At 43.8% G+C, this 60,948-nt stretch overlaps 1 protein-coding gene across 1 annotated transcript; it reads left to right on the forward strand.

Annotated features, from left to right (window-relative positions):
* The first annotated feature begins 30,650 nt into the window (after positions 1-30,650).
* SLC1A4 (solute carrier family 1 member 4) lies at positions 30,651-60,415 on the forward strand. The gene is made up of 8 exons (XM_043468898.1): positions 30,651-31,478; positions 43,728-43,770; positions 45,706-45,768; positions 47,646-47,812; positions 53,391-53,624; positions 54,953-55,147; positions 55,447-55,581; positions 57,598-60,415. Exons 1-8 carry the CDS (start codon positions 30,952-30,954, stop codon positions 57,824-57,826), a joined length of 1,593 nt encoding a protein of 530 aa, XP_043324833.1. The 5' UTR covers positions 30,651-30,951; the 3' UTR covers positions 57,827-60,415.
* Positions 60,416-60,948: the final 533 nt, after the last annotated feature.

Consider the following 60,948-nt stretch of genomic DNA (forward strand, 5'->3'; position numbering starts at 1 on the left):
TGGCAGTACTTGTTCACCCGTTGCCTCAGCATTGCCATTCTGCTTGCCAGGTGCCAAGTGGCTCCTGGGAACCCACCACTCCCTGCTGCCTTGGCAGTTTCTCTGGCACTCCTGTTGATGCCAGGCACTAGGACCCAGAAGCACTGCAGTGGGAGAGGCTGCCTCTCCCCATCATTTTACAGAAGTGGAAACTGAGTCCCAAAGGGATGCTGTGACTTGAGCAAAGTCCTAAGGCTAGTTGGTGGCTGATTCAAGCAAGACCCCCTGTCTGTGATATCCTCCTCCTTGTCTGACTCCTCCTACCAGCTCCTTTTTCCTGCAATCCTCCACGCTGCCCCTCTACTCCAGACCTGGAGCCATCCCCCTTTTCCAAGATTTCCACACTAGTCCTCCCCACCTTTGCTCATTCCCAGTCAAAGCGGCAACCTCACAGTTGCCTCTTGGACTCCACTCCTGTCCTTCCAATTCATCCTCTAGCCTGAAGTCACAGGACTTTTCCTAAAACCAAGTCAGGTTTGGCCACTGTCCTATTGAAAGCCCTGGATAGCTCCCGCTCACCTGGAGGATGGATCCTTAGCAAGATGTCTGGTCCTCTCTGGCCCAGTCCCCACCTCCCTCAGCAGGGTCATTCCCAATGGGTCTCTTGTGCACACCTGACCTGCCAGCCACAGAGCTCACCCAACTCAAAGCTGCTGCAAACAGTAAACATCAGCTGATGTGCATGGCACCTGGAATGTAGGAACTGCTCAGCAAACTTTGACTGTCCTGGTGGGCTGGGCACTTCCTCTCCAGGATGGCTGCTAGAGGCTGGTGATGCTCTGGTCTCTGAGCCAGGGGACATGCTCTTAACTGTGACCCCAGTCAGGCCCTCAACTCCCTAGATCCAGGTTACACCATCTAAGAAAAGGGTAAAATGAAAAGCACCTGCCCTACTATTTCTCAGAGACTATTTTTTTGGGGGGGTGGGGAGGGGAAAAAACCAAGGTAGTACATTTGGATGTCCACACAGTTCATTATTATTTCCTGTCTCTGAGAGCAGGGGAGCCACTGTCCCCTTGGGTCCCTACAGCCACAGCTGCAGGTCTCTATTCAGGACAGGGGAAAGACACGAGCAATGTTCACCCCCTGTCACCCCTGCCCTTCTGGCACAAGGGGGAAAATCAGTAGCAAGAGCTCTTTGTCTTCTAACTACTTATTACACATGTAAGTTCTTGTGGTCTGACAGGCAAAAGCATAAGGGTACCAATTTCATGAATGCATTGTATTAGAGCCAGAGGTGAGTAGTGAGCAGTTCCACAGCCTCAGGGGACCGCCTCTGTGAGCCTTCATGAGGAAGGCAGATTCCAACTTGTACAGAGAACCTGGCAGCTATAGGTTTATCAGGTTGTCCATCCATCCATCCGTTCGTCCATCCATTTAGCCAGAGGACATTAAATTTGCCTTTCTCCCTCGTTTGCTGCCAAATAAGGCACTGTACAAGAACAGTATGGGCTGAATATTTGTGTCCCCCAAAGTCAGATGTTGAAGCCCCAGTCCTCAGTGTGATGATATCAGAGGTGGGCCTTAAGGGAAGTAATTAGGTTTAGATGGGGTCATGAGGGTGAAGCCCCTCTGATGGGATTAGTGCCCTTATAAGAAGAGCTTACAGTAAGTTGGTGGCCATCTGCAAATCAGGAGGAGGACCCGTACCAGACATAGATTCTTCTTGGACTTCCCAGAACTGTGAGAAATAAATATTTGTTGTTTATGCCCCACCAAAACCCTCCCAGTCTATAGTACTTCATTACAGCAGCTTGAACTAAGACAAAGAATAAGGAAAATCAGAAAAGCAATCTAGCTCTCCCAGACTCATGATCCTTCCTTCCTCCTTCTTTTGGCTCTTTTTATATCTGGAGAATGCATAGCAAGTTGCTAAGATGGTAAGTTATAGAGAAAGACAGTAAAAATAAATTTTAACCTTTATTGTGGTTAAAATTTTAGCTCATGAAGCATTTCAAACATATGGAAAATTATGAAGAATACTATAACAGTTTCCCAAGTACCCATTCCCTACCCCAATGAACATTAATCTTCGGCTATATTCCCTTTGAGGGCTTCCCTGGTGGTTCAGAAGTAAAGAATCTGCCTGCCAATGCAGGAGACATGGATTCAGTCCCTGGGTTGGGAAGATCCTCTGGAGAAGGGAATGACAACCCATGCCAGGATTCCATGGACCAGAAAAGCCTAACAGGCTACAGTCCATGGGTTGCAAAGAGTCAGACAAGACTGAGAGACTCAATAACAACAAATATTTGCTTTGAGGTCTTTTTCATTTTTTTAAGGAAACAAGCTGTCACAGATCCTGCTGAACTGTTTGGGCAGGTTTGGGGTTTTTACTACCAAGGTATAGCTCCATAAACAATGCATAGTTTTCATTGGGATTTTCCATAGATGATATCATTATGACATGCAGCCTTTTGCAACTTGCTTTTTAATTTTATTGGATTTTTTAAAAAATTGTATGTTTAATAGATGCTGGTTGTAACAAGTTGAGCCACACAGGCATGAATAAAGGAAAAGTTTAATCATTTCCACCTGCCCCCTTCAATTGCACTGCCCAAGAGGACCACTGTTAACAGGTGACAACCATCTTTCTGCATCTTTGCTTCTGCTCACAACACACATACGGCTCTGATGCTGAGGGAAGAGCCGGGGGAGTCTGGGACAGGCTGGAGTAGTCAGGGGTGCCACACAAACAGATCCTGGTGCTGTTGGGTGAGGGGAATGCAGTCGGAGGCTGTGGAGGGAGATGTGCAACTTCCCTGCCCGTTAGCCCACAGCCTGCTGGTTTCGCCACCCACACCCTCTCCTGACAGGCCCTGTGGTCTGCAGGGCATCCAGGGTCAGTAAATTAACAAGCAGTGTCTTGAGCTGCAACATGGGGAGGGGCTCCTCTTATCAGACTGGGTGACTATGGTGAGCCATGTGATGAAGGGACCATAAGACCTCTGCATCCCTTTCTGATTGATCATTATCACTCAGATTGTTTTAGTGAAAAACTGACATGCCGTGAGTCCCAGATGTTGGAGAAACCTTTGGGAGGCCAAGTTGGCTTTAGCTGTGACCCAGAAGGGATTCACAGATATGTGTTTTCGGTTCCTGTGACCTCTCCATGAACCTGGGGTGAGGACATAGAATGCCAAGAAAATTTCCAATTTTTTTTTTCTTTAACTTAAGAGTGAATAGGACCAGACATGTCATGCTTAGTGCTGGATTGGAATTTTTTTCTCTTGCCAAAAAGAAAGCTCATAATTAGAGCTTAAGTTATTTTTGTTTTATTTTTCAAAGTGAGTTTCATGTTACAGCAAAGCAGACAGAGAACCTGAATGTGAGACTTAATCATTCTCATTGTGAAGGCCTGCTCGACTTTTCCACCCTTGAGATTGCAATAGTCTGAAAAGAAGCATAAACCTCACTGGGGCTTGTAAACCAAGATTTGAGATTGACCCAAGGGATCCCTCCAGCTGTTAAACTCTAGAGTTCCGTGTTTTCCACTTTTCCCCATTTATTTATTCAACACAATTTTTTGAGTTCTTGCTGTGTTCAGCCATTGTTCTAAGAGCTGGTGGTGTCATTATAGACTAGACAAACCTCTGCCCTCAGGGAGCTAAGAACTCAGAGGGTCTCAACACGTGAAGACTCCCATTCTATATCAATATTCAAATCACTCATTTATTCTTCAGAGTGAATCGATTCCCACAACACCCTCCTGCCAGTCGGTAGGACAGGTCTTTCTAGTCTCATTTTCCAAGTGGGCAGACCCAACACGAATAAATAGAATTCAGAAACATCAGTATGAATACTGTGGCCTTTAAGGAAACACAGAGGTGGAAACGCCCGCATCTTATTTCCCAGAATCTCTATCTAGCTCCTCTCACAGGCTGAGAAAACTTGAACATGCACATCTTCTGAATTAATACCAAGAAGAAACCTCAGTTTCCAGACATGATGCAAGAAGCAGGTGATGAATTCTGGAAAATGATACTTGGGTAAGAGAGGCAAGAATCCCTGAAACTCCTTGAGCAAATAAATGCTCCCTACCCTGCTCCATTCTCCAACATGTTTGAATCTGCATTTGACATCCTACAAGCTGAAAATGACAGTCTCTCTCTTTATCTTTTTTTCTCTCCTTTTCCCTGATCTGGTGTTGGCCCCAATGACAACAACTTGCATCCAGGCTGGAACACTGATGCCTCCTCAGGCCCCATGGTTGCATCTGATAGCCAAGCCAGGGACTCTCTCAATTGCCCAGTCTTTATAAGGTACTTAGTAACTTACCCATGGCTCTAGTTCCCCCAGCTCCAGGCTCCTGGCCAAGTTCTCCAAATTGTTTTCATTAGCAATGAAAGGCCTTCTCAGCCTTGCAGCAGAATGCTGGGCTTTTCTCTCTTTTCCTTGCAGGGCTGTGAAGTCCCTTTCAGGCTGTTCTCTCCCAGCAAGGATCACCCAGAAGAAGGTGTTCAGCCCCAAATGTGGGCCTGCTGGGTGAGAAGGTGGCTCCCAACAAACTCCCCTAGAAGCTGCAAGTTGGCAGCACAGGTGTGATGGATGATCTGAACATATTCTGCCCCTAAAAATACCCTGGATATTTAAAGGTAGCAAGTGTCTATATTTTGTATCTCAGTTAAATCCTTTATCAGATTCTTTTCTATAATGGGATGATTTTTGCCTCACATAGTGAATTTTGAGTAAAAATGTTGCAAAGTCTTTACAGCAAACACTTGGAGAGTGAGAGTTCACTCACTCTGGCTGGAGAGAAATGAGGGGTCTCCCTCTTTGAGGAAACCCTCTCCATCAGCTGGATGGATACTGGCCTCAGTTCTGGACCTGCCTGTGTCCAGTGGGCTGATTTCAGGAGCTAACTCCATACTTCCTGGAAGGATTACAGACTCTCCCCACCCATTTGTTCATGGAATTCCCCTGGCAGTTGTTTCCCCCATCCTCAATTCAGACACCAACATTACAAGTCCTTCCTCCCCACAGGTCCACAGAGAAGTGGAGGGGAAGGTTTTCATTCTTTTATCTCCCCTTGGGCACTTAAATGAAAGAAGTCAACTCACTGAGCCATTATGGAGTCCTATAGTGTCTGAGCATGGGAGGACGGAGGCGATTAAGACTGGAGTCAGTGACTTTTGTGGGCTTACAATTTAGAGGAGTTGGAATAGAAAATTTGAAAACTCAAGTCTTTCATCTTCTGGGGAAGGCTATAAGCATCATGTAATGCCTCTCATTTATTATGAGTTAGAGCAAATGCTATGATTTAATACTTAATCATCATAGATACTCATTATAAAGAAAGCATTGCATTTTTAGGACACTTATACTTTGTCAAAAAAAAAAAAACCTCCCGTGTTCACCACTTCTGGTAGGAAGCTGCGTGGTTCAGGGGTTCCTCACTCTGACAGTGCTGTTGTCTGGCGACTGCAGCAAGTGAGGTACCCTTCAGGGATCTCCCCATTCCCTTCTGTGGTTTGTGATCTGGGTGGACACTCTGCTCTCCTTTCTAGGGTAGGGAAACTGTGAGGGGCTGTGCAAATGGGTGGGCATATTTCTTTGAAGCTTCTCTTGATGAAGAAATCATCAGTGTCCAGTTTCTAAGACTCATAAAAGAATAAATGGTACCCACCTTTCTGCCTGTCCAAAATAAATGGTACCCACATTTCTGCCTGTCCATCTGCCACCCCATGCCTATATCCTGGAAGCAGAAGCTTTTCTTGTCTTTCTAAAGCTCAAGTTCTGGTCATAGGGGTGTGAGGTGAGGCCATAAAGCTTAAAGGGTGGATTTGACCTGAACAGAGGAGACACGTGTGCTCTGGAGTTTGAGGACCCAGGAGATGGAGAGACACCACAGTCTTGAGGCTGGCATACACCCCCTACAAAGCCCTGGGAGCCTTGAGATCTGTGGGAGTCCTTGTGACCCCACAAGTCAGGAAGGATTTCTCTGAAACCACTCAGGACAGCAGGGTTGGGACCCGCTCAGCACTACCCCCTGCAGCAAAGTGGGTAACTACCCCGCCAACCACTCCCCTGGACCAAGGATCAGGGTCCTCACAGCTTCCTGGCATCACATAACCTCCAGGATCCCAGCTGGTCCCATGGAGATGCAGGCCAGCTCCAGTAATAGCCACATCAGACTTCTCATCAGCTGGCAAGTAGGTCTCACAGCTGGATGAAGTAATTGAATTTTTTTAAGAAGAAGAAATACAATATTTTTACACCTGAGTGTTGTTAAGAAAATTTATACCTATGAGACTTGACTATGGACAAAAGTGACCCTGTAACTTCCTGGCAACTCAGAGGCATTGCAGGAAAGGGACCCACAGAGGCTCAAAGAACAAAGCCCTCTGAAGAGGTGAAGAGACTCATGCCTTGGCCAGAAACAAAGAGAAACACACCCAGGAAATAGGCAAAATGGAAAGGTTGCCCTTTACCAGAAGAAAGTCTGTCAGTACTGTGTGGGGTCTGTGAGTTCATAGAAAGTAGGGCAACTGGTCAGGACTGTGGACTTATGACTTAGCATGTGAGGGTCAAATCTGGAGCATCTACTGTGCCCCCTCAGGGCTTGAGCACAACAGCTGGAAACAAAACACTCCCCCCCTCAAAAAAAAACCCACCCATGGCTTCAAGGCTCTCCCAAGATGAAGAATTTGGCTCCAGAGGAGGAGGAAGTGACCTGACTCATCTACTAACCACATAATTCATACCACTGTATATTCTTCCAGTTTAACTAAACTGAATGCAACTGTGCCAAGAACTGGAGGGAAGAACATTACTTGGGCTAGTGGGGTGGATATTTCCAAATATTAAGACACTATTTGAGATATGTGCTCAGTCACGGGTCTCTCAGAATTGGCCATGTTTGTATTACTCCATGACCAGGGCTGACTGGACCAGAGAAGGTCACCTGACCCAGGATGTGCCAATCAGCTACCCTTTCATGTTAAAAATGTTAGTTGCTCAGTTGTGTCCAACTCTTTGCAACCCAATGGACTGGGGCTCACTAGGCTCTTCTGTCCGTGGGATTCTCCAGGCAAAAATACTGGAGTGGATTGCCATTTCCTTCTCCAGGGTATCTTTCTGACCCAGGATTCGAACCTGGGTCTCCTGCATTTCAGGCAGACTCTTTACCATCTGAGCCACCGGGGAAGTTTCCCTCTTATGGGTATGTGGAATTAGGAGTGAGAGACTGCCACTTATTCTCAACACAAGAATACAACAGGCCAAGTAAAGTTGGGAGTCATGAAGAGAGGAAGGCAGTGAGTACATTCCACCCTGTGAGCCAGAGAGACAGAGAAATCAGGTAGTTGAGAGAATGAGGATGAAGAAGAATCACAGAGAAAAGGAGAGACAAGGAAGAGTCCCAGTGGCCTTACGGTTCCTGACTCTAGTCCTCTGAGATCTCTTAGTATTCCTGCCTTTGATTTCTGAGATATGCCATTGCATCATTGCAATTCCCCTTTTTTGGCTCAAGCTAGCTACTATTGGTTCTATAGCAACCAAAGAGTCTTAACTAACCATCAGGAATAATACATACCAAGCCAAGAAAGTCAGTGACTCACCATGTTCTTTTTTTATTGTGGTCAAACATCCGTAACATAAAACTTATCACTTCAGCCATTTTAAGTGTACAATTCTATGACATTAAGTGATCCCCACTGTTCTGCAGTCATAACCACCATCCATCTCTAGAACTTCTTGCCATTTTCTTAATTGGTGTCCTCATGATGTAAATTTAGATCATCAATATGATATAAGCGTAGTTGATGAGCATGGGCTGAAGTGGTGACCTGTGCCAGTACTATGAGTTGGTTTTGGGGTTCATTCATTTTAGTTATACTCCTAATTGAGTTTACTATCAGATGACTTGCTTTTCCCCCATAATTTTAGAGTTAAGACAATCATGTTTACTTGAAACTTCCAACTAACCCAGTGTTCATTATAAAAATTCATTGTTTAATAAAATTGACAATCACTTTGTTTGCTGTGAGTTGAACAAATCCATAGTTTTCTCAGATGTGATATGATGATCATAAAGGTGTTTATCATACAGAATTCTAGGAAAATTAAGTCATATAAACCTTGGTCCTTTGTACAATGTAAGGACCTGGTGAAAACTAGTTATCATTCTTCATAGCTTTGATATATGGGCCATATTGAAAAAATGGTTAAGGGTTCAAGGATTTGCTATTTTAGGCAACACCGTGTCAATATGAAATAATGAAGGTGGTAAGAAAAATAGATTAATACGGACCTTTAATAAAATCTTAAATTATGATGGGTAATAACTGGATAATAGTTGGAAAATATTTAAGAAATGGTTCAGTAGAGGTTCCTCAGGGACCAACAATCAAAATATCAAAAGTGGAAGGAAGTATAAGTAAAGGCCTGGTCAACATAACACTCCACTTGGAATCCCATCCCCTCATCAGAGAGTCTGATATGATAGCGCTTTATCTGAAACAAAATAGGAAGGTTTCTTTCTATTCCTGCACAAAGCCCCCCTCACTGGGCAGTCTTCATTTGCCTGAACTAGGAAGCCACACAAGCATCTAGAAGGCTCACAAAGTACAGAGCACTGGGGCTGAAGCAGAAACTTAATAAGCCTTGAACCCCAAATGAGACTGAACTCATTGTTGTGCTGAGCCAACCCTCCTGCCAACACCACCATTCCTAATTTGCCTCTCATCTAGGGAGGGGATATGATGTAAGATGTAATTTGGGTGATCAAGTTTACTCCCTGCAAAGCTTGAAAAGAAAATATGATCATTTTGGATGAATTTTTCCCCCTTGACTATCTTGCCTATTTCTTTGCCATCTTAAACACACCACAAAAATCTCATGCAGTTTCTCATTGACGTGCATGCGGCATTACCTCGAATGCCCATGCCATCAATACCAGAAGTGAGATTATTCAGCTATTTCCCATGCATGAAATGGCCCCAGAGCACTCTTGGTTCTGACATCCTTTTCCTTTGTTTCTGCTTCTTGCCGTTTTACTGTGTCCTCCTTTGTTGCCACCCACCAGTTATTATTTTCTAATTTAACCAATACCCTGGCTTTCACTCCATCTTTTTCTCATATTTCAATAAAATGGCAATGTCTTGTTTTATTCTTCTTCACTGAAGATGAATTGTTGGGATCACAACATGGCTCCTGGACCCTGATGTAGAAGTGAGATTTGATTTTGAATGCCATCTCATGATAACAACTCTGTGACACGTGTTAGCTGTTTAGTGTTTGCCTTGTCTAGTGTTTGCCTTTTTGTTTGTCAAGGTTTGACTTGAAAGAGTATCTGAGGCTCCCAAATGTCCTTTTTTGCCTGAGTTGAAATGACATTCTTTCCCTGTATGTTTCCTGTTGCTGATGTAACAAATTACCAGAAAGTTAGTGACTTGAAAAGCACAAATATGTTGTTCAACAGTTCCGGAGGTCAGAAATCCAAAATGAATCTCTATGGACTAAAATCAAGGTTTTGGCAGGGCCATTATCCTTTCCAGAAGATGAAGGGGAGAATCAGTTTGTCTTTTGCGGCTTCTAAGAGGCACCTGCATTTCTTGCCTAATGACCCCCGTCCAACTTCACAGCCAGCAATGACCAGTCAAGTCCTCACAGGACGTCACTCTGACACTGTCTCTGCCTCCCTCTTCCCCACAGGAGGACGTTGTGATCACATTGGCACACCTGGATAAGGGCTTCTCTGGTGGCTCCGACAGTAAAGAATCTGCCTGCAGCTCGAGAAACCTGGGTTCAATCCCTGGGTTGGGACGATCCCCTGGATGAGGGAATGGGCTATGCACTCCAGTATTCTTGCCTGGAGAATCCCATGGAAAGAGGAACCTGGTGGGCTACAGTCCCTGGGATCGCAGAGTCAGATATGACTGAGCAACTAACACTTTCACCTGGATAATCCAGGCTAATCTCTCTATTTTAAGGTGATCTGATTAGCAGCCTCATTCCATCTGCTACAATTTCCCTTTGTATTGTAATATAACATATTCACAGGTTCTGACGATTTGGATTCAGACATATTTGGGGGCCATTATTCAGCCTACTACAGTCTCTATATTTTATGGTAAACATCCTAAGGTGAATCTCTTATTTTTTAAAAAAAACGAGAAAATATAGTGGTGGCCAAGTGGAGGGAAACAATGATACAACCCATATCACACTCCAGAAGCACTCATTCTTTGTGCCATCTGTGAAATAAATTTGATTTCCATGAGGCCCATTTGCCCACCATCTTTCAGAAGGAACTTGGAAACAATAATATGCCTGTAAGCGCTTGCATACTTTCTAATTTTCTATTTTTATATGATTTTGTGCAGTTTTGGAAACCAGATAATTTATTTTGGAATTGTATCAAAATGGAATAACAAATATTTATACAATGCTCACAAGTGCCAGGAGTTATTCTAAGTGCTTTTAGGCATCATTTCCAGTCCTCCCGACACCTTTGGAGGATAGGTTTGTTTGGCCCATTTCACAGACAAAGGAACCAAGGCTTTGAGCAGTGCATCTTGATTGAAGGACTTGAATAATACCTTGAATTTTTTCAACAAAATAGAGTTGTTTAGCAAAGAACAAGAGTGAATGTGGTGTAAACAGTCAACAGTATCTTCTATCTGTATATGTTTACATATTAAAAATTAACATGCATATAAAAACTCTGCAAGAATATAAATAATGTTAACAGCTATCTATGAGAGGGAACTTTGTGCCAGCTAAGACATACATACATATTTGTGATTTTTTTTGCAATGAGCTTGTATTGTTTAAAAATAGTAACAGGCATTATTTTTTGCATTTAAAAATGAAGTCATGCCATTGTAAATCAACTATACTTCAATCAAGAAAAGAAATGTTTTAAATGAAGTCATTCAGAATTGAGTGCAGGAAAGGATTCATTTCACTCAGGAAGTGAACCAGTGTCAGTAAAAAGAGCAAAAGAAGACCTTCCAACAGTGGCAGGGAGTAGAGACCAAATCAATGAAGCAGGTACTAAACAGATTCAGATTAACAAGTGAGCATTATTGTTTCTAGAAGTGTTAACCAGGAAGTGTACAGTGTGTTCCTAATTATCCATTTGGAATTTGGAAATGAAAATTTGTAGACCTAGGTAGTATATGATGTTTTATGCTGAGATATATACATCAATTTTTAAATCTTAATTACATTAAGAATTTTTTTTTAACTAAGAGAGGATATGATTTAAAGAAATCTTAGTTTTGGTTTTTTTTAATGTAAAATGTATCTGTCATTTAGAATGGATTATTTCTATGACTTAGGCCAGAATTTCCTAAACTGTGCTCTGAAGAAATAGAATATGTATTCCATGAAAATAAGTGATGCTGATGTTTTTTTTTTTCTACAAAAATTTCTTCTAGAAAAACATGTGTGGGGACTTCCCTGGTGGTCCAGTGGCTAAGACTCCATGCTCCCAATGCAGGGTGCCCGGGTTTGATCCTGAATTAGATCCTGCTAAGGGAAAGTAAGAGTTCGTGTGCTGCATTGAAGATCAAAGATCCCGTGTACTGCAACTAAGACCCAGCGCAGCCAAATAAATAAATAAAAATAAATATTTTTTTAAAGAAAGAAAAATATGAAAGTATATATGTAAAAAATCAACTAAATAAATATTATTTTAATTCTGTAGTAAGCTATCTTTAGCAGAAACAGCTGGAGTAGTCCCTGGAGGACATTTGCTCTGTGCTTTGATGTATGGGCAGCAGTTACCACCAACTGGCTTTCAAGCTCCTGGTGGCCAGCCCCGAAACTGCCTACACAATATCCACTCTCCTCGCCTTCCTTACCTGTAGAAACCTGATTCTGTTCAGAGTGCCCAAGGCCAGGTACAGACTTGATTTTTCTCAGCTTCTTCACAGCTAGTAGTGACCATGAGATGTAAGGGGATGTCTGCTCAACTGACTTCCAGAAAGATGTTTACCTTGCCAAAGGGAAAGACTCAGCTGCCTTGTACCTTTTGCTGTTTGCTTTTGTCCTCCTTTCTCCTGCATGAGATACAGATTTGACATCTGGAGCTACAGCAGCCAACTTGTGACCTAGAGGACCAAAGTCACAAGCTAAAGGTAGTGACCCAAGGAGCTAGTCAAACTTGGGGTCCTTGATGACATCACAGAATTACTGTACCAGTTTAGAGGTGTATTGCTCACCTCTAAATTCCCTGATATAAGGGGGGAAAGCTATTTAGTTAAGTCATCGTTGTCAGATTCCTACTGCTGCTGCTGCTGCTAAGTCGCTTCAGTCGTGTCCAACTCTGTGCGACCCCATAAACGGCAGCCCATGAGGCTCCCCCATTCCTGGGATTCTCCAGGCAAGAACACTGGAGTGGGTTGCCATTTCCTTCTCCAATGCATGGAAGTGAAAAGTGAAAGTGAAGTCACTTGGTCGTGTCTGACTCTTAGCGACCCCATGGACTGCAGCCTACCAGGCTCCTCTGTCCATGGGATTTTCAGGCAAGAGTACTGGAGTGGGGTGCCATTGCCTTCTCCTCAGATTCCTACTACACATAGCCAAATATAAGTCCTATTACATGCACCCAAATGCACCTGGGTTTTTACACCCATGTGCATCATCTTTTAATTGATTGCCATAATGTCCCAAACCTAGTCACATAATTTCAGCAGATGTCCATGATGTTAAGCAATATTTGGTGAAACAGGAGAGTGAAAAACTGGCTTAAAACTCAACATTCAAAAAAATTAAGATCATGGCATTCAGTCCCATCACTTCATGACAGATAGATGGGGGGAAAATGGAAATAGTGACAGACTTTATTTTCTTGGGCTCCAAAATCACTGCAGACTGTGACTGCAGCCGTGAAATTAAAAGATGCTTGTTCCTTGGAAGAAAAGCTATGACAAACCTAGACAGCATATTAAAAAGCAGAGACACCACTTTGCTGACAAAAGTCTGGATTGTCAAAGCTATGGTTTTTCCAGTAGTCATGTATGGATGTGAGAGTTCGACCATAAAGGAAGCTGAGCACTGAAGAACTGATGCTTTTGACTGTGGTGCTGGAGAAGACTCTTGAGAATCCCTTGGACTGCAAGGAGATAAAACCAGTCAATCCTAAAGGAAATCAACCCTGAATATTTCTTGGAAGGACTGACGCTAAAGCTGAAGCTCGAATACTTCGGCCACCTGATGTGAAGAGCTGACTCATTAGAAAAGACCCATTAGAAAAGAAAGATTGAGGGCAAGAAAAGAAGGGGGCAACAGAGGATGAGAGGGTTGGATGGCATCATCAACTCAATGGACACAAATTTGAGCAAACTCCAGGAGACAGTGAAGGACGGGAAGCCTGGCATGCTGCAGTCCATGCAACCACAAACAGTTGGCATGACTGAGCGACTGAACCACAACAACATTCAATATTAAATAATTATCCAATACTAACATGTTCCCTCCAGATCTATGGCTAAAGTGATAAGGATTTAAATGATAAGCAGTTCTTGGGGTTCTAAATGATATCTGAACCAACACAAATTTAGAATACTTTAAAGTGAAGATGAGTAATCTGAGCTTTAACTTTCAAAAAGAAAAAAAAAAAATCTTGGGAACTTTCCCAGCAATCCAGTGTTTAAGACTCCATGCTTCCACTGAGGGGGTCACGAGTTTGGTTCCTGGTGGGGAACTAAGATCCTGCATGCTTCCTCGTGGCATGGCCAAAAAAACAAGAACCCTAGATGTGTGTTGCCCAAGAAGAAACAATGACCACTATATGGAGTAGCCTAAACTAAGAGGACACGAGTATCACACAACATATAACTCACATCGTTTGCCTCTTTGCTCCAGGGTATATGGGAAGTGAGACTTTTCACTACACACAGCACTGTATGAAAACGCAGTGCTGCATCTGATGAATCATGCGAATACCTCTCAGCCACAAGACTGTTTCCAATAGAGAGAGAGGGGATTTAAAAAAGACAAAAATATTCAAAACACAAATATCTGAAAGACAAAAAATACACAAACATTTAAAATCACAGATATACAAAAGACATGGAATATATACAAACTACTTTAAAAGTTTTATAAGAACATGTAAAATAAAAAGCTGTTTTGCTTTCACATTTTTCCTAAGGAAATACATCTGTGAGATCCTTTACCTTTGCCTTCTTTCAAACCAGTTTTCATTGTAGTGAATACATGTCTGCTAGTGTTCTGTCAGTACACTATCATTTTTAATGTATACCACGGTCAAGGTTAAGTAACTTTGGGAAATACCATGCTAAACTGATCGATCTCTAATCTCACCAAAAAAAACTTTAAAAATCGTAGTCCAAGAACAGGAGTTGGCCTGGCCTTGGAAATCCAGGTTAACATTCTTAAGGAGAGCCTACTAATTACTACTTTTATTCAGCATCCTGTTGTATTGTTTTAATTCATAAGAAATCAGATTACAAAAGTATGTCACATCCATCGAGAGAAATTCCAACAGTGGGGAAATGCACAAAGTCCTTCCCTGCTGGACTGTAGACTTTGGAAGATGAGCCGTGCCTGTTTCATCGACCTCTATCTCTCCAATCCCTAATCTTGCACACAGCAGGGCTTCAGCATCCCTTTCTATGGTTAACAGGCTAAGGTGGTGTTCTGTAGACCTCTCCTACACCAAGTTTTAAAAATAAATTTTCGTTTTAAAATAGTCTCAGATTTACAGAAAAATCATGAAGATAACACAGAGAGTTTCTATATACACATACCCAATCTCCCCTGTTTTTAACAACTTACTATAGAATGGTACATTTGTCACAATGAATGAACAGATACTGACACTTTATTCAGATTTCCTTAGTTATTACCTAACATCCTTCTCTGGTCAGGATCCCATCCAGGACACCATACAACATTTTGTCATCATGTCTCTTTAAGCCCCTCTCAGCTGTGACGATTTCTCAGACTCTCCTTGTTTTTTGATGACCTTAGCAGTTTTGAGGAATACAGATCAGGTATTTTGTAGAACACCCCTCTATTGGAATTTGTCTGGCATTCTTTTCATGACTAGAGAGGGTAGTGAGTTTTTGAATGGAAAACCATAGAAGTAAAGTGCCACCCTCTTTACATCATGTTAAGGGTGAAAAAAGAGTGAAAGTGTTAGTTGCTCAGTTGTGTCCAACTCTGTGACCCCATGGACTGTAGCCTGCCAGGATCCTCTGTCCATGGAATTCTCCAGGCAAGAATACTAGAGTGGGTAGCTGTTCTGTTCTCCAGTGGAACTTCCGGACCCAGGGTTGGAACCCAAGAATCCTGCGTCTCTTGCATTGGCACATGGATTCTTTATCGTTGAAGCCACCAGGGATGAATTATCAGTATTACTTATCACTGTTGATATTAACCTTGACTCCTAGTTAGACTTAACCATCCCTCACATACCACTAAATGGAATCCCACTGCCTTTCATGTCCAGACGGGGATCTGATTCCAATTCATAAGAGTCAGTATCCCCAGTTAGCTTGGACTTGGGCAGCCTAAACACTGAAATGATTCATAAGACAAATGTGTGACCTTCACACTGGCCCTGAGCATGGGAGGCGGGTAGAGAAGAGTCAGGTTGACCTGCCCATTTTGACAACATGCCAAACCCACCTGGGAGGCTTGCCAAGGGCCAAGGTCAGCAGCCAAGTAGGGCCAAGTGCCCAGTCTTCTTCCCATCCACGGGTGCTGACCTTTCATGGTGCAGCTTGGAATTTTCAACCCAATCTCTTCTGCAAATGCCTTCTGTGGGTGGTGACTCAGTCCCCAGTACTCTCGGAGGCAGCAAGAGTCCAGAAAAGCTGGGCGAGAATACGAAGGGAAGAGGAAAGAATAGAACAAAATAGATCTGACAAGTTTACCAGTCTAACCTGCCCCTCTGTTGCACTATGTGGTTTTTGCTGGACTCTTCCTTACTTTATTCAAACATATCATGAACAAGTATTCAGATTCTTTTACAGTCACTTTATATATTCTTTAAAATTTTTTTATGGAAGTATAGTTGATTTACAATGTGTCAATTTCTGCTGCACTGCAAAGTGACTTAGTCATACATGTATTCTTTTGGGGGGCTTCCCAGGTGGCACAGTGGTAAAGAATCCACCTGCCAATGCAGGAAGTACAAGAGTTGTGGGTTCAATCCTTGGATCAGAAAGATCCCCTGGAGTAGGAAATGGCAACCCACTCCAGCACTCTTGCCTGGAAAGCTCCATGGACAGAGAAGCCTGGTGGGCTACAGTCCGTGGGGGTGTAAAGAGTTGGACACAACTGAGCACACATGCACACACACACACATTCTTTTTCATATTATTTCCCATTATGGTCTATCACAGAATATTGCATATAGTTCCCTGTGTTACACAGTAGGATCTCCTTGCTTATCTATTCTTTTTGTATTAGTGTGCATCTGCTAATCCCAGACTCCCAACTCTTCCCTCTCTCTCCACCCTGGCAACCAGAAGTCTGTCCTCTATGTCCATGAGACAGTTTCTACTTCAGATACATTCATTTGTGTTGTATTTTAGATGCCACATTTAAGTGGTATTATATGACATTTCTCTTTCTCTTTCTTACTTGCTTTGCTTAGTATGAGAACATCTAGGTCCATCCATGTGGCTGCAAATGGTATTCTTTTGTTATTTTTTATGACTGAGTAATATTCCATTGTATATAGATACCATATCTTCTTCATCCACACATCTGTCAATGAACATGTAGGCTGTCTCCATGTCTTGGCTATTGTGAATAATACTGCTATGAACATTGCATGAACATAGGGGTGTATGGATTTTTTCAAATAATAATTTTGTCTGGATATATGTCTAGGAGTGGGATTGCTGGATCACATAACAACTCTTAAAATTTTTAGTTGTTTTGAGGAAACTCCATATCTTTTTCCCTAGTGGCTGTATCAGTTTACATTCCCATCAACAAAGTAGGATGATTCCCTTTTCTCCACACCCTCTCCAGTATTTGTTATTTGTATATTTTTTAATGACGGCTATTCTGACCAGTGTGAGGTGGTACCTCATTGCAGGTTTGATTTGCATTTCTCTGATAATTAGCAATGTTGAGAATCTTTTCACTTGCCTGTTGGCCATTTGTATGTCTTGTTTGGAGAAATGTCTGTTTAGGTATTCCACCCATTTTTCGATTGGGTTGTTTGGGTTTTGTTATTGAGTTGTATGAGCTGTATATTTTGGAAATTAATCCCTTGTCATTCACATCCTTTGCAAATATTTTCTTTCAGCCCATAGGCTGTGTTTTTGTTTTGTTTATGGTTTCCTTTGCTGTGCAAAAGTTGTAAGTCCAGTTGGGTCCCATTTGTATATCTTTGCTTTTATTTCTACAATGTTGCCTTAGGAGACTGACCTAAGAAAACATTGGTGTGATTTATATCAGAGAATTATTTGCCTGCATTCTCTTCTAGGAGTTTTACTGTGTCATGTCTTATATTTAAGTCTTTAAGCCGTTTTGAGTTTATTTTTGTGTTTAGGGAGAGGGTGTGTTCTAACTTGATTTACATGTTTCTGTCTAACTTTTCCAACACTACTTGCTGAAGAAACTGTTTTTCCTCCATTGTATATTCTTGCCTCTTTTGTTGAAGACTAACTGGCCATAAGAATATGGGTTTACTTTTGAGCTCTCTATTCTGTTCCATTGATCCATATGTCTGTTTTTGTGCCAATACTATACTATTTTGATTACTGTAGCTTTGTGGTATTGTCTGAAGTCTGGGACGGTTATATCTCCTGCCTTGTTCTTTTTCCTCAGGATTGCTTTGGCGATTCTAGGTCTTTTACATTTCCATATAAATTTTAGGATTATTTGTTCTAGTTCTGTGAAAAATGCCGGGTAATTTCATAGGAATCACATTAAATAAATCACATTAAATGTAGATTGCTTTGGGTAGCATGGCCATTTTAACTATATTATTTCTTCCAATCCAGGAGCATGAGATATCTTTCTACTTCTTTGAATCATCTACGATTTCCTTTGTTAATGTTTTGTGAAAAGTGAAAGTGTAGCCCCTCAGTTATGTCTGACTCTTTGTGACCCCCTGCCAGACTCCTCTGCCCATGAAATTCTCCAGGCAAGAATCCTGGGGTGGGTAGTCATTACCTTCTCCAGGGGATCTTCTGTTCCCAGAGACCGAACTTGTGTCTCCTGCACTGCAGGCAGATTCTTTACCATCTGAGCCACCAGGGAAGCCCTAATGTCTTGTAGTTCTCAGCATATAATTCTTTCACCTCCTTGGTGACATTTATTTCTAAGTATTTTTTTATGTGATTTTAAAAGGAATGGTTTGCTTACATTCCCTTTCTGATATTTCATTATTAGTGTAAAGAAATGCAGCCAATTTCTATATGTTAATCTTGTTCACTGCTACCTTGCTGAATTCCTTCCTCAGTTCTAGTAGTTCTTGTGTGGAGTCTAGTGTTTTCTATATATAATATCATCAAATTCTTTTTCATTGGGTACAATTAGGGTTTGGAACATTGTTTTTCTTCCCTCTCTTTATTCTGACACATTGACTAGTTTAAGTAACTGAATTAAATCACACAAAATAATAATAAAAGTATGTTATATAACATTATTTCAGTTAATATTTATTCACATTGTACAATGCATCTGGAATTGTGCTAATTAATTTATGTACATACCTCATTTAATTCTCAACAACTTGATGAGTTTGTTAGCCTCATATTCTAGAGGATAAAGTGAGCCATAGAAAAGTTAAGTAACTTGCCCAAGATCACATAGCTAATAACTGGCCAAGAAGGCTATAAACACAGTCTGACTTCTCACTCCATACTGCTACACAGTTGATCAGATCACTACACCACATTTCTATACTATTCAAAAACAACTACACCACTCCTTCAGTGTTCAGCTAACCTCCCACCATACAGCTACCCCACTCAGCAAGCCCATATGGCATACAATAGTGTCTTCAATACTCCCAGCAACTTGCGAGGTGCCAAGAGTAGAAAGATGAATAAAACGGAGTCCTGGCCAAAAGGATCTCACTGTTGGTTAACTTATCCCCAGAAGTGCTGGGGAATCCAGAAATTCCCACATGTCCATGTCCGGATTCAGTGGTACAAGAGAGTTGGCTGTCTAGAGGAGATCTCGATTCAGGATATAGAATTTCAGCATGTGATGAGTTTGAGATGGAAAAAAAAAAAAAAAAAGGCATGGAATATGACCATAATCTCAAATAGCTAACAGTGTTCAAAATGTTGAAAACTAGTTCAGTTCCAGCCCATCAGAAAAGACATCCATCCATCATGATGGAGGATAGGCCAGTCAGAATAGTGTCAGTTGTGGAGGACCTGGAATGGGCTGGACATCATTAGCCTTGAGAAATCTGCAGAGGTGGAGCAACAGGGGCCCTTCACAGAAGATACCAACTTTTGTTGAGTTGACCCAGTGAGATTTTGTATTTTTTGTTACTGCAGCCTAGCTTTGCCCATCCTAATATTTATCAGCCTACATCTTTCTCCTGAGCACCAGATGCAGATTCCAGATACTGACTCAACAGCATTAGGATGTCAAGACGGAGATTTCCAACCCAAGAGGCCCACAGTTGAATTTCTTAATTCCCCCCTAAAAACTGTGCATTCAGCCTTCCCTACCTGAGTGAGATGTCAATTCTATGCTAATTACTTAGGCCAGAAACCTCAGAGCCATCCTGTCTCTTCTCTTTCTCTCACATCCTATGTGCAATCTATGAGCAAATACCTTTGCCCTACTTTCAAAGTATATTCAGAATTGAACCATTTCTCACCACTTACTGTGCCACCCCCTTGACCTAAGTCACCATCATGTCTCACTGGGATAAATACAACAGCCTCCCAGCAGGTCTCACCTCTTCTATTCAAGAACCTCCTTAGAGTCTTATTCTTAATGCAACAGATCACTTTAAAACATTCAAATTCCATCCCAAATCCTGCAGCAGCCCCCCATTTTACCCCTGACAAAAGCCAAAGTCTTTTCATTGTTTTAACTTTTATTTATTTATTTGGCTACATCCGGTCTTAGCTGCTGCATGTAGGATCTTTCTAGTTGTGGCATGCGAACTCTTGGTTGTGGCATGTGGGATTTAAGTCCCTGACCAGGGGTTGAATCTGGGCCCCTGTATTGGGAGCATAGAGTCTTAGCCGCTGAACCGTTAGGGAAGTCTCTTGTTATTCCTTTTGAGTATCATTATTTACTCATGTTTTACACTGAATTTTTTTTCCTTTTCAGTGCTCAGGTTGTCACAATCTGGCCAGTGGGAGTCCCAGAGATCCTTGCAAGCATTTTTGCTTTTTCAAATTAGTAAGATTTTCTAACATTTCTGCTTTCTCTGCTCTGAACATAGAATAATAGTCACTCTCCATGGAGCCCTGGTTCCTTTTAGTAGAAAGAAATAATAGAGATCAAAAGCTGGCTGCTTTAGGGAGGGATACCAGATTGTTCCCTAGGAACACAGGTGGAGATAGCATCACTACTAGACACTATTGACAAGTAGATGTGCGTCTTTAAAAGATTTCATTAGTCAAGATCCAGTCAAGAAAATAGAAATCACACCAGCACTAGGAATTTCCAATAAGAGAGATATAAAATAGACAATTGATAACAAAAGTGTTAGGTAGTTGGGGGAAAAGCAAATAAGGAATGCTGAGGTAAACCAGAGATTACTAGCTGAGGGCCCAGCTGCCCCTGGTCTGAGGAGCAGAAGGGAAGAGGAGGTATTACTAGAAACCAGAATTCCAGGACAGGTCTCACACCCAGACCTGTCCTCACCCGTGTGCACTGATCCTGGATGAAAGCTCAAGCGGGTGGGACTCTGGATAATGAGGAAGTCTGTGGCTCCACTGATGGGGGCACCTCCAAGGGGCTGCTGGAGGCTAGCTTTGGGGCTGCAGAAAGAAGTTAGAAGCTGAGTTAGAGCTGTCCAGGGCTCCCGACAGGAGAGAGGAACAAGAAAACAGCTTTCTGTTCCCTACTTCCTCCCTCTCAGTTCCCACCAGTGCCTCCAGACCCACAGGAAGCCAGCTGGCAAGGGCAAGTAGGAAGTACGGCTCAGCCCCAAGATCACAGAAAGGGTGGCCTGGAGGGGGTGGTAATAGAGGATAACCAGCACAGAGTTCACGAGGTCACCCAGACCTTCCAATGAAACTCCAACTTCTTTTTCTTAATTGAATTGTAGTTGATCTACAATGTTGTGTTCGTTTCTGGCATACAGCAAAGCAGTTCAGATATATTCTTCTTCATGTTCCTTTCCATTATGGCTTATCCAAGATACTGAATATAGTTCCCTGTGCTATACAGTAAGAACTTATTATTTATCAGCTTTATAAGTAATAATCTGTATCTGTTAATTTCAAGCTCCTGATTTATCTGTCCCCTTCACTCCTTTCCCCTTCGGTAACCATAAGTTTGTTTTCTGTGTCTGTATAAACTCCAACTTCTTTAAATCCTCTTAAAAAAAAAAATTTTGTTTTGGTATAAACAAATTACTGAGTTATTAGTTTCTCCAAATGTCATATCATTTCTTATCAATTTTATATATTAAACAAGTATGTACCCACATTCATATAAACCTATGTACTTAAATATCAATATAACATTAATGGACACTCTTACGTACTGGTATCCATATATATTTTACTCAGAGTCTGACCTAGGCTGGAATTACATTCTCTTCCACTCTCTCTCTCTTTTATTGTGGTAAAATATACATCATATAAAATTTACTATCGTAACCATTTTTAATTGTACACTTCAACAGTGTTAGGTATATTCCCATTGTTGTGCAACCAACCTCCAGAAATCTTTTCATCTTGCAAAACCGAAACTCTATACTCACCAAACAATAATTCACAATCCTCCCCTGGCCCCAGCCCCCGGCAGCCAGCCTCCTGCTTTCTGTCTTTCCAAAACGGCATACTTGAGCTGCTTCATGTAAGTGGAAGCATACAATATTTGTCCTTTCGTGACTAGTTTATTTCACGTAGCATAATGTCTTCAGTGTTCATCCATGTTGTAGCACAGATCAGATTGTCCTTCCTTTTTAAGGCTTTTAAATATTCTGTTACATATGTATGTATACATACACACGCACCACATTTTGTTTATCCATACCTTTGTCAGTGGACATGGGTCACTTCCTCTTTGGCTATTGTGTGCAACCGTGCTACGAACACAGTTGTATGTTTCCCTTCTCTCTCATAACCCTTCTGTACACTTTCCTGCCATAGGAGTGATTCTTAACCATGTCTGACCTAGCACCTTCTGTCATTCTAAAATGAAGTTCATAAGCAATTTAGCCTGTCAGTTTCAGGAAAATCAGTACAATAAAATATTTCACTGAGTAAATACCTGAGAACAATCATACAGGGCACATAACAAAATCATCAAATGTTTTTGCACGTTGCTCATGGTGACCACAGTCACAAATGTACAATGTGTCAGGAGCGTTGTATTGGTGATTTGAATAGCAGAAATAGTGTTGCTTTGTGGCATGACTTCCTAATGTGGGTAACCAACACAGTAAAGTTTGAAGCAAAGCAGTCAGTTTTCAATGTCATGGCAATTGTAACCTTCGAAATACAGTGCATATTTATGCTGGGCAAAATATACTTTAAAAAAAATTTTTTTTTTGGCTGCTCTCAGTCTTAGTTGTGGCACGTGGGATCTTCCATTTTCATTGCAGCATGCAGCATCTTTAGCTGTGGCATGTGAATTTTTGGTTGCAGCATGTGAAATCCAGTTCCCTGACCAGGGATTGAATCCAAGCCCCCTGCATCAGGAGTGTGGCATCTTAGCCACTGGACCACCAGGGAAGTCCCCCAATACTCGATGTTTCTGTGTAAAACAGAATTAGGTTCTGGGCTCAGATCATTTTAAACAGATTATTCCCCTATAGGGCATCGAAAATTAGTGCACATGTGGGATGCTTTGTCATGCAGGATGGTCCAGGGATCTGCAAGACATCTAGCATCTTTGGCCATGCCCAGTAAATGCCAGTAGTGCCCCCTCAGCCGTGACACCAGTCAGCGATGCCCCCGGACTCTTCCAAAATGCCCTCTAGGCCGCAGTGCCTCCCACATTAAGAACTGCTGTTCTGTAAGTCAGTACACTCACTGCCTCTGTCGCTTAAGTCCTAACCAATAAAGCTGTGTAACCGTGGCAAGCATGAGGAAAAAACCCTGCAGACTTACTAATCTAATTGGCTAATTAGTGTGCTCTGAAACCCACTGCCAAATTTATGCCAAGGCCATGCATCCCACAGGTTGCTCCAGCCAATGGCTGAGTACAGTGGGATATGAAGGCCAACTTGTTCCTAGAAGGCTTGAGATGCCTCTGACTGATGACTTCGCCTTGAGGTTCCCCAGTAGCCTCGCTGACTTTTCTTGGCTGCACGACAGGCTAGGATGTTTCCATCCAACCTGCTTCCCTCTTTCCTTCACTTGGGGTCAGACTCTGATCACTCTATGACAACTGTGCTAGTTCTGCTCCTTCTCTATTTTCTCTCCTAAGTGTCTCCCTAGTAAAATCTTTGTACATTTTGTCCTATCTTGGCATGTGCTTCTTAGAGGACTTGGAGTCACATAGTAACAAAACCCCATAAGCCTCCATGACACACAACACTCGTGTTTATGGCTCCTGTTTCTGGGGGCTACTAACTAGACAGCTCACTGACTTTGGCTGGGTTTGTTCCTGTATCAGGGTTGACTGGCCGGTAGCTGATCTAGGATCACCTTCTCTATGATGACTGGGGACTCAGCTGGACTCCACGTATCTCTCATCCTCCAGCAGGCTAGGCCCAGAGTGTTCTGATGGCAATGGCGCAGGCACAAGGGAAAAGCCCAGCGTATAAACCTATTTCAAATTTGTGCTTGCCTAGGGTCAGCTAAGGGTTTCCCAGGTGGCTCAGTAGTAAAGAATCCACTGCCCAATGCAGGAGACTTGGGTTTGACCCCTGGGTCAGGAAGAGCCCCTGAACCAGGAAATAGCAACCCACTCCAATATTCTTGCCCGGAAAATTCCATGGACAGAGGAACCTGGTGGCCTACAGTCCACAGGGTTGCAAAGAGTTGGATATAACTTAGTCAACTTAACAAAAAACAAAAGCAAAGGATAAGTTATACCCACTGGCTAAGGAAAATCATATAGTTGAGCCCAGATGGAATCAGAGGACCCTGAAAAGCAGCATGACAAAGGGTCGGGATTCAAGGAGAGGTGAAGAATGGGACAATTTTTATACTCTACCACAATGTCCATGCATTTTTGTTATTAGTGAACTACCACTCAAGTTTTTAAAAAATTATAACCGCATCATTGTAGAACCACTTACTGATAGAGAGGAAGTGTGAGTATTTACCAAAAGACTTTGAATTATCCACACAAGGTTATTTAAACTAGAAAATAGTTCTTGTACATTCATTGTCAAGTTAAATCATTTTCTCCTCCCTGCAATGACCCAGGGCTGTGATTGCCCATGACAAAGATTAGATCAGATATAGATAGCAAATAACTGACATTTTTTTGTAATTCAGACTGATTTATTAAATTTTCAAACCTCTTCCACACAAAAGTAGACATAGTTAGACATTATTATTTTAAAAATAAATTTGAATAATTCAAAGTTATATCTATGGTGATATCACTTACTTGTATTTTTTCTTAAGTAGGAAAACCTGTTGGGTTACAGGTCAGTAGCCAGGAATTACCTCTAAGCCTAGGTGCACCTGTGGCTGTGGGCATTGTGTATAAGCATCATTTGTCATGTGTGTTGTAGCAGAGAATGAGTGGAGAACCAGAGTGACTTCTCTTCTCTGAGCTCCTGTAACCCATACCTTCCTACTAAGGTTGCTCAGTCTGTGTGCAAGAAAATCAAGAATGGAGCCTTCCCTTTCCATCATTTATTCTCTCTTGTAAAAATAAGCAATTAGATGTTTTGTAATTTTGAAAAAATTACCTCCTACACTACAGTGCTCTCTTTATATTTACACATTTCTCCTTTATCAAGCCATTCAAGCGTGGTGTGCAGGCACCATGACACTTCACCCCTAAATAATTCTCCATCTTTCCCGAAGAATGAGGTCATTTTCCTGTTACTGAGGATGCCATTGTCACACCTGGGAAACTCAACATTAAGTCCAACATTCCATTCACATAAATTTTGCCTAATTGTATCAAAATTATGCTTTAGTTTTCTTTTAATCCAGATCCCATTGCATTTAGTTGTTTTATTTTTTATTTTTTGCAGTTAGTTGTTATATCTCATTAATCTGTTAACAGGAAGAATAAAAAATAGATGTCTGGGTCATACCCTAGGGCTACAGAAACAAAATTTCCAGGGTTAGATCCCAGGAATCTTTTAAAAAAACTCTTTCTGAAGGAAAAAAAAAGACAGTTCTCTCTGGATGACTCTGATGAGAGTCAAGCTTGGGAATCACTGAGTTCTATTTGGAAGGTTAATTATCTTTTCAGCTGTCCGTGGCTGTTTTCCCAAACAGACTTCAGTGAATTCTTGTTCAAGGAGTAATAAACTGTTGGAAGAATTATACCTCATTATTATTGATATCCATCTCTTCTCTTCCCTAACCATTGCCACTCCCCTCAAATCCCACCTGTTTCTCACCTCTTAACATTATACTCACAACTTGAGTGGCAGGTTTTGAAAGCCTAGCCCTAGACTTTATCTTAGACTTCTCTTTAATTCCAAATTCTGTTAATTCATTGCCCTTGTAAGTACTTTTTAATTGAATAATCTAGCATGGGAGTAGAGGGGTGTGGAAGGGAAGGACTGGCTTTTTGCAAGGCAGATTCCTAGGTCTTCCTCTGGGCACAGGAGTATGCATTTTAAGCATCTCCTTAGATAGTTCATATTCCCTTTTTTGTGTTTCACTGTATGGGCCTTTCAGAGTGATTTACTCTTGGTAAGCAACTCTGTAAACCTCTGCTTGTGTCGCTGAATTAAACCTCCATTCTTAGAACCCTTGTCCACAAAACACAGACACCAAACGAATTTACCTTCCCATCTTTTAACTCATCTCTTTCAATGTTCCTATTTCACCAGTTCTCTCAGAAGAAAATGTCCATTCACAGAGTCTTAGCTTTTCTCTAAAACCATAGAAACAGGCATCTTATTTCTGCTCTCCCTGCCTTTTACTCTCTCTCTGACCAAATTCCCTTTTAGTGTTGACTCAAATTGTTTATCTGAGTCTGTGCCTGACCTTTTGGTTCTGGGGACATCTTTATGGTCCCCTTCCCCTCACCCCTCCTTTTTTTTTTCCTTTTTGGTGGGTACAGATGATGTAGAGGGGAGCCCAGAGGAATGATTACAGGTTGAGAAGTGACCCACACCTTGATTCCAGTATGCCACTTTGAACGAAGTTGTTCATCATGGGAGAAAAAGAACTTATTTATTATTTTGTTTTTTTCAACTTGCCTGCTCTGTTTGCTAGGTAATCTGATCTATTTGAATAGCAAATATTCTATTTTTGAAAATTACATTAGATTTTCCGCAAAGCTGTGTTTTGCTACCGTAGAAAGAATTACACAGAAATTTAACCTTTTCAATATGGTTGTTAAAATATCTGGTGTCTCTTAGTAAATGAAAAGGAGCCCTCTAGAATCCAAATTTGCCTGTGATGAAGGATACAACTTTCCTTTTTCACTCCATTTGGTAGAAAATAATTCCTGCCAGATGATGTGATTCTAGTGATGTCACTAGCAATTTTAGTGAAACAATGTGGAAAATATGATGCTGTCATCAGATATGAAGTTAGATAAAAATTTCTATTTATCAATTTCTATTGATTTATAATATGTATTCATTTATTTTAAAAAATATTTATTATTAGTTATTTTTATTTGGCTGCATCAAGTCTTAGCTGCAGCATGCACAATCTTCATTGTGCAATTTGGGGTCTTTAGTTGCGGCATGTGAACTCTTAGTTGCAGTATATGGAATCTAGTTCTCTGACCAGGGATCAAACCCAGGCCCCCTGCATTGGGAGTGTGGAGTCTTAGTCAGTGGACTACCAGGGAAATCCCTCTATTGATTTATTGATACTAAATCCCTACAAAGAGGAGGAATGAAAAATTATGAAGAGGGGCTTCCCTGTTGGTCCAGTGGCTAAGACTTCACACTCCCAATGCAGGGAAACCAAGTTCGAGCCCTGATCGGGGAACTAGATCCCATATGCCATAACTAAGGATTCAGCATGCTGCAACTAAGACCCAGCACAGCCACATGAATAAATAAAATAAAATATAAAATAAATTTTAACAAATTATGAAGAGACAAAATAAATGTAATAGGTGAACAAATGGAGGGGATTTAAAAAAAAAATAAGGAGAGAAAAAGAAGGCAGAAAGTGAAACCCTTTGTCAGCTGTTGGGGGACATGAGTGGACACCTGTTTCTCGGTTTACTTCATTTGTAGGCAGTACTACTGCTAGGCAACCAGTCTTTGTAAGAAGTCCCAACAGACCAGTTCCTCTTTAAAGGGAGCTTTTGCTAGTTAAATGACAGATGCATGTGGCACAGCATAAGGCACCCACAAACACTGCTCTCCCTCCCACTCAGCACCACAGTTATACCCACTATGAGTGCTAACAGTGCAGGGAGCTTCCCATTCCCAATGGAGGGTTAACTATTAACACAGCTGTGAAGCGCATGGGAACAGCCCCCAAAGCTACGGGCAGCAGGCAGACTTAGAGCAACAGGCATTAGGAAAGGCTTTGGGAGAGAAGTGGTATCTGAACTGGGACTGGGTACAGAAGCCAGAATATGTGGAAGCAGCACCGTCTGATTTTGTTGCATGTACAGAGAGCACAGCGGTAAAGAATCTGCTTGCCAATGTAGGAGATGCGGGTTCAGTCCCTGGGTTGGGAATACCCACTGGAGAAGGAAATGGCTAACCACTCCAGTGTTCTTGCCTGGGAAATCTCATGCACAGAGGAACCTGGCAGGCTACAATTCATGGGGTTGCAAAGAGTCGGACATGACTGAGCAACTGAGGACGCACTCAGAGAGAGCACAAGGCTGGAGAGTGAGCTGAGGCCTGATCATGGTAAGTTTTGAATACAGGATGGAAAGCATCTTCTTATTTCAGTGGGAGCCCTGACAGCTTTTGGACAAGAAGTGATCTGAAGGAGTTGCCCTCCAAGATCATTCTTGCCTACTTCTTTGGTAATAGAAACCCCAGTTTTTAATTGGGTTTATGCCTGCAGTACTCTTGCATGGAAAATCCCATGGACGGAGGAGCCTGGTAGACTGCAGTCTGTGGGGTCTGAAGAGTCAGACATGACTGAGCGACTTCACTTTCACTTTTCACTTTTATGCATTGGAGAAGGAAATGGCAACCCACTCCAGTGTTCTTGCCTGGAGAATCCCAGGGATGGGGTCGCACAGAGTTGGACACGACTGAAGTGACTTAGCAGTAGCAATGCCTGTGCAAATTAAGACTGCTTCCCTAACTTCTCTTGAAACTAGGTGTTGTCATGTAACTAGATTCTGGTGAATGAAATAGAAATGAAATAGTGTGTGCAACTTTTAGGAAGTGTTCTCAGAAGGAGAAGGCCTTGCTTCTTCTTATTTTTTCCCTCTGGATGGAAGCCCAACCAGATCCTAATATGCATATTATTTATTAGGAAGATTGGCCTGGGGCAAGACAAAACACCTGATGGCTGGAACACAGTAGCATTGGAGGTGGGAAGACTAATTAGGAGAACACCTCAACGGTGAAGATAAGAAGTGTGGAAATAAGAACTGAGCCAGAATGGCAGCTTTGAGAATAGATGGGAAAGGTGGATAGGCTAAATATTGCGAAAGGAGAGGCTGTGGGACTTGGCAATAGGTCAGGTGAGAGGAGACACCAGGAAGAATCAAAGGTCATTCTGAGGTTTCAAGTAGAGGTGACTGGGAAGTCAAAGATACTGGTAACAGAAATAGGGGGATCAGCAGGATAAGGAGGCATCCTTGAGGAAGGCAAGTAGGAGTTCAGTCCTGAGCATATTGAGTTGAGATGCCTGCAAGATATCCAGGTGGAGAAGTAAAGCAGGCCATTGGAAATTCATTTCTGCAGCTTGATTTGAGAGCCCTTTGCATAAAAGTGGTGGTGAAAATGAAGGGAGGGGCTGCTTGGCAAAATAGAGAGTGTGTCTATAGTGTGTCTTTCTTCAGTGCACACAGAGAAATAAACTTTGCTCTGCAAAACCAGATAAAAATATGTAAGCTCTTCATTTGATTTATACCCCCTCCTTCAAAAACCCCTACAAGCTGTCTGGCTTCAAACAATGAAATCCTTGCTGTCTCAAAATGTGGACAGCTCCTTAGAGTTCTTTACTAGGGCATTATGATTTGCACAGATAGCTGTGCTCACATGTTCAAAGATGACTCCTTTTCACCAAGAGATCTATAGTAAACTGTCTTCCTCCTTAACTCAGGTTAGCCACACATAAGAAGACCTCCCTTCCACAGATGTCTTAAAAGAACAATTCCTTTCAAAAGCAGAGAGAGAGAATATGAAAATCTAATTAATAAATGTGACAGTAAGATGCCTCTTCAGAGCCTTCTCTCATATCTGCCACGACCAGAGCAGTTGTTAAATAAAACTTGAAATAAAAAGGAAACGAACCTAATGTGAACCTTAGGGAAACATCTCAGCAGGCTGGCTGAATCTGTGTGTGCACTTTCTTTCATGGGATGGCTGGGGATCAGGGGATGGAAAAGGTTAAAAGCCAGTGGCTTGTTTGTTTCAGCTGAAGGTACAAGGTAGAAAAAAACGCAACTGGAAGTGGTGGTGAGAGCTCTGTTTCTTTTCCAAGTTTCGGTCCTCAGCTCACAGAACGGAAGACAGCTGCTGGGCGACCCAGGGCCTATCCCGGTGGCCTCAGGCCAAGGGCCTAGGAGCACACGAGTGCGCGAAGTGGCAGGGTGTAGGGGCTAGATTAAGGACCCCGTTTCACTTACGAGTAAAGCTTTGTCAGACCCCTTATTGGGAGGGTGATAAGGCTTTTGCATTTGCCTACCCATCCATCCATCCTTTGTCTCAACGTCAAGGCCTGCGCCGGGTCAAGGCTTTATCGCACGCCAACTACACAGGACTAGAGGAGGGACTTGACGCAGGAGTAAGATGTGGTGGGAGGACCGCCCAGGATCCCCCCCACCGCGCGAGGCCCCTTTGCAAGAGGGGCGGGCGGCACTGGAGCGACAGTACCACGGTGCCGGCAGCCCCTCCCCGAATCCCCAGGACAAGGAACGCAGCCGCGTTCCACGTTCTCCCCGACCCTCTGGCCGCGAGGGCCCAGACCCCGGCCGGCCCGAGAGGCCCCGGCAGGTGCCAACGAGCCCGGGCCGTCCCTCAGGCCGCGGTCCGCCCCGCGGTCGCCGGGAGCCGGCCTCGGAGGCTGTGGGGGCCGGGACTGGCCGGCTCGCCCCGCGCCCCAGCCGCTTCAGGCGGCGGCCCCGGCGCGGCCGCCCCTCCCCCCGCGCCGGTGGCCTGGAGCCCGGCGAGAGGCGCGCGGCGGCGCCTCTCGGATGCTGATTGGACGGAGCCGTAGGGGGCGGGGCGGTGGGTGTGAAGGGGCGGGCCCAGACGGCTCTGCACTCGCGTTTTTCTCCGCTTCTGCGAGCTCCCTCATTGCATCATCTTGTCAGTGGCCGCAGTGAGAGGCTGGGCGCGGCGCGATCCACTCAGGCCGGGGCTCTAGTTCGGTCTCCCGCGTCTGTCCTGGCCCTTCCCGCACCTGCTCCAGCGCCAAGGCCAGGGGACCCCAGCGGGCCGACTCCGAGAACCTGCTAGGCACAGCTAGCGGACCTCGCCTGCTCCACGGGATCCATTCATTGAGAGCCGAGTCTTTTCCTGGAGCGCGAGTCCCCCGCTTCCTCCAGCTCGAAGCCGCGGACAGCGCCATGGAGAAAAGCAGCGAGACCAACGGCTACCTAGACAGCGCCCAGGAGGGGCCTGCAGCGGGGCCTGGCGAGCCCGGGACCACTGCTGGACGCGCGGGGCGCTGCGCCGGCTTCCTGCGGCGCCACGGGCTCGTGCTGCTCACGGTGTCCGGGGTGGTGGCGGGTGCCGGCCTGGGCGCGGCGTTGCGTGGACTCAAGCTGAATCGCACACAGGTCACCTACCTGGCCTTTCCGGGCGAGATGCTGCTCCGCATGCTGCGTATGATCATCCTGCCGCTGGTGGTCTGCAGCCTGGTGTCGGGCGCCGCCTCCCTCGACGCCAGCTCTCTCGGGCGCCTGGGCGGCATCGCCATCGCCTACTTCGGCCTCACCACGCTAGGAGCCTCGGCTCTCGCAGTCGCTTTGGCGTTCATCATCAAACCTGGATCTGGCGCACAGACACTTCAGTCCAGCGACCTGGGTCTGGAGGATTCGGGGCCCCCACCGGTCCCCAAAGAGACAGTGGACTCCTTCCTTGACCTGACCAGGTAATGTCCCCGCGACCTCCACCCCACCTCTCTGAGCCTCAGTGGGAGACGCCAGCTCTTTAATGCACTCTAGTTCATATGCCCCTATATTCATTCTTAACTGGCTGCTGGTGGCCTTTAACAGTTTTAAATGTCAAAATAACGTCTACAGATTTTGCATGATGACCACACCTGTGCAAACGTCAGCCGGGTCGCACCGGACATTTTCAAGGACCAAAGGCTCCATCTTTTAGCAAGACCGGTCCTACCGTTAGGTGGGAGTGTGCTGGAGAGAGGCAGAGGTCTCACCTGTACTTCGCTTATACTCTTTGGCTGCCCTCTGTAGGGAAAAACATTCCAACCACGCCCCTATATTCTCACCGAATTTTCTCCCCCACTGGTGCAAAGAAGCTTCTGAGAGCATTGGTTAAATTTTGCCTGTTGGGCCATTCTCCCCTGTAATCTATGGTGTCTGTTTCAGCCCTTTGACTGGGAGGAAGCTGGTAGTTTTTTTGAAGGGTGTCAGTGGACCCAAGAATAACAAGGCTGGAGTTAGCTGTGCAGGGCTCATTGCCCAGAAACATGCCTCTCGATGGGGCTTGGGACAGGTTACTCTCCACCTGCATAGTCAGGACCACTGTAAAGTATTTTGAGTTTCAAGGGGCTTTATCTGTGGGAAGATGTGAATTCTAGAGAGGGAGGAGAAAGAAGCGGTTTCAGTTAACTTTGCCTGCTTTTGGGGACTCTAAAGTTGCATTTCATCCCTAGAAATGAGGTATAGTTTTTGTGGATTCGCCAAAGCCTCAGCTTCTTTTGGTTTCTCCGTTAGCCCAGAGTTCACAGATGGGAAAACTGCAACCTAGAGGCATTTACTGACGTGGCCAGATTCAGTTGAGTGGGGAGAGCTTGGCTGGCTCCCTCTCCAGGTTTTCAATAATTCTGGAATCAGAGCCTTGGACATATGTTTTGTCTTGAGTCACTGAAGCAAAGCTCCTCATTGCTGAGGCTGTGAAACTGCAGCCTTGAAACTCTGCAAACACTGGGCAGAGTGACTTGACTTCCTGCTGTTTCCATTTCTCCTTCTGGAAAATGTGATGACTGTCTGCCACTTAAGAGAGAGTGTTCATTTAAAGTTATAACAACAAAAAAAGGCAAAGGCATTTACTTTGGGGGAAAAACAAAAAACAAAAAACAACAACCCATAACCTCTCTGATAAGGGGGACCAAAAAGTTCTTACCAAAAAGATAGGTGGAGGTGGCCTATTAGAACTTTGATGAGATATAGCCTTTGTCTAGTGTCTGGTAGCTTGTTATTTGGAGTCATTAGAGATTGTTACGGTTTGAGGACTAACTTTTAGGTGGGTACTGAAAAAGTCTACTGAGGTTGAGAGTTGTGGTCACTTACACTGACCCCTAAGCATCATGGCTTCGCGGTCAGTGTAAGTGCAGACTCTCAGTGGCTCAGGCTGAAAACACAGAAGGGCCAAGTGAGGCTTCATCACAGTTTGTTGGAAGTAGGTAGTGTTTCATGTGCCTTTGACTTATTACCATCAATGTATCAGTGAAGGAGCACGATTGTGGGCTTAAAGGAGTCTTTTTTGCAGGGATCAGTGGCTCAAGGAGTGTAGACGTTCTGACATGTTGGTGGTACCCCATAGGGAGACTGGTAGCTCTCTTTTGTCTCCAAGAGAGAGGCAATGGCTAAGAAACAGGGTATAGGGGGAGAAGTGAGGGATTACCATATTACCACAAGCCCAAGAAGGGACTTATTTCCTGATCATAGTTTTCTAGTTTTAGATCCAAGTTTCTTCAACTCCTGCTTCTGAAGTGAATGACCCAGCATCGTGACTTAGTGGTTAGTATTAAGTGTAGACTCTCAGTGACTTGGGCTGAAAACACAGGGAAGGACCAAGACGATCTTTGTCATGGCTTGTTGGAAGCAGGTAATGTTTCAGGATGCTTCCAGCGGCTGACCTTATTTAATCCAGCAGCTCACAGATAAAGGTAGGGTAGGTGGTAGACCCTGTTTTACCACTCAGAAAACTGAGACAGATTAAGTGATTTGCTCAAGGCCACAGAGTGGTTTATCAAAAGAGGGAGAGAAAAACTATGGGTCTGGCTCCCTTCTGGTTCAGGGCTCTATTTCTTCCACTCTTTCCTTCCCCAAATCAGCACACCGTAGTAATGAGGCCATGCTGCTGGTCTAGTCCCATCTCAGATATGTTTGCCCTGATGCAGATGCTGACCAGGAACCAGGTAGGGTATGACACTCACTTCTTGTAAGCAGAGGAGTCGAGCCCTTTCAGTGAAGGAAAGCGAGTATGCGGGTTGAATCTGACATTCTCTTTGAGCCCATGTGAGAAGAAACAGAATCCTGAGTCATGTGGAAGTGCTTCCTGAGTCTGGGGACCCTCTGGATAAATGCTTTTAAATTGCTTCCCTTGGGATTTCCCTGGTCCCGGGTGGTCCATTGGTTAAGACTCCACCTTCTAATGCAGGGGTTCGAGTTTGATCCCTGGTCGGGGAACTAAGATCCCACACGCTGCAGTGTGTGGCCAAAAAGTAAAAAATTAATTAATTAATTAATTAAATTACTTCCCTCAAAGAAACCTCAGGGATGCCGATTTCATGTGACTCTGGGCATGTTCCCTGGCAAAGGCAGGCCACAGTCCTTTCTGCCTTGTGGGCGATTGATGAAATGAGACTGCAGGCAAACACCTCAGTGATCCTGCAGGCCTGCCCCCTGGTAACTGCCTAGAACTTACACACCTGGAAGGAGTGGGAAACGCCTCAGGTGATTTAGTGCAGCTGTGTCCAAGGCTTTGCTCAAGTCCATGATCTTTCTGGATGGTGGAGATGCCCCCAACTCCCACTGGATCTCTCTGCCATGATTTCTAATTTATTTTTTCAAGATGGAACTTAAAGTCAGAAAGAGATGAAGTTAATAGATACTGATTGAGCCTTTTAGAAAATTCAGAATGCCATTGCCAAGTGTTATGATTTCCCAACACAATGGATTAGAAATAGCACAGCAGACTGGGGCGTGGGGATGAGGCTAGAGCAGGCCCTTAGAGAGCTGAGAAGGGACAGTGACAGTAGCTGGCAGGTGGGAAAGTTACGGTTTCCTTCTGAGCGCCATGCTTAGGAACCTGGGAGAACGTCAGAACTCATTACTGGATGTGACCCAGAGTGACTTTTAAGCAGGTCTTCAAGAACCCAATCATTGTGGAATTCTTGGTCTCTAACTGCTTACTGATCGTGGGTCCTAGGACATGTCCGTAAATGTGCCTTGGCTTCCTCATCTTTCTAATGGTGATCATGAGAACACCTGCCTCTTGGGATTGTGATGAGGGTTGAATGAGTTATGTTTGTAAAGCTCTAAGAATAGGACTGATCCAGTAAGGCTTGCTCTTATTATAAATGGAGCAAGATTATGAGTGATGATGTTTTTCTGGTTCACATGAGTTAATGGGGATGATTCTCTTTTTATGTATGTGCTAAGTGGCTCAGTCATGTCTGACTCTGTGCAATTCCATGGACTGTAGCTCTCTAAGCTCCTCTGTCCATGAGATTCTCCCGGCAAACATACTGAAGTGGGTTGCCATTTCCTCCTCCAGGGGATCTTCCCAACCCTGGGATCAAACCCTTATCTCTTATGTCTCCTGCATTGTCAGGCACTTTCTTTACCACTAGCACCACCTGTGAAGCCCAGCTCTCTTTTCATACTCTGAAATGAAGAGTGGGTGGGAAGAAAAGGATGTTTGGAGAGCTCAGGATGACTTGAAGTTAATAGAGCTTTTTGGGTATATTGGGAACCACATGGAGCATGGAGAAAAATCCTGGTGAACAGTGGCTATGTTTTGGACTAACAGACTCAACAATGTGGAACATTTGTGAAACGGAGAAAATCAAAACTAAACACAGAAGAGCCTTCCATTCTGAAATGGGGCAGAAATCCTCACATGTCCTGCTCAACATCTGTTTTCTTTTTCCCCTGCATGACATGTGTCTGGTCTCCAAATTTGACCTCAGGTTTCTTCACTTGTCAATGGAAAGGATTGAGGTAACCTTCCTCTGAGTGCTAATATTTGTGGTTTTCAAATGGAAGAACAGACACTGATGTGCCAAGGAGGCAGGGGTCTAAGGCACTGTCTGTACTGGCAGCCTGGAGAATGGCCCTGGGCCACTGTCTTGCAGAAGTGTTCCCATGGCTGCTGGGTACCTGGTAAAGACAACTGAGATTTTGCCTGTTGCCCAGTTTTCTAGGCTCTATTGCTTTTCTTGCATTCATTTTCTCAACAGTGGACAGTTCTAGGAGCCTTTCCCCTGCTGGAAGGAGGCTCTAGGTCCTTAGTTTTTCTCCCAAGAACAGGGTGACTATGAGGCCTCTCAGCCTGCAAAGAACACATTTCTTCAGTAGATGTGAAGAAAACTGTCAGCGACTGAGATCTGATATGAGTCCCTAGATCACAGTCAAGGGAGTGAATGATGAATCTTTTATTTAAATGTTGACCACAGCAGGTTATCTGACCTACGTCCCTCTCTTCTGTAGTCTAGATGAAGACTCCTAGCAAATCGAACGTGGATCCAAATTAATGGACATTTCTCAGCCTACCTAGTCACTGAAACTGGCAGCTTGTAATTTAAAACTAATTTCTTTAGCTCAACACCAGGCCTAAAGAACATAAACCCAGGGAGACAGTGCAGATAGTGATGAACTACAGACACTGAGGTCAGCTACCCGAGTTTGAATACAGCTTCACCACCACAGGCTTCCCTGGTGGCTCAGACGATAAAGAATCCGCCTGCAATGTGGGAGGCCTGGGTTCAATCCCTGGGTTGGGAAGATCCCCTGGAGAAGGGCATGGCAACCAACTCCAGTATTCTTGCTGGAGAATCCCATGGACAGAGGAGCGGGCTATAGTCAGGGGGGGTCTCAAAGAGTCAGACACGACTGAGCAACTGATACTTTCCCCTCACTTTCACTACCACTTACTAGCTGTATGGACAGTCATTTAGCCTGTTTGTACCTCAGTTTCCTTATCTGTAAAATGGGGTTAATAATAGTGTAGCTACTACCCAGACTTGTTACAGGGATTGAAAGAGTTAGTATATGAGTGTCTCTCTAATATTCTAGCATGTCCCAGCCTCTTGGGGACAGCTGAAGGCTACTTGATACAGAGAATGAGTGGTCCTCTTAGCCTTGTTTCCTCCAATACCCCACAACCCAGGGGCCCGGCATTAGCCTTTCCAGCAGGAATCTGGATGTGGGCCTCAAAACTGGATGTGGGTCTCAAAAAGAGGATAGGTTACTCCCCCACCCCCTACTGTCTCCATAGTGTGGGCCCATCACCCCCAGCTCTCCCTCTGCTCCTGACCTTGTAGGGGGTACCAAGATCTGAAGGTGCATACCCCTGTTAGCTAACTCTGTAACAATGAACACTACGGATGATAAATATTTATCAGGTGTACATACAGTGTCATATCCTGTTCTGAAGAGTCTTTGAAATGTTCATAAGTTCACTAACGACCGTTTGAAGTTAAATGAAAGGAAATGCTGTTGGAACAAAAAATATATATACCTAAGCAAAAGTAAATGGCTTTACATTCTTCTCATGTGGAACAGGGAAATGCATACAATCCTTGACAATAGGATCAGAAGAACAAACAGGACCAGATGTATAAAGAAGGAACATTTGTGAAGTTTTTATGGTGTGAGCTGCCCGAGTGTGTTCAGTACCACTCACAGTAGTTCTGCGTTCGCCAGTTCAGCCTTGGCTCATACAAGTTTTTCTGTTTGCTTTAAACTACGTGTCCAAATGTTCCTAAAGCACTGGCAAGACCCGTCCATTCATTCTCTCCCAGTTTGATCTGACTCGGGTCTCTGGATGTAGTAATACAGTCTTGGCACTTTTGCAGATGTTTTTGACTCAGACGTACTATGAGGAATACCTTTTAGATGATAGCATGCACATATAGACACCCCCATCTCCACATAGACAACCTGAAACACAAGTTCCACAAAACCACATTTTAAGTGCTGATGCACGCTGCTCTTTTATTTTCTGTCTAAAGTATTACATCTTTTATAGAGTGTTCCTGAGAGCTGGGAAATGCAGCTGGTATTATGTAATTCCAGAACATTTCTCAGAATCAAGGACATACTGATTGTCCTTGATTTCTCAGAATCAAGGACAACAGAAAAAAGGACCTATTTGAGAATCTGAATAAAATGAAGAGGTCAGTGTTTAGAAGTGTACTAGTACCCTGTGAAATTGAGCGCTCTGCAGAGGTGAGCCTGAGAAGCATTTGATCCTTTTGGTTTCCAGATGGTGGATCTTACAACATCAAACCTGTACTGGAGTTGTGAGGTCCACAGCTCACCAGCCACAAGTAACTATTTAAAGTTAACTAGTTTAAATGTAAATAAAATAAGAAATTCAGACTCTTAAGTAGCACTCACCATTGTTCAAGTGCTCAGTAGCCACACAACTAGCATATTGGACAGCATAAATATAGAAAGTCCTGTTGGACGGTGCTGGTCTGTATGGAATGTGAATGGGAGATATAGTGAATTCCAATCTCTGGTCACTAAATGAAGGGTTAAATTGATCACTCTAAGATCCTGTTCCTCATTTTGAAAGCACCCAGGGTTACTCTGTCAATGTGAGGAGCTGGGAAAAGTGCCTGGAGACAGAGCTCTGGGGGAAAAACTGCTAGTGTGATGGAGCAGACGATCCAGGAGAGCTCAGCAGTAAGAAAAAGCCCAAGTTCACTGCAGCATCTGTGTCTAAAAGCCAATGAAAGAGGGGAAAGAAGAGTGCAGAGAGAACAAAATCAAAGAACTGACACACCTGATTGTAAGACTTACTACAAAGAAAGCTACAGTGATCAAGACAGTGTGGTGTTGGCAAAAGAACAGACAAATACATCAGTGAAACAGGGTAGAGAGCCCAGAAATCAACCCACCTAAATATGACCAACTGGTCTTTGACAAAAGAGTAAAGGCAGTAGAATGGCACAAGAATCATCTTTTCAGCAAATGGTGTTGAAGCACCTGGACATCCACGTGCAAAAAAAGTGAATCTAAACACAGCCCTTGTGCCATTCACAAAAATCAGCTCAGAATGGATCACCTATCTAAATGTACAATGCATAAGTATAAAACTCCTGGAAGATAACATAAGATGACCTCTGATATGGCAATGACTTTTTAGATACAACACCAAAGGCAGGATCTATGAAGAGTAGAGAAAAACGTTTTGTCTTACTTTGCAGCCAGCACAGCAGGTAGGATTGAAAGTGGTCGACGCACAGTTTGGGAAAAAGAAACTAGAGACAGAATTAAAGTTTTAAAGATGGAACTGGGGGACTCAAGACCTCTTGGGTCAAGAGCCCTGTTCCTTGGAACCACATCACTTTTATTTAGTGTCTTGGCAAGCAGAAAGTATCTGTGGTGTTACAATGAAGTCAGCCTCCTGTGTCCCCAGTCACATCTCCCATTTTATTGATTACTTTAAACTATATTTGTTATTTTCTTGTACAAGGGCTATCACCTAGCTGGAGGTCATAGACCCGCATATGCCTTGGAAAAACATCTTAGTGTGTGCACAGGCAGTGTTCTGAACTTGCACTGACCCGGCATTCCAAAGTCCACACTATGTTTTTCCTTAGCTTAGAAGGGCATGACAACCCCAACTGATCAACCTGATGTACTTTTATTTGGGTTATGCTGTATTGCTGTATTTTGCTTTTATTCTTTTCCCATGGTGATTTTCTCATTTAGCCAGAGCAACAGGCAGCTGACTATTAACCCCTGCACCTTACTCTTGCAGCCTCACACCCTTGCCCCTTGGAGGGCAGGTGGGGGAAGGGGTGCTCCTGCTCCTGGCCTGTGGCAACGAGGGGAACTAAAGGAGAGTGATTCAGTGGGTTCAACTCATTGCCCCCAGGCGTTTCCTCCCAAGGGATTAATATTTGAGAGCTGAGTTGTGTAATCTAAAAAGTTCAGTCATCCCATTGAATGTGCGTATGATTTTTGGTTGTCAGATCTCCTTTGCAGTTAGCACTATATCTTTTGTCCTAATTTTTAAAGGAATTTTGAGATATGATTTACATACAAAAGATGCACCCATTTCAGGGGTGCAGTTCAATAAGTTTTGACAGATAGATAAACCCACTTAATCACTACCACAGTCCCAACAGTGAACATTTTTGTCTCCCATGATCCTTCTCAGCAGTTCCCACACTTCATCCCTGGCCCCGGGCAGCTTTGGATAGAAAGTTTTGCTTTCTATCACTATGGATTAGTTTTGCATTTTCTAGAGTTTCATGCCAATGGAATCACTCAGTATGTACTTTTCTTTGTCTGGCTTCTTTTGCTCAGCACAGTGTTGCTGAGATTCTCTATGTTGTGTATATTAGTGATTGATTCCTTTTTATTTTCAAGTGGAATTCCTTTGTATGGATTTATTGTAATGCTGTTTGTCCATTCATCAGTGGACATTTCCCTTTCGAACAATTATGAATAACACTGTTATTCATATAGCTCATGTCTAGGAGTAGAAATGCTGGGTCATATGGTAAGTGTATGTTTAACTTCATAAGAAACTGCCAGAACACATCATGTTCTTCTTAGGAATTTGATTCTTTTGGCTGGAGTTGCCGTTTTGACACTAGTGTTGAATGTACCCCTCTATTCCCATTGGATTTTGTAGACTATCTGAAAACAGATTGGTCTAGAAGTTGTGGGTTAGGATCCATTCTGGGTCAGGCAGTATTGGGTTATTGCTTTTGCTAAAGACACCAGGCTGGCCAGATAGTAGTGTTTGAACAAGTGGTCTGTGACCCTTGGAAGATAGTGTGTTTCAAGGCTATGGGAGAGGCTGTGCTTGCCCTAAGTGAGGATACAGCTCATTTCTGAAGGATGTGAAGTATTTGTGGGGGAAATCATCCCCCATGGAGAAGATAGAGGGCTTCTATCCCAGCTCTCTCCTTAACTTCTCTGTCCTTTTAGGGAGAGAAGCAGGTGACCAGTTCAGTCTGAGAACTACTGTGGTGGATGTAGAATGGACGAAACCTTGGCTCAGGGCTTGTTTTTGCTTCTAACTAGTATAGCAAATGGAAATGAGATACCAAACAAGACTGAGAAAGGTGCTTTGTAATGGAAATCATAGGCAAAAGTAAGTTACTTTTCATCTATGCATTAACAAATAACCAATACCAATGCCTAGTCTGTTTCTGCTGCTGCTGCTAAATTGCTTCAGTTGTGTCCGACCCTGCGCCACCCCAGAGATGGCAGCCCACCAGGCTCCCCCATCCCTGGGATTCTCCAGGCAAGAACACTGGAGTGGGTTGCCATTTCCTTCTCCAATTTAAAATAAATAATGCTTGTAATAGGAATCAAATTTCAGATCACCATTTTGCAATGGTTAATTCAACAGATCACAGTTTGTCTGTTTAAATACAGCCATGTACTTTCGGGTATTCTTTTTGTTTGGAGGGGGGGTCCTCTTGTTTTGTTCTATTTTATTTTTCATTTATTTTTATTAGTTGGAGGCTAATTACTTTACAATATTGTAATGGTTTTTGTATTCTTTAAGTATGTTGAAAGCAATTCAGGTTTCATAGACAAGCAAGTGAGGAAATGCTGAGTTGCCGTCTCTAGCTGTTGGCTGTCTTTTGGAAGCCTGAGTGTTCTAACAAAGTCATTTTTGTGTCTCATTAACCCTGTTGGTGGGTGTATTATCTCTTGTATAACAAGTTACCACCATTTAACAGCTTAAAAAAGTCACACATTTATTATCCCACAGAATCTGTAGTGTCAGGAATCCTAGCATGGCTTAGCTTGGTTCTCTGCGTCAGAGTCTCTTACAAGGCTGCAATCAAAGTGTCGGCCACAGCCGGGGTTTCTTCTGAAGGCTAAACTGAGGAAGGATTCCCCTCTGAGGACACATGGTTGTTGGCAGAATTCAGTTCCCTGAGGTTCACACTGGGAGCCTCTGTTCCTAGATGGCTGTTGGCCAGAGACCGTCCTCTGTGTCTTATCATATGGGTCTTTCTAACATGGCGGCTTGTTTCATCAATTGCAAGCCCAGAAAGCAATAAAGACTGTCTTCTAGCAAGATAGAATCCACAAGTTTATGTAACCATATCACAAGAGTGATGTCCCATTACCCTCACTGTATTTTGTTTGTGCTCATATTCATGCTAAGTCACTTCATTTGTGTCCAACTCTTTGCGACCCATGGACTGTAGCCCACCAGATTCCTCGGTCCATGGGATTCTCCAGGCAAGAATACTGCAACCTATTCCTCCAGGGGATCTTCCCAATGCAAGGAATGAACCCACAACTCTTGCATCTCCTGCATTTACAGGCGGGGTCTTTACTACTAGTGCCATTCTACTGACTAGAAGCAAGTCATAGCCCCCACCCCCACACCCCACCATGACACACACACACACACACACACACAGGGGAAGGTATTACACAAAGATGTGACTACCAGGAGGCCTCTTAGACTCTGCTTGCCAAGCTGGGCTGCAGTCAGACCTGCTGACCTCTGAAACTGAATACATGCAAATAGTTGCCTAGAGATTCTAATACTGTGAATTACTCATCCACAGAAGTAAGAATTAATGGATGTTTGGCACAGATTGTAGAGGATGAGCTTTTACTCTCCAGACTTACTATAGGAAGTCAGTAGAAAAATGGATTGTCAGTGGGATTTTCATCTATCACAACTCAGTTCTCAGTTCAGTTGCTCAGTCGTGTCCAACTCTTTGCGATCCCATGAACTGAAGCACGCCGGGCCTTCATGTCCGTCACCAACTCCCGGAGTCCACCCAAACCATGTCCATCCAGTCGGTGATGCCATCCAACCGTCTCATCCTCTGTCATCCCCTTCTCCTCCTGCCCTCAATCTTTCCCAGCATCAGGGTCTTTTCAAATGAGTCAGCTCTTCACATCAGGTGGCCAAAGTATTGAAGTTTCAGCTTCAACATCAGTCTAGCATCTGTACAAAATCTGACCCAAAGGAGGCTCAATAAAAACTATTTGCCTGCCAAGGTTTTGGTTTCAAAATCTAGTGTAACTGGATCAGTTCTATTGCTCTCCTTTTATAACAAAATTCTATAATTTCCTTCATCTTGAAATGAAATCTATAAATAGAATTTACCCTACACATAACCTCAAACATCAATATGACCTAACTGTAATATAAAAAACATACCAGATTGGTGGTTGCCAGAGGTGATGGTGGAGGGTGGGATAAATAGGTAGAAGGGATTATTACATATTTTTTAAAATAGAAATTTAAAAGTATACTGTAAAGTTTTTTTTGTTTTTTTTTTTTACTGTAAAGTTTTTAAATGTTAAATACCGAAGCAGAGTAATTCATAGTAAAAATAATGTATTTCAAGATGTGAATGCTCTAAAACAAAATGGGTAGGTGCTTGCTTCTGAGTTTAGAGTCAGCATTAATGAGAGAGCTTTAAATTCAGACTGATACTCAGTTACTAGCATGTGTGATTAAGGGCTCAGATCCTATTATTTTTCATTAGTGATGTGATTTCCCAGAAAGTGAATGATTCTTGAAAATATTCTGAACAAAGCAAAACAAAAAAATCATCCCACCTTTTACACAGGAGTTTCAGTCCTAGAAAATTCAGTGTATATTCAAACTGCACAAAAAATACCTTGCTTTGAAGTTAGTTTTTAAGCTCAAATGATTTATAAATAAGATTTTCCTCTATAGTTTTGTGTCATACAGGACATTGGGAAGTATGAGGGCCTTGAAACCATTACACAGGACTTTGCCACACTTAGCAGAACAAATAGCGGGTACCTGGCACTTCTGCCCAAACACACTCCCCCAGTTCCAGGAATGCCCCCCAGTTATCATAACAACAAAGCATTCCCTTGGATTTCACAAGTTGGCAGCGCCACTTCCCACTGAGAACCACTGCCCTAGGACCTAGCCACTAGGGGAAAGGAAAGTGATGCAGTTATTCTGGTTTGCTTGGACACAGCTAAATATCAAGGGTACCACGAGGGAGATGAGGCTAGAGATCAGTGCTTCAAAGTCTCTATTGTGACCCTTTAGCCAAGGCACAGTTGAGTGCTTGGATCAAGCAGAAGATGGCAATAACTGCAGGACGTGGGGAGAGAGGGAACCCTGTGTGTTAGGCTGTCAGGTGTGAGCATCTTAAAGTGAACATGTTGAATGACACATTTTAAGGATACTGACAAAGTGCTTTCTTTTCCAACAGAAACCTGTTTCCTTCAAATCTTGTGGTTGCAGCTTTCCGGACGGTAAGCTTGATGCTTTGCTGAAAATAGGAAACTTTGGGTGTTATATGTTTGTAGCATATAAATTACTGCTATAGAGTTAGGTAAGGTGGAACAAGGAGGGTTGTATGCACTTAGTATCATTGGCCTAAATTTTTATAGATGGGCCCCTGGAGTGAAAACAAACAAAACAGCAAGAAACCAAAAAATTGTCCAAAATATCCCAGCATCTTTTCACATCACCTAGTAACCTCAAATCACATTTTATGGAGCTCTTAAATATTTTAGAATTTTAATTTTTTTTATCTTTTCAAGTTTTTTGGCCGCATTGCACAGCCTGTGGGATCTTAGTTCCCAGACCAGGGATTGAACCTGGGCCATGGCAGTGGAAGTGCTAAATCCTAACCACTAGACTTCCAGGGGAATTCCCTAGAATTTTTTTTAAAAATGCATTTGTATCTTTTTTTTCTGATTATAATATATGCTCCTTCCAAAAAAATATTAAAGTACAAAAGAATAGAAGGAAATAAAAATCACCCATAATCACTACCTAGAGCTACCCATTAACATTTTGTTATACATCTTTCTTGTATGTTTTTTCTATACGTGTGCATGTGCACCTGCACACAGACACACACGCACACAAGATTTTAAAATAATTATACTACATACATTGTTATTATGTATACACATATTGTTCAGTAACGAGCTCTTACTGTGAACATTTTCTCATGTTGGTAAATATCCTTCTGCATGAGTTATTGGCTGCGGTATGAACATGTCATAATTTTACTCAATCAGTCCCGTGTGGATGGCTCTTTCTAGTTTTCCCCTAACTTTAGCAATCCTGAATGTAATGTTCCTACAGCCAAGCTTTACACAGAGAAGGAATATAAAGGTCTAGATTAGCTGGACTAAACTGATTGCCTTTTTCACACACTGTCTTTTCAGTTTCCACTCAGTCTTGCTCTTTAAAAAAACAAACCAAAAAACCCTGGGTATAAATACAACTGTGGCTTGTATGCATAATGTGAGATAGGAGGTAAGAGAAAAGTGAAAAGTGTCGTGGCTTTCAGTGCCTGCCACGGAAGGTGTGGGGTGGCTTTGTATCCCCTGCCACCCCTAATCACAGGACAGCTGATCATCTCTGCCTGTCTGAAAGCTTGATAAGTCAAAGCTGAGAGAGACCAGAGCTCTTTAAAGGCAGGTTCAAAGCAGAGGCCTCTGGGTCTGAACTGCCTAATGGGCCCCTTTTTAACAGTTCAAAAGCCTCGTGTCCTTAGAAGGGTGAGGAAGGGTGTCATATAACAGAGTCTCCTAAACGTTAGTGCTGCAGGGAGACACCTGTGTGTGTCAGGCAGAAGTGTGTGAAGTCAACCACAGGACGAGAGTTTGAAAGATAGTTCCCCTCTGGTGAGTAGGTCTCCCAGAAGACTCAGCCAAAAAAACACCATCTTGCCCCCCATCCTTTGTTTTGAGCAGTGGAGGGCTGAAGGCGTATTAGAAACAGATGCTGAAAAGCAGTCAAGCTCGAGTAAGTTTTGGAACAGAATGGAACATAAATAAATGAATGAGAATAAAATGACACATCGAAAAAATGAACTTTACTATTATGGAATGAATACCAAGTTTCTCCAAATAATATGAATTCTCAGCCGTTTAAGATATCAGCTTGAAACTGTACAGACCTTCTCCAAACTGGGGTCTGGGGACCGAGGAAATTCTCTCCATTCCCTTGGGTTCCTAAATGATCAGCGGTCTCCTAGAGTGCATGTTGCCCTGGGCTTAAGTGACTTTGGTACAGTGCTCAGAGGCCCTTGTCCGGCCAAGCCAGTGAGGAATGCCAGCAGACCTGGAGGGAAGAACGACCAAGTAGCAAGAGGCCCAGTCCTCTGGATTCCTCTTGGGAAAGGTCTTCAGCTATGAACTGACGGGGTTTTCTCTTTCTCTCGCTCACAGTATGCAACTGACTACAGAGAGGTGACCCACAACACGAGCGCTGGAAACATGACCATTGAAAAAGTAAGGGTTTTTGTGAGATCACTTACGACAAATCCTATAACACAAATAATGCTTCTGAACTCAAGGAGCATACATGATGCTTATCTTTTTCTTAGCAGGACTGAAGACTGGGATTTGAATTGCACAGTTTAGGTTTGCTCTTTGGGCCGTTTACCATCTTTAGGATGTCCATTTCATTGAATTGAAACTAATGTCCCCTTTCTTAAAAAAAAATTGTGTAACATCCCTTCTGTTTTTCTGAAATATAAATAACAGGTGATTTAACCTTCCCTTGCACATAGAATTTGTCTTAGGGGTTTAACTCGCTATAACCATTATTCATTCACAAATATTTTTTTGAGTACCTGTTTTTTCTTTTGTTGTTGTTGTGTGTGTGTGTGTGTGTGTGTGTGTGTGTTTTATTTGGACACACCACAAGGCATGTGGGAATCTTAGTTCCCTGACCAGGGATTGAACTTGAGTCCCTTGCAGCTGAAGCACAGAGTAACTGCTAGAACACCAGGGAAGTCCCTTGAGTACCTGTTGTTTACCAGACACTGAGCTAAGTCCTAGCCTTCATGCTGGAGCTGAAAGGGACAAGGGACCTCAAGGATTATTTAGCCCAGCCATGAAGCTACCACGGGAAGAAGGAGGAACTTTGCCCTTCCTCCATCCCCCGTACACCTCTCCAGGGCTAAGTGGCTCTGAGTTCTCCCAGCCTGTCTTTGATTGAAGGGAAAAGTTCTACCTTTTTTTTTTTAAAGTTGAAAGCTAATAGTTTAGTCCCTTTCACTTCATCTTGCAGATGAAGCATCTGAAGCTCAGAGAAGTTATTTTAATATTAGCCAGTACTAAGCTCAGACTAGAATGATGGTAAAAATGCTCTTTCAGTTTTTGCCATGCTGACATGTTTCCTATTCAGAATTTCATAATGTGTTGTGATGGAATAAAATGTTTGTCTAACATATATGCTTACAGTAGTGAGACTCAGTACTGATGAAAAAAAAAATAAAGAACACATTATATTTATACATTTTAAGTCGGTGATTTAGAAAGAATGTCCTGAAAATATCCATGTTGATTCTAAACATCATTTTTGGAATTTGTCAGTGAGGAGACTATGGTAAGAACCTAGCAACAAAGAATTAGTAGGCAAAGTTAGAATCACTGACTTTTTTTTTTTTTTGCCACACCCTTGAGGCTTATGGGATCTTAGTTCCCTGACCAGGGATTGAACTGGGGCATACAGCAGTGAAAGCACTGAATCCTAATCACTAGACCATCAGGGAATTCCCTACAATCATTGACTCTTGATCTGAAGGACCGTTTCACCAATCTGCTTGTCTTTTAAAGTGAAGTGAAGTGAAAGTCGCTCAGTCGTGTCCGACTCTTTGCGACCCCGTGGACTATACAGTCCATGGGATTCTCTAGGCCAGAATACTGGGATGGGTAGCCTTTCCCTTCTCTAGAGGATCTTCCCAACCCAGGGATTGAACCCAGATCTCCCACACTGCAGGCAGATTCTTTACCAACTGAGCCACAAGGGAAGCCCTGTCTTTTAAAAGCAACCCTTTGAAATAATTGTCCAGCCTCTAGCTGAGCACATCCAGTGAGGAGAGGTTCAGTACTTTCTGTTTCAACCTGTGCCCATTTCCAAAGCTTTCACAGTTAACAAGTAGGTGAAAATCCTGTTTGTTGACTTTCCAAATCCTGAGACTCCATCTCCCCTTGAGTTTCCGGCCCCTTGATCTGTGAAATCACTGAGTGTTAAAGGAAATATGAGCCTTTCCTCTTTCTGGGCACGCTATTGCAGTCTGACGGAGACCTGAGCAAATGCATTCTTTAGTCTTCACTCATCTGTTGTAAACTTAGACCCTGTGTCCCCTCTGATCCTACAGATCCCCATTGGCACCGAAATTGAAGGGATGAACATTTTAGGATTGGTCCTTTTTGCCCTGGTATTAGGAGTGGCCCTGAAGAAACTCGGCTCTGAAGGAGAAGAGCTCATTCGTTTTTTCAATGCCTTCAATGAGGCGACCATGGTGCTGGTGTCATGGATTATGTGGTGAGTGTCACCCTACTACCCACTCTCTCTCTCATTTCTCCTGCTATCCAGAAAAGAACCCCACTTAGTTGTTCTAGGTCACCCCTGTGGGGCCACATGGCCCAGTGCTGTCTGTGGATGATGTACCACAACCAGTCTTGGCACAAGGGTTGAAGGATCTCAGAGAAATAGGCATGCACCATGGTTAATAGTCACTTCCTCGTCACCCACAGTGACCCCTGGGGTTCTATCACTGATGATTTATCGATGAGTCTCATCATTATTCTTGCCACATCTTGTGGGGCAATGAATTCCATATAAAATAAGGCTTATTTCTCTTTAAAGAATAGATTAAAGCTTCAGAAGGGCCCCTTACTATAGTATTTTACAACATGGAGAACAAATCCATCTTTACCCCGTACGTACAGGTAAACTTGGAATGGTCTTTACATGAATGTCTGTTTATATAATAGCAATGAAAGTGTACTTGTTTAATAAAAACCACCAGATTGATTTCTGGCTAACAAGGAAAAATTTGACAAGATCTCTCAAAGTAACTTCTCAGAAATCATACCAATTCCAATGCCAGTGCTTCAGTAAGCTTTATCCTGCTGTTTTACTGAAGCCAGACTGTGTGTTTTAGTTTCTACCCACTCGTTGTTGAGAAACTAGTTTATCTTTTCATGCACAAAACTTGTTCCTTATTGTCAACCCTTAAATATCCTAGGATGTCTCTGTCTCAGATGGCACTGGGATGGCAGCTGGACTGAGAGAAGCCTGGAATTTGGTAGGAAAGCTTGAGATTGGTTGGGAAGCCAAGTTCAGAGCCTCCACTAGTAGTATTTATCCTGCTTAACCAAGTTTTCTTGCTCAGCCCCAAACTCCAGAGTCTGAGTCTGCATCAGAAACATGACACTTCGTATGACTGCTGCTGTTCTGGGGAGAAAAATATTTCCAGAAAGGAAAAAGTGTTTTCATCCTGTCAGATTCTTTCCCTGGCTTATTTTTTTTGGTCTGAAATCCTCCCAAACATTGGATTAAAGAAAACTGTGCAGGAAAGTGATGTTCCTATGTGAAGACATTTGTTTTCAATCTGAAACCAATTTACAGTCATTCCTTCAGTGTGACGTGTTAGTCACAGAAGCAGACATTTGGAAAGGCAGACCCGGCTGAGTGTCTTAACTGCAGTGGGATATCTGTTGCCCAGAAAGTGCATCCCACCCAGAACTGGGGTTTAGGATGCCTTAACTGGTTAAAGGGGCTTCCCTAGTGGTTCAGTGGTAAAGAATCTGCCTGCAATGCAGGAGACACAGGTTCAATCCCTGGGTCAGGAAGGTCCTCTGGAGGAGACCATAGCAACCCATTTCAATATTTTTGCCTGGAGAATTCCATGGACAGAGAAGCTTGGCAGGCTACAGTCCATGGGATCCCAAAAGAGTCTGACATGACTTATTAACTAGAACACATACAAGTACACACACACAACTGGTTAAAGGATCTCCCCCAGGTGTGGGAGGGATCTTCAGTAGTAGCTCTTTCTTTCCTTCACTAATTACCTACTATAGTATCAGGCACCTGCCTAGCCTGTACTGTTCATAGAAATAATTTCTCAGTAGATGGTCAGCAAACCTTGCAGCCCATATGGTCTCTGTCATAACTGCCAATGATGCCATCACAGGACAAAAACAGTCATAGACAATTTATAAATGAATGAACTTGGCTGTATTCCAGTAAAACTCATGGTGCCAACCCATGCATTAAACTGTCCAGGGAGGAAGGAGGGAAGGGAGTCCTCTGAAAGTATTAGAAGAAAATACAGGGGTAGAGAAAGTCCTCTGACACAAAATACAGAAAGGAAAAGCCATGAAAAGCTGCTAAATTTGATTCCACCAGAATATAAAAATGTTTGCATGCAAAGGATACCTTGGATGAAGTTATAAGACAAGATACCTATTGAAAAAAAGTGATATATATTTACAAATATTTTCTATACACACACACACACACACACACACACACTCAAAGCATTGGGATTGAAAGGACTGGTACAAGTTCACAAAATGTTAATCTTTCTGTAGTGAAATTAATAGAGAACTTGAGAGTAAGTGTTAAAAATCTTTTATAGCAGTTTCATATACTTCAGCATCCAAGCCATGATCATTGTTCTATTTTGTGTGTGTGTGTGTGTGTGTCTTTTCTAAGAATACTGGTCCATGACCAACTAGGTAGAAATGAACCAGTCTTTCACCAAAGATAGTTTGAGAAGAACTAATATAAAGAGCCCTGACTACTGAAAAAGAAAAAAAAGACTGAATAAACTCTTAGAAAATGAACAAAGGAAATGAGCAGGCAATGCATAGAAGAGGAAACCTGAATGACCAATAAACGTTTTAAGGGATGGCCAACTTATTAGAAATCAGGGAAATGAAAAGCTTGGTTCTATCAGGCACTGATAAGAGTGAAGTTAAGATTTCTCAACAGCAGCACTATTTTTTTTTCCTTTGGAATTTCAGGAATTTTTATTTTCATTTTTCTGCATTTCCCACTTTCAACAATAAAAACCTGTTTCTTTTTTATTGAGATATAGTTGATTTAGTTGATTTAGGGCTTCCGGGGTGGCTCAACTGGTAAAGAATCCGCCTGCAAAGCAAGAGACCTGGGTTTGATCCCTGGGTTGGGAAGATCCCCTGGAGAAGGAAACAGCTTACCCACTCCAGTATTCTGGTCTGAAGAATAGTCCATGGGGTTGCAAAGAGTTGGGCACGACTGAGTGACTTTCACTTAATCACTAATAGTTGATTTATGATGTTATATTAGTTTCGGGTATACAGCATGGTGATTCAAAGTCTTTATAGATTATATTCCATTTATGGTTACTATAAAGTACTGGCTATCTTTCCAGTGTTTTGGCTATTGTGCTGTACAATGTACCCTTTATTAGCAGCACTGTTGACATTCTTTGTTGCTGGCGGTTGTCCTGTGCACCGTAGTATATTTTGCTATATCCTTCACCTCTAGCCCTTAGGTTCCAGGAGCACCCCTGCCAAAGCTGTGACAACCAAAACTGTCTCCAAATATTACTTAATGTCCCCTGGGGACAAAATCATCATTGGATGAGAACCAGTGGTGCAGGGAAAGGATTATTCTCCTAGAAGCCATTGGGAACATGAATTAGAACAGCCACATTGGAGAACGATTTGTCAGGATCTACTAAACTTTAAAACACACCCCATGACTCAGTAGCCCCACTTCATGGTGTCTCTACCTGGAGAATATAGGCATGTGGGCACAAAGAGGCCTGTTGGCAGTGTTCTGTGTGGTGATGAAAACCTGGGAATAATGCAAATGCTCATCAGCAGGGCAATGCAAATAATCTATAGTGTAGTTCTGAGGATGCTATTTTTAAAGAATGAGATAAAGGTGGAATCAACCCAAGTGTCCATTGACAAATTGAATGGATAAGGAAAATGTGGGATATGCATACAATGGAATATTATTCAGCCTTAAGAAGGAATGACATTCTGCAAAGTGCTGCAATATAGAGGAACCTTCAAGTCATGAATGGGTTGCCATGCTCTCCTTCAGGGGATCTTTCTGACCCAGGGATCAAACCCGGGGCTCCTGCATTGCAGGCTGATTCTTTACTGTCTGAGCCACCAGGGAAACCACAAGTGAAATAAGCCAGACACAGAGAAGCTAAAATTGTATTATTCCATTTATGAGGGTACCTTGAATAGTCAAGATCATAGAGACTGAAAGTAGAACAGTGGTCTCTGAAAGCAGCAGTGAGGGGAACATGGGGTTATTGTTTATTAAATACAGAGTTTCTGTTTGCAATGATGAGAAAGTTCTGGAGATGGACAGTGGTGGTAGTTGCACAATACTTTGAATATACTTAATGTCACCAAACTGTACACTTAAAATGGTTAATATGGTCAGTTTTATGTTATGCATACTTTACCATGATAAAAAAAAAAAAAGACCAGAATGAGGTAGATGTCTATGTATTGATATGAAAAGTTCTCAAAGACATAACAGGGAGTTTAAAAAAAAAAATGCAGATTTAAACACATGTATCTAAAAGAATAGGAAGTGGGACTGGTTACCGGAGGAGGGGGCTGGCTTGAGGACAGGGCCTAAAGATTTTGGTCTTAGCTATCATGTTTTAATTTTTTGAAAGGAGAATGTATTTGTGTATTACTATAGCATTTAAAAATAATAATACTTCTTATAATACCTCTGGGAAGAAGTCTCAAGAAACCAGTGACAGTGGCTCTCTATCCTTGAAAGGAAACCTGGTACTTGGGAGGACAGAGGTGGCAGGTAGATCACATCCTGTTGTACCCTTTGAAATTTTAACTGTGTGACATTATTATCTATATAATTAAAATTTATAAATGAAGTCAATAGTTATAAAATTCATCTTCAGCTCAGTCCAGTCGCTCAGTCATGTCCAACTCTGCGACCCCATGGACTGCAGCATGCCAGGATTCGCTGTCCATCATTAACTCCCAGAGCTTACTCAAACTCATGTCCAACAAGTCAGTGATGCCATCCAACCATCTCATCCTCTGTTGTCCCCTTCTCCTCCTGCCTTCAGTCTTTCCCAGCATCAGGGAGTCAGTTCAATGAGCCAGTTCAAACCAGTCAGTCCAATGAGTCAGTTCTTCACATCAGGTGGTCAGAGTATTGGAGCTTCAGCATCAGTCCCTCCAATGAATGTTCAGGACTGATTTCCTTCAGGATTGACTGGTTGGATCTCCTTGTAGTCCAAGGAGCTCTCAAGAGTCTTCTCCAATACCACAGTTCAAAAGCACCAATTCTTTGGTGATCAGCCTTCTTTATGGTCCAGCTCTCACATCCATACATGACTACTGGAAAAACCATAGCTTTGACTAGATGGACCTTTGTCAGCAATGTTTCTGCTTTTTAATACTTTTAAAATTCATCCTCAGTTAAGCTCAAAACAACAGACTTTTGTCCTTTGTAGCTCCCATAGTTCATTTCCTCCCTTCCTTCCTCCCACCCAGCCATCAAAAAAAATCTTCACGCTCCAAGAGTGTTCCCAGAAGGTCATTGTTAGTGACTTTTTCCCACGGAATCATGTTTTCCAATCCACAGAGATTTTGAAACTTCACAAAAGTCCCAGCTTTGGCTCAATTCTGTATCACAATAATTCTACAAAATTTAATAGGTGTTAGTCTTTCGTGTTTCTGAGTTCTCAGAGCAAGCCTGAGCAAAGCTGAAAGTCAAGCCCACAGTTGCAGAGGCTTTAATCTCAAAGAATTCCTCCCACTTGGGAGCCCACGTGGTTGGTAGCATCCAGCTGTTAAGAACATACAATATCCAAGGGGAAAGAAGTCTGGGTCCTCGTCCTAACTGCACACCCACGATGAGTGATCATGTTAATTTTACTCAGTTTCATGGCCTGTAAAATAGGCACAGCATACCCCCATCCTTTTCTATTTCTCAGGGTCATCCCAGGAGAGATGAAGACCACCTAGTTGAGAGTCCACAAATCCCATGTCAGGAAGGGCCTGCATCTCTCAGCCCCAACATCCTCACCCTTGCTTACCTGTGCCCTGTGCTCACATCCTAGGTACGTACCTGTGGGCATCATGTTCCTGGTTGGAAGCAAGATTGTTGAAATGAAGGACATCATCATGCTGGTGACCAGCCTGGGGAAATACATCTTCACGTCTATATTGGGCCATTTTATTCACGGAGGAATTGTTCTGCCACTTATTTATTTTGTCTTCACGAGAAAAAACCCATTTAGGTTCCTCCTGGGCCTCCTCACACCGTTTGCAACAGCGTTTGCCACCTGCTCCAGGTGAGTGGTTTTCAGGTGCCCTTGGCTGCCCTTGAGCTTGGAACCAGAGGAGCCCGTGGTGGATGCACAACTAGCATTTTGACAAATTTTAATTTCTTGAAAACTCTAAATTGGTTTCATCTGATTTTTTTGCACTGCCAGCCCCATAGCTCTTAGGGAAGTAGATTTTTAGGATTGCCAGAATGAGAGATTGCCTCATTCCCTTCTCCTTCTTGCTTCTTAGAGGTCAGTTAGATCATAATTTTACCCACCCGGGGGTCCTCACCCTAACTAGACCTCAGCCTGAGTGAAAGGAGACAACCACTTGACTCAAAACGCATTGCAGGAAAGTTTCTAGAATGATACCTGCTCAGTTCTCCCTTTGGATGGGTGAATTAGGAAATAAGAGCAAGGCATAAGGCATCCTGGTGAGGGGTGTGTGCTCAGCTCTCTAGCAGTCCACAATATTGTGGGATCTAATTTAGCACAAAAGATGGACCTTGTCATGGCTGATATTCTTCCAGAAAAACACTGGGCTTTCCAAATACAAAGAAAACTTTCAAAGGATGGTGGCACATTGTTTGATTCACACATTTAGTTTTTGCCCCTCTACTGCATGTATCCCACCATCCTGCCCTGTAGTGTCTATGACAGGGTTGTGGTGTGGGAGGAATGAAGGAGGTAAGTTTCTCCGGCTTTGGCAGAAACCAGCCTATTTCAGCTATGCCAGCCACACGCTGCAGAGTCTGCAGAATCCACTGGAGGGAGCGGGTCCTATTCTTCATTATCTTGGGATGCAGTTCCTCTTTCCAAACTTTCAGAGCCATTTTTTTTTCTCTTTTTTTGGCCACACTCCCACGGCATGCGGAACTTCCCTGACCAGGGATTGAACTCACATCCCCTGCAGTGGAAGCACAGAGCCTTAACCATTGGACCACCAGGGAAGTCCTGTCAGAGCCATTTCTGCTTCTTGGCCTAGAAGAAAAAACATAGTTTGCCTTTTACTTTTTGGAGGGGAACATGTTCAAGAGAGGAGAGTAAATAGTTCTTTGTTCTCTTGAGAATATTTTGCACTGTGAGACAATGTGTGGTTCTTGGGAAATCTGGAACAGGTGTATCCAGGTGAAAAATACCATAAGTCTAGAAAGCCCAGTTTTTAACACTTTGGGAAAGCAATTGACAAAACCCCATGTATGACTCTGCAACAATTCTGATTTTTCTTTTATTTCAAGGGGAGAGTGCCATAACCTAGGATGGTGCTAATGGTTCTGTTCCTGGGTCTGAGCTGAGTAATAGGTTAGCCTGGTCACGAAGGGCTATTCTCTTATTTGGTTGTTTGCATTTCCCAGCTCGGCAACCCTTCCCTCTATGATGAAGTGCATTGAAGAAAACAATGGTGTAGACAAGAGGATCAGCCGGTTCATTCTCCCCATCGGGGCCACTGTGAACATGGATGGCGCAGCCATCTTCCAGTGCGTGGCTGCAGTGTTCATTGCCCAGCTCAACAACGTGGAGCTGAGAGCTGGACAGATTTTCACCATTCTGTAAGTTCTATATTCTTTCCTTCATGTTTAGGCCTGGTTTAAAGTTTGAAATTTTTTTTGTTGCGATTTCCTTTGAAAAACTTCATGAATCCAATCTTACCATGACTTGGGTGTCTCATTTGTAAATGAGGACAGCATGAATTCATTACTTGAAGAAAGTGGACCCTCTCTCAAGGGTGCAGCCGACAGACTAGGGTTGTGTGGTTTTCAGTTCCAAGCCATGGCTGCCATGTTCTGCATGTCTCTGTGTCCCCTTGGTGCTCCGGGCTCATGGCTGATCCTGCTGTCCCATCCCCTAGAGTGACTGCCACGGCATCCAGTGTTGGAGCAGCAGGCGTGCCCGCTGGAGGGGTCCTCACCATTGCCATTATCCTGGAGGCCATCGGGCTTCCCACTCATGACCTCTCTCTGATCCTGGCTGTGGACTGGATTGTGTAAGTAGCAAGTCCTAAGGGCACTGAATAAAAGAAAGTCTGTTTTGAGCTCCCTAGGAGCTTGGCACTGGCCCAGGGCATGCAGAGAAACTTAAAACATGCCATTACTGAGAACTTGCTTAGAACATTCAGGAAAGTCAGAGGCCCAAGTGTCTATGGAGATTGTTGGCTGCATAGGGGTCATAACCATTGGAGCAGTGAATCTTCGGGAATGATTGTCCTTGGCCTGGAATGTCCAAGGAGTGATTTCTGTGAGGGGAGAAAAGATGAGCGCTGCTAATGCAGGTGCCTGGGCTTGTGCTCAGGGGCGGAGTTAGAAAGGAGCTGTGATCTGGGTAACCATCACCAGGGCTCCTGTAAAGACACAGAACAGTTTCTAATTGTTGCTTCCTTGAGTCCCATGACACTTTTCTCAGATACAAACAATACCTGTATCATAGGGAAGGTCAGTGAGGAACTGATGTTGGACAGTAGGTAGAGCATGTGAATAAGAAATGAGCCCTGAAAAAAAAAAAAAAAAGAAATGAGCCCTGGAGCCTGGGTTCATATCATTTACTAGTTGTGTGATATGAACTGTCTGTGATTTAGTCTGCCAGTCTGTCAAAAGGGGATAAGAACAGAGCCCTATAGCAGAGCTGTAGTGGAGACTAAGCGAGTTAGCACATGCACATCACACGGAAGCATGTTCAGGCAGCACTGGGGAAGACACTCCCGGCCAGGCTGGTCAGAGCCGGGTATGGATATGCTGACCACTAGAGCCTGGCCCTGGGCTGGTGGATCTGCCCATCATGGTTAGGAGTGCTGGGTTCCAACCTTATTTTTAAGCCCCGGAAACTTGAAGGGACTTCTCAGAATTCCTTGAGCTCCTTGGGGGTGAAAAGTGCTTTTGGAGATGCACAGTGTTCAGACAGCACATCGGAGGGACTCAGTCCCTGTGATGGTGAGTAAGAGGGACCAGGGCAGAGTGTCAGAGGCCCCGCCTCCTTCCTCACCAGCTCCCCTCCATGGGGAAGTCAGGCGTTTAAGGGGTGTGCTTGGTCAGGACGAGGGAGGTCTGGCACCAAGCGGGCTGTCCAAATGAGACCCCCACCACGCACAACCTCTGACTCTACAACCCTCAGCTTCTCCAGCACCTCAGGCAAGTTCCTATTTTCCCTCCTTCTTCAGAATGAGCATGATACTTCCTCTGAGCCCCAGGGAGGGGTGCTGGTTGTTGGGCTCTGGGAAGACAAAGCTTCTGGAAAGGGCAGTGCTGTTCTCTGTGAGATAGTATTTGCCAACAGCCATGGGAAGCACATGAAGGTTGCAGTTCAGTAGAGATGCAGTGTAGACATGAAACCGGGAGGGAGGTTCCCACAGGATAAAGGTGAGTGGGAGGGAAGCTGAACCCAGGGCCAAATCTGCACCATCACCCCAGTTTTGTGTGGGTACTTAGTCGCTCAGTCATGTCTGACTCTGCAACCCCATGGGCTGTAGCTTGCCAGGCTCCTCTGTCCATGGGGATTCTCCAGGCAAGAATACTGGAGTGGATTGTCATTCCCTTCTCCAGGGGATCTTCCCAACCCAGGGATCAAATCCAGGTCTTCTGCATTGCAGGCAGATTCCTTACCATCTGAGCCACCAGGGAAGCCCTCGTCATCGCAGTTACTTATAACTTTTACACGACGGTGTCTCACACATGAAGCGCACACATAGGGAGATTTCTGGAAGGAAACAGATCCAGATGTCACTACTGGTTCACTCAGGGGTGCAGAGGACGAGGGGGAGTGACTTTTGTTTTTTCCTTTATACTTCTCTTCTTCCCAACTTTTCTACAATAAGTGGGTCTGTTAGTTTCATAAGAATGAAAAATATTTGGAGAAAATCAGTTTAGCGTCAAGCGGCACCGCACGCCCTTGGCTTGCTCTCCCTCAGGGTCACGTCACAGCCTCCTGGTACCTCAGCCCGCAGTGACGTCCGCCCCCTGCTGGCTCCACGCGGCATCGACTGTAACGCCTGCCTGTTCTCCCCCTGCAGGGACCGCACCACCACCGTGGTGAACGTGGAGGGCGACGCCCTGGGTGCGGGCATCCTCCACCACCTGAATCAGAAGGCGATGAAGAGAGGGGAGCAGGAGCTGAGCGAGGTCAAAGTGGAGGCCATCCCTAACTGCAAGTCGGAGGAGGAGACGTCGCCCCTGGTGACACACCCAAACCCCGCCGGCCCAGCAGCCAGCACCCCAGAGTCCAAGGAGTCGGTTCTGTGATGGGGCTGGGCTTCCAGCTCACCCACTGGGGGTGCCCACCCCATCAGTCTGGCCACCTGGCCCTGGCACCGCCCTCACTGACTTTTCGCCTCCCGAGCAATGTATTGGCCCAGCCACCGGTTTGACGGTTACTTCTCAGACATTGGGGTTCTGGACCAAGACACTCGGACATCTGACACTCGACCATGTCCAGGTCAAGTGTGCGCACCCCGGCTCTGTCTGGAAACAGACCCTTGAACTGCCAGGGTTGGGAGTTACAGGCTCACAGAGACCTGGCAGTTAAAGCTTGGAAGATGCACATGTTATTGCATTACACCCAGGAAAGTTCAGCATTTGGATACTTCCTGGACAGACCTGGGCGGGTGGCAGTCATCTGTCACCTTGTGAGCCAGAATAATTGGAAAAATTCCCAAATTCGTATCCTTGGCTGGAATTCTCTGAGCTGGGACTCGGGTGTTAAGAGTCTCTGACTAGGCATGGCTGGCTTCTGGGTCACTGGGCTGGAGGCGCTGTGTGCCCATCAAGTTAGAAATACTCCATGGTGTTAGCACTGCTGGTGTCTCTGCTTAACGGCATTAAGTAAACAAGTACATTCTGAGGTCAAAGAAAGGAGGGGGAGTGCAGCCTGCAGGGGAAAGGGAAGCAGTCCAACGGGTAAGGACACACACTCACACACACACACACACACACACATATATTAATGTCCCCAATCTGGCCCCAGCCCTGGGAAGTTTTCTGCTTTCGTGACCTGGACCTCTGCCAACACTGTGGCATTAACCACCTCCACTCTGATTTGGCAACAGGCCACAGAGGGGCCTCCGCCTCTGGGGAGGTGTGATATGGTCATTACATTCAGGGCCCTGACTGGTTTAGCAATAGATTTCAATCCTACTAGACCCTCCCTTAAAGCAAAACAAATTTTTTTAAAAAATACTACAAACCCACCCTTCACTGGGGTGAAGCCAGATGTCCTGGCTTTGGCTGATTTGGATAGACTTGGTTTCCCTTTCCTCCAGCACATCAGAGTTTAAAATTATCAGCCAAATGGTCTGCCTGATACCTACTGACTCAGGTTGAACCTTGGAGAGGGGGCTTTATAGAGAGAACCAGTGTTGCCAGGGGCAGGGAAGGAAGACCTAAAAGGCACAAGACTGCTGTTTCGCTGTAGTTGGTGTGTATGTGTGGGGTGACCTACAGCAAGTCCTGGGGCCTCACTTTACCCCATCAGTAAAATGGGGCTGATGTCACCTGCCTTTTACCTACCTCAGAGGAATCTGGTGAGGCAAACTGAGTGAATCTGTGGAAAATGACCATTTCGCATCGTGGCTATTAAGTGCTAACACTTAACCCCGTACCTTCCTCACTGTTACCTAAGTGATACCTAAGTTCTCCAGAAGGCTCCTTCTCCTGGGGAGGACAGCTTTTATGAGCAGGGCTTTGTTTTTTGTGGAGGAGCAACTGTTGTCACGTCACTTGTCCTCTTGGCAGTTTCTTGTGAGCATCAAATGCAGCCTCTTCCTGTTGTCCTTCATCTTTTTGTAAATTAACCTCCCAGGCCACTTGTGGGTCCCTGGCCTCCCAGTGACTCCCAGACCCAGGCACGTTTCTGCCACCACACGCTGGCCATTATTCAAGCTCCCAAACTTTCAGCCTTGCTCATTCCCCTGTTTTCTCTGTTGCTATCACCCAGGCCCTGCAGAAGGGGAGCACACCATTATGATGCATGTCCCATCACAGCTAGAATAGGGGGAGGGACAGAGACAGTGAAGCTCCCCTATTTTAAGATTATGGGGCATGGGCCTGAGCAGAAGTGGTGGGGAAGAGCCAAGGGGCACAGGGAAGACCCAGCCAGTGGGCAGGCCCTGCTCCCTCTAGCCCTCTTTAAAACAAGCTAAGTCACTCCTGTGAACCAGGAGTGCAGTACACGGAAGCCTTTACCCTCTGGCTTATTGTTGATGCCTTCTGTTTTTAAAGGAGAAATAATCATATGGCTGGATTCCAGACTGCAAGTGAACATTCATTATTTTTCAGGCTTTGCTAGATCTTATTTTTCCCTCTTCCACATCTATGTAACTATGTGTGTACACACATATGTGTAGCATGTGGGGGGTATATGTGTGTTTAGCATCTATATCTACATGTGTGTTTGTGCATTTTAGCTCCAGTCCAAACAAGTTAGAATTTTTGGACAGAGGTGAATTAACTGCAAGTTGTGTGGCTTTGGCATCCTGATTTTCCTGTTTCTAAAGGTGAATTTCACAAAACATGGACAGTCTGACCCAGGGGCTGCACATACTCTCTCCAGGACCTGGCAGTGCAGTGTGGGGAGCACGTGGCCTAGGGAAGGGTGCTTCCATGTAAAACCCCTCTGATGATCGCTCCCCTCTCCCTGATTTCTCCCTGTTTTTCTGTCCGAAAGAGGAATCAGACTGGGGGTGACCCAGCTGAGGGAAAATGCCACCCTCTCATTGTCTGATGATGTGTCCCCCGCTCTAACATGTCGTAATGCTGTTCATCTCTGTTTTCAATATGTGACACTTGCCTTAAAACATAGCAGTCTTCAAAATGAATACAGCATTTCTACTAGAATCCGATGTTCCTTTATTTTTTTCTTGTGTTTTGAAGTTGCATTGACTGGTGGAGTTCTTCTGGGGGATGGCCTGTGGGTGACAAATTGAAGGGTTGTTTTTCTAGCTACATTTAGCCAGCATGACCCCCGGTAGCAGGGCAGGCCACTCAGGTGGCAGAGCTGCTGCAGAACCATCACTGATGTGGCTTGTGGTGGTGAGCTCCGGGCTCCTGGGCTCCTCCCACTCAACACTAGCAGGGCCCTTGAAACAGTGAGTGGTTTGGCCACATACCTCCATTAAGCCAAGCCTTGTTAGGACAAGTAGGTCGACAGGTATTAATTGACCATCTAGTGTAAGCCCAGAGCCAAGCTGGAAGAATGCCCCAGTCTGTAGAATCACTGAGAAAGTCCCTGCATGAAACAGTTGCCCGTGCCTACCGTCCTCATTAACACACCCAGAACCTTCTTTTGTATCATCTCAAGTTCAGTTGGGGCTTTCCAGGTGGTGCTAGGGGTAAAGAACCCGGCTGCCAATGCAGGAAACTTAAAAGAC

This window comes from Cervus canadensis, chromosome 5 (assembly GCF_019320065.1).
Source record: "Cervus canadensis isolate Bull #8, Minnesota chromosome 5, ASM1932006v1, whole genome shotgun sequence".
Classification (NCBI taxonomy): domain Eukaryota; kingdom Metazoa; phylum Chordata; class Mammalia; order Artiodactyla; family Cervidae; genus Cervus; species Cervus canadensis.

What these genes read in the sequence shown, in the direction of transcription:
- SLC1A4 (XM_043468898.1), top strand. Translation starts at nt 30,952, where the DNA reads ATGGAGAAAAGCAGCGAGACCAACGGCTACCTAGACAGCGCCCAGGAG. An exon ending in TCCTTCCTTGACCTGACCAG is followed by an intron (nt 31,479 to 43,727) that starts GTAATGTCCCCG and finishes CTTTTCCAACAG; the next exon opens with AAACCTGTTTCCTTCAAATC. An exon ending in CTGGCTGTGGACTGGATTGT is followed by an intron (nt 55,582 to 57,597) that starts GTAAGTAGCAAG and finishes CTCCCCCTGCAG; the next exon opens with GGACCGCACCACCACCGTGG.